Genomic DNA, 70,531 nt, shown 5'->3' on the forward strand with positions numbered 1-70,531 from the left:
GTTTTGGTAAGTGTTGATAACTTGATTGAGCTACCCATGGCAGGATCCATGACAATCGCTGAGTCCCGCTCTAAGGACTCCGATCGTCGCAATGTGTTCATCATGGGGTATGACTCAGATGAGCCTGGTGTTCTCAAAACATGGGTTGCCGAATCGAAGTTTGAAGGCTCTGAGACTCAACATTAAGTTTGCATGGCTGACCTTGCACCTAGAGGGATACCGGCCTGACACTGAATTGGGAGATGCTCCGATACAGCCCCAGCAACTACAACATTGTAAGGAGGAATTCTCGCATAGGGCGCAGTCTGTGGTGGCATCGTCACCTAGGTCATCACACCATGTGGGCACTGACACACATGGCTATTGGGTTAACGGCTAGTGCGTGGGTTTGATGCTATAAATACCCCTTCATTCAGTCATTTGAAGGGGTGTTATGCTGCTATAGTCTAGAGGAAGCTCATACACACTTGAGAAGATATCTAAGTCATCAAAGTACTTAAAGTGATTATCTAAGGCAATTAAGCACAAGATTAAAGAGTGTTTAGTGCTTATAGACCTAGAGTGAGTTGTAGCTAGATGCTGCAGCTTGATGAAAGGATCAAGGAGTGATCCTAGCTTGTACCTTTTGGCACGTCAGCGCCTTGAAGTCTTGGTGACTCGCTGACATTTTGGGCCTTGGTGGATCAAGCTTGTTGACCCTCCAACTTGGTGTGGTGTGGCGACCAGAAGCGTGTATGGGGATGTGGAGACCCATGCCTTGGTGGCTCAAGCTCCGAAGTGATCACGGTGGTAAGAGACCGGAAGAGAGACTAATGATGAGACCTTGCCTTGGTGGCTTGGTTGCTCATCCGGGTGGAGGCCTTATCTTTATGACTTGGTTGCTCAAGAGCAGTGATCGAGTGCCGACTGGGAGCATATCCCGTATGGAGCTTCAATGTGGTAGAGGTGGCATTCATGCCATTAATACCATGGGATAAAAATATCTTATGCTAAGTTTGCTCTCTCTATTTTGTTTATGTTTTCGCATTTATATTTTTTAATTACATTCTTAGATAGGTTGCAAGCGCTTTGATCGGTAGAGTAGAAACACTAGATAAACCTAGAGCATATTTAGATAGAAATTAATATATGTTTATCTTGTGTAGTTTTTGGAGCCCAATAGATTCTATGTGTCCTAATTCACTCCCCTCTTCACCAATGACCTCGTATATGATCGGGCGTAAGACATCGACCTCGGGAAGACTCTGAGGCAACACAAATTGTGAAACTCTGATCCAGGAGAAGGCTTGGAGGTGAAAATTTTAGGAAAATACCAAACAAACCAATCTGACCTGAGGCCTCTCCGACGAAGGGAGATCACACAATGGTGGAGCGTCTCGCAAAGGGCCATACTTCCTCAGGGCAGCCACCATTAGGAATTTGACCCACGAATCGACTGCTTCGTCTGGGAGATCTGAATAAAAGAGATACCTAAGACACCACACGATTAGTAACTAGCCCATGAAAACGGGTGCAGTGTTACCCAAGGAGCTCTCCCGAGTGTCATCCTCACTCCCGGAGCACAATTAGGTTGGATGTGCTTTCTTCTGCAAGGGGTACAATCGACGCTTGATGAAGTCAGAAACAACATTTGATCCTGACAGCCCAGCATCTGTGAGCTGCTTAACCCGAGCAGCGAGACTCAACAGCTCTACAGTTTCCATAGGGGCACTCCCCTAGTTCTCGGTGACTTACGTCGGCTTGGCTGGTAAGCGGATGTTATCTAAATAATCTTCTGTCTGGAGGTAGAGCCACTCGTCCCTCCAATCTGACCACAATGATTTAAGGCCCATCTCGAGGTAGGAGCCTACAATGCCGTGTAGAAGAATATGAAAAGATCGAGAAATGGCTCGACCTCTTTGAAATTCTCGTACATGTGAGCAAAAACACTCAGCATGATGATGAAATTAGGATTGAGGTGGAGGTGAAAGATGTTGTAGAAGGTGATAACGGTGGTGAATAATTCAAAGAAGGACGACATGAGGCTGGCTAGGAAGGAGGCAAACACAACGATCTCCCCCTGGTGAGGAGCAGGCACATCTTCCCTAGGGTGGCAACCCGAAGATAGGCGATGGCGGAGAAGATGGTTCTCACACATCTGCCTCATCTTCATCAAAGTACACTTGGACTTGGTGAAGTCAGGTTCTTTACCGGAGCGCGACACTATTGGAATGTGGCAAAGGTTGTGGCGAGAGCACAGACGGCAATGGAGAAAAGGGGCTTTGAGCACAAGAGCTAGGGGCTTGGAGAATGACAAAAGGATCTGTGGAGAGCCATTGACGTCTCCATTTATAGGATGGCTGTGGTATCGCAACCGTCGCGAGGCCCAGCTAGTTCGAAATTCGAAAAGACGTGCAGGAGAAGGAGAAATTCCCTTGGGTCCGACGGCCATCATGGTCTCTCTCCTAAATTTCCCTTTTTCTCTCTCCCATAATCTCTCTCTCTGCTTTTTACCACCCCTCGAGATGCAGTTTCCTAGGCCCACCATAAGGAAAGACTATGTCAATGATCACTCCCGTGGTAAACTCTTGTTTACTTGGGGCTCAAGTGGTGCGGCTAGGGCCAACCATGACCATGTGGTGAACTGCACAACCGACCACATCCACAGGAGAGTTTGGAGGTTACTATCAGTGTATAGAATAAGTGATCCACTGCCAGGGGGAGCCCGCACAAGGGAGTGCCAGCTGACGGTAGATATTTTTTCAAAGACCATGGCTCTTTCGCGCGACCAGGTAAGGCTCTCTGACCAACCCCTTGGTTGTGGAGGTAAGCCCTGTGACTAGCCTCACTGGTCGCAGGGTAGTATTTCATCTTAACCTATCAGGTAGCATTAAATGCTATATACTCAAGTATTTTCCTTCCTCAGACACCCCCTCCAGCAAACGAAGTCTTGGCCAGCGTAGATGGACAGTGTCATGTCCCATAGCATTAAATATTACCGAATGGCGTTACAGACAGGCGTGGTGCCGCACGACAGATGGGACAACATCGCAAGTGGGCATGCGGCATGGGGCAATGGGACAGTGCAGGCTGGTCAACCAGTGTAGGGTCTGTATACCTAGCTAGCTAGGGGTAGTTGGTTTCTTCAGGATTAGACTGGTCATGTTGTTTGCACGATTTGTTTTTATCTACACCACTCTCGCTATAAAAATAGAAAAGGATCAGACTTATAACAAAAAGAGGAACACATATGTAAACATTTTCATACTATCCATAAAAGAATACATATGACATATAGCTGTTATCTTATGGGAGGCCCGAACCTAGATAACCCTATTATCTTAAGTTCATACACATACAACAAATACGTCGATCATGTACCCATCGTCCAGTATACCCGAAAGTATTGCAAGGGATTAACTTCGACAACGCCAATCCTCAATCTCTTACAATAATGCCTGACAAAACTGAATTGAAAATTTGGGCAGGTTCATGGAAACAAGGTTTTGGTGTTAATGAACAAGATTATGTGTGGGTGATAGTTATTTTGATTAACTTGCACTCAAGGAAGTACCTAGCTGCAATGACAGTTACTTTGATATATCAGTGCTGGTTTCAACCACGAATTGGCACTGATAGACACTATCAGTGCCGGTTCTTAACTCCTCAGTGGTTATTCGCGCGCGAGAGTTTAAGAACCAGTACTGATACGTCAACAATACCGGTTATTGTTGAACTGACGCTGATGGATCGGCATATATGTGGTGTTATGTAGTAGTGCAATGATCAGATTACGAGCCAGTGCTAAATCTCATGTGGATAACCGCGCATAACAGCCCAGCATCGTCGCTGATGAACAATGGACCAAATCATCAGAGAAAAACAGACGCTTGGGACCTAAAAGAGGACCACCGGAGCACTTCTCCTCTGCTATAGGTGTTCGCCATTGTCTCCACTGAAAGGCTTGTGCAACGCGAGGGACAGAGCGTGGCGTCGCCGAGAGTCACGCGTTCCATGTGGAGATCCGGCTGAGCAGTGGACACAAGTAATTTAATCACATTGCTCCGCACACGGCACATCCTGATCAGTGATCAATCGGTATGGCCACAATAATGGCGTGAGGATTACGTTTGGACGTACGAGCTTGTGATAGATACAAGAGGGGGTAGCAACAAGCTAGCAGGTGCAGGCTAGCATAGATACAAGAGGTGGTAGCAACAAGCTAGCAGGTGCAGGCTAGGCTGGGGTGCGTTGTATTATTGTGATGTCAAAATCGGGGTGACGACGAGTAGAAAATCGGCAGCACAGTCTCGAATCTCGATCACAAAGGCAGTTCTTGAAAACCTATAGAGTCCCGGTCACGTGGAAATCGATCTGTAGAAGTACGTGATGTACAGAGTAGCAACGTTTTATCGCGAATACAACCGTAACCGGCAGAACAAGCAGCCTGCCAAGTGAAGAAAAAGTGGCGACGTTACCTCAAAAACAGAGAGCTCGTAGTGGCAAACGAACTCGGGATTGACGGCGATCTCGATGGCCTGTGTCGACGAGCCGGAAATCGGGACAGCGACGAGATGGTGGCGGCACGTGAGGGTGCCGCAGTGGTGCCGGAGGATGCAAGGGTGACGGCCGGTCGACGCAGTGGAGCAGCGCGGCCGCGCGGGCGCTCGCGATGCCAGGCTGCCAGCCGGTCTAGAAGGCTTCCTGCGCGCGGAGTGCTGAGGACCGTCGCGGTCGATGCTGTCAGGCACGGAGCCGAGCGTGGCGGGATAATATTGTGAGGTAGGTATGCAGTACCGTACAGTACTAATACTTGGCACGAACGATGACCAGAAGTGTTATCTGTTAAACAATTAGGATGTATACGGTGATGCTTGCATGGTAATAAAATAAATACTCATCGTTTCTCTTTCGAAAACTGTTGTTGCACTCGTGGAGCTTTCCTTCCATGCTCGCTGATCCGTACCACTAGCAATTGATTGGTTCGTCGCCATGACTTGGCTCGACCTGCCACTGATTTCTGGAATCGTGGTCGAAATATAATGTGATGTAATGTATCAAAGAGGAGTACAGACCGTTTGTACTAGAGTACGTGATTTGCCGCGACAGTGAACGTGCACTGGTTGCTCTCCAGTCTCCACTCTTCTTCTTTTACACAGTCACGGATGCTCCCTATATAAAACAGGGCCAAGGACTAGCTACGCACCACAGCCGGACCACAGCTCCGCTCACGTAGCTAGCAGTCGAGAGCGAGGACGGCACGCTCTTTCGCTAGAGACCTAGAGTGGCACAGCACAACAATAATCGAGCGTGACAGAGAACCGAGCCAGAGGCCGGCGCACCAGGACACGGCTGGTAAAGAGCTAGTGCCAAACTGACAGAACGCATCGTCCCGGTCTCCACACAGACCCTTGGCCATGAGCACGGACGCCGTCCCGGTGGCCGTGGCGCCGGCGAAGCGCCCGCCCATCAACAAGTACGCCTTCGCGTGCGCCCTTCTCGCCTCCATGAACTCCGTCCTCCTCGGCTATGGTACGTAGTACGGATACGGGCGTGCATTTTCACCTCTTAGCAACCACATCGAACGTTCATGCAAGCAGAAGCAGGTAACCGGTTTGATATGCTAACGTTCTTGATCTGTGTTTGTGGGCGCGTGAGCAGACATCTCGGTGATGAGCGGCGCGCAGTTATTCATGAAGGAGGACCTAAAGATCACGGACACGCAGATTGAGATCCTCGCCGGCGTCATCAACATCTACTCGCTCTTCGGCTCGCTAGCCGCCGGCCTGACCTCCGACTGGCTCGGCCGGCGGTACACCATGGTGCTCGCCGCCGCCATCTTCTTCACGGGCGCTCTCCTCATGGGCCTTGCCCCGGACTACGCCATCCTCATGGTCGGCCGCTTTGTGGCCGGCATCGGCGTCGGTTTTGCCCTCATGATCGCCCCCGTGTACACGGCCGAGGTGGCGCCTACCTCGGCTCGCGGCTTCCTCACCTCGTTCCCGGAGGTGTTCAACAACTTCGGCATCCTCCTCGGCTACGTCTCCAACTTTGCTTTCGCGCGCCTTCCAGTCCATCTGAGCTGGCGCGCCATGTTCCTAGTCGGCGCCGTGCCGCCTGTATTTCTCGGTGTCGCCGTCCTCGCCATGCCGGAGTCGCCCCGGTGGCTGATCATGCGGGGCCGCATCGACGACGCGCGCCGAGTCCTGCAGAAGACCTCCGACTCGCCCGCGGAGGCCGAGGAGCGGCTCCTCGACATGAAGAAAGCCATCGGCATCCCTGAGGGCGCGTCCGACAGCGACGACGTGGTCGCTATCATCCGCGCGAACAAAGGCTCGCACAGCGAGGGTGTGTGGAAGGAGCTGCTGATCAACCCTTCCAGGCCCGTGCGCCGCATGCTCGTTGCCGGCCTCGGGCTCATGTTCATCCAGCAAGCCACGGGCGTGGACTGCGTGGTGATGTACAGCCCGCGGGTGTTCGAGCGGGCCGGCATCAAGTCCAAGACCAACTCACTGGGCGCCTCCATGGCGGTGGGCGCGTGCAAGACGTTTTTCATACCGATCTCGACGCTGCTGCTCGACCGCATCGGCCGGCGGCCGCTGCTGCTTGCGAGCGGCGGCGGGATGGCCATCTTCCTGTTCACGCTGGCCACGTCTCTGCACATGATGGACCGGCGCCCGGAGGGGGAGGCGACGGCGCTGGGCGCGGTGAGCATCGCGGCGATGCTGTCGTTCGTGGCGTCGTTCGCTTCCGGGCTGGGTCCGGTCGCTTGGGTGTACTGTTCGGAGATCTACCCGCTGCGGCTGCGCGCGCAGGCCGCCGCCATCGGTACGGGGCTGAACCGGATCATGAGCGGGGCCACCACCATGTCCTTCCTCTCGCTTTCCAACGCCATCACCATCGCCGGGAGCTTCTACCTCTACGCCTCCATCGCGGCCGCAGGATGGGTGTTCATGTACTTCTTCCTGCCGGAGACGATGGGCAAGAGCCTGGAGGACACTGTGAAGCTCTTCGGCAAGGACACGGACGACGCGGACGTCGTCGTCAGCCGTCACGAGCGCAAGAAATCCACTGAGCTCAGTGCTCAGCAGTGAGTGAAAGTACCGTGCACATGTCCATACACATATCATCCCGAGTGTGGCCGAAGCTAGCCGTTCGAAAAGCTTCGATGATATGCATGTTTCGTGTTGTGAACCTTTAGATCCTACCCACCTTTCGTTTGATTTCTGAATTTTTTGGCCGCACACACCTTTTTGGCCGCAGCCAACATGTAGGGACACTGCCACACTGAGCATTGCACGACCAAAAAAGCATGTGATATTCCACGTGTTCAAAAGGTCACAGCCACCGTCAGCGATTACGCAGGTCTTGCCTTGCGGAGTGCAAACGTGACAGATCTTTTTTCTACTGTGGCAGTGTATAAATGTACTGGTGAGCAGTGTATCTACTGATGTACATATACCTGTTATATGAGCCATCTTTCTGTCATTCTGTGGTTTGCTGAATCGCATATTTTCATTTATTGTCAATGTTATATATATCTAAGTGCCGAAAATCCAACGAATTGCTCAATAACACCACAAGGCTAAGGGAAATGGGAAATAGCATCCAATGAGCGGATGACATGTGGACCATATATTTGATGCTATTAGTTCTCAATATGGAAACATGGAAACCAAACATGCCCGTAAAATGAGTTATAAATCCAAACTAATACTAGTTAATTGAGAACATCTTTCAAAAAGAAATAGAAACAAGTTTATTTTATGCTCTTCACCATTACTCGAGTTCAACAAATACTAGTAACTCATAACATTAACTGCAAAAATGTTAAATTCGCACTCACTCAACTAACAATAACAGGTATGTCTCCCTTGACCCAATCCAGCGCGTTCTCTCCCATGACATAGCTAGTTATCAAAGTTAAAAAGATGCCAAATCATATAGGAAGCTAGTTGGATTCTATTCAGAATTTCATATGATTGGCCTCAAGGTACTTGTTTCTGATGATGTTTCTTTTTTTGCGCCAGTACTGTAACAGATATTTTGTGTTTTGTACCGGATGCTCAGATGCGTCAAGTTGTTCTTGTCGTCCTTTCGAAATTATTGTACTTGCAGTTCTATGTAGTCTGTATGCTTACCCAATCCAGACAGAGTCATGTGGGCATCAATTCCAGCGTATGCTGAGTATTCCTAAGCCTGGACACTGTTAGTGCTTGCTCAGTATTCCTACTCAGTATTCCTACATGCACATCTCCAGGAGTTCCATCCATGTCAAATCTACAGCACGTATAACAGGAGCAGCTCTGTCCTCGGAAAATGTCCCTGTTTGATATTAATCCCCTCTGTTCATGTCGGTCACCGACGCAGGATTGAAATTACACTTCACCTATCGATTGAGGGCGGGCTAGAGGCTAGGGGCAACTTCCCGGAGACATAAACTTAACAGATGATGCATCTGAAATTGCAGTTGCCTACCACGTTTCACTCTTTTGGATTTTACCACGTCAACTCCGGGAGCTTCCCGGCATCGGTAGCACGGCCCCCCGGGCCTCGGCACGGGCACGAACTGGACGATCAAGACGATGAGACGAGCGGGGACGCGGGGCGCCTCCACCTCGCTCAGTGAGAAGCATGTCCCGGAGCCGGCGTGAGGTCGCGCGGTGCGGCGCTCGTCCGCCGGCAATCGGCATCAGCCGCGCGTGCGCGCGAAGGGTGCTGGCCCGTGCACGGCGCCCCGCCACCCGTGGAACTTTTTTTTTATATTTTTTAAATCAAGAAATTGCAAATATATGCGTTGATTTGCGAAGGGCGACAGAGTTATAAAAAATAAAAAACAGCCCCGCGAATTGCAAATAGAAAAAAAAAAGCCCCGTGAATTGCAAATAAAAAATGTTGGTTCCAATGCTCTTAATATTCAAAGCAGCCATAATTTTTTTAAAAAAATTATGTGATTTCGTGCGTGCTTTCATATAGCCTTTCAAAATTTTCCACTGAAACAATTACTCGTGCAATAAGAAACAAAAAAGAGAATTCATAATTTTATTTGATTACATGTCGCACTTACAACGAGCGACAGGAGCCTAGATCTAATGTTTTTCAAAACGAGCTCATATATTTATATTTTTTAATTTAAAATATAAAAATAAAAACATCTCCTCCCGTGGCATCTGAGCTGAAGAAAAAGAAAATCTTCGGCTGCACCACCGTGGTTACCCAACTCGTCTTCTCACGCACTGTAAGCAGGCCATATGGAGCCTTGCTGGCTCACAGAACGGATGTGAAGAGGAGGCAGCGCGGGCCGCCTGCTACGCAATCGCTCGGCTGAATTTAACTGGGCTGCGTCCCCGGCCCACGTATGTTATTTCCCGGAGGCATAGTTGGGCACCTGGGCCGTGCCAGTGCAAGGGGCCGAGGGGGCGCTCGCCCGTTCCAATTTTGTTTCAACTAGACCATAAGCCCAAGTGTGGGTCGCGGCCGCCAATTCCCACAGCTGGGCCATAACGCAATACTGCACATGTACTCTGATTCGATTCAAGTTTCGTTTTTGCGATTTCAGCCGTGGTTCCCAAAGCTGGTGCTACGGCAAAGTTCAGCAACATTGTTGATGATTTCATGACACAGTTAATAAATGGTAGAGTTTGTAACGCTAAGCCATTGTTAACTTCCGTGTGAGTATCAGTAGGCAAGCTGTGGCTGTTTCGTGCTGACATGAGGCCACCATTTTATTGATCATATTGCCACACTAGACAACTCTCCTTCCATTTCAATGTCAGTTATACCATTTTAGCAGAATAAGAATTACGTGAGGACAAAAGATGGTACACGTCCATACGGCAAATTTGAGGTTGTCTTTCCTGTACTCCCGCCCAATTATACGGGAGCTTTGTGCAAGGTCACTTCCGGACCAGTTGCTCTCACCACAAGGACGTTGTCCTCCATAGACTTCAAACTGGTGGACGCCTGCTCTCAAGACGTTCTTGTTCGTCCTTCAACCCGGGTGCACTAGCTCGTACGCGCGGTGACCGTGTCGTTCCGTTTCCCGATCAGCTTTCGCCTTTACACGCCAGGAACGGAGAAGGGATATCCACACGAAGATTTATCTTGCTCCAGACATTCCTGACCATGAAGCATTTCATAAGGTGTTTCTTGGCAACGTGCGGCAGAAAAGATCAGTGTAATGCGGTAGATTTATCTTCGCTACTAATAACGGTAGCAGAGCTGCATCTTCAGAGCTCAAACTGCGAAATTAACATTACTCGATTCGGCACGTATCCAAACCTGCAATCGAGTCGCAGAGTGCACGAAAGCAGCACGTAAATTCGGAAGGTCTGTTGTGCGTACGTGTAGGACTAGACACTAGAGAATCTGAGGGTAAATGACATCGTGTTCCGGTACGGATAGGTGCAGGTCGAATTCCCTACGAGAAAATTCCGGATTTTTGCAAGACTCTGCAACTTAAAAAGGCTGGTCACGAAGACCGGAGACGATCGGCGCTACGACGGATCCGATTGAATTGTCGTGAAAACAATGAACAATTGCAAAAAAACCACTACTTCTAGTGTTATTATAAATTTACCACTAAAAAATTAAAAAATATCATTAAAATTGTTATTTGAGTGACATCTAAAAAATAAAAAATAGAAAAGTATTTGCAGATGCCCTGAAAACAATGGCAAGTGACAGCAAGCAAGACAGAGCCAGGAAGTTTCAATTTTTTTGCAAATGGACAAACTCGCAAGCTGAACACAAGCGAGTTTTTCCATGTCGTTTCCGGGCCGGTAGCTTTCATTGACGACGGCGAGGATGCTCCGCTGAAACAGGTAGATCCATAGCTTACCACCACGCAAGTCACTGTTCCTAGTCTCCTCCACGAGCTCAGTCTTCAGTCAGACCTGTCTCCTGCGTCCTGACGCATGTGGCTGATACTGTTGCTTTGTAGTAACACAGATTTTGTTTGGTACAAAATCTGGCACAGAATCTTGGACTCGTTTAGCTTAGTTCAAAGTTGGTGACAGTCGTTTTGGTTTGAGGGACTAATCTAAATATCTACTATCATGGTGACAGTTTTATCGAATATCTAATTATAGATATATACGTATAAAAAATATATTATAAAGAGATGGATATACCGTGTGTATACTCGATAACTTCGAATATTACGAAACTGAATATACGGTACCTGACACTCTCAGAATCTAGAGTGTGTATACTAAGAATACCTCAGTTACTTAACCAACTCGAGAAGACTAATATCCATAACAGATTTATCTACTTGGACGATAATAAAGACTCATATCGACTACGGATGGATACGAGCGGTATATCACCTCTATATAAGATGGATACCCATATCCCCCAAGGAAGGCTCTTTTTTTTTGCTACTCGAGGCAAACATCAGGATCTTGACACAGAAAAAACTCGATGACTTTAGCCCTATGTTAGATTAGATCTAATCTACTTCTTGTAATAGATTAGCCACGTTGACTATACTCGAGGGAATACATATACATAATTATCCACACATGACGTAAGGTATTACTCCAATCGGGGGCTCGAACATGTATAAATCATGTGTGCCTCTCTTCATGTCCGATCTCAGATTCACGAAGGTAACCCCGTTATTTTCCAGACACATTGTCAGGAACAAATCATCGACAGTTAGCGTGCCAGATAGGGGTCTTCTGCTTCTCAGGATCGACTATGTCTCGAGTGCACATCGGCACCGGATTCTCCGATGATAGCTTCTACGACCACTTTGGGCCAACAACGATCACCCTGAATCGCTCCTAGCCAGATCAAAGATCACATTCAAAACTATGATCTTCCACTCGAACCATCAAGGTAAACTGATCCACATCGATATTATTGAGTCTAGATCATTGGACGCATACTGTGAGGTGAAATATCTCGAGTGGGATCCCAGGGAGCCCAATGTTCTCCAGTGCATAGACACCAACAACGACGAGGGTGGTGATGATGACTTCGCCATTGGCCAGAGTAACCGAACAGATTGATTCATGTTCATGACCAGGGGAGTTGGTATCCCACCTGCTGACCCAATGACGGTAGATCCAAAAGCCATGGTGAACAATGGCATGTAGATTCCCGAGGATCCAGCAGTGGTAGCCGGCTCTCATGGTACCGAAGACATCTACAACTGGAGCCTTACGTGTCCTTGACACAACTCTCCATTGACGGACCGCAGGAGGCCGAGTACCTCCTGGTCTTCAACAATGACTTCCGGTGGACACACCTCCACCGCTAACGGCTCAAACATCAAGGGATGAGCTCCCTCAGAACAACAACTGTGGAGCAGTATCATCTCGACCACAACCAAGTCTAGGCTATGATGTTTTTAGCACTCCAGACGCTAAAGTCTGGGAGCTCATCTGATTTTGAGATTTCTTCTGGAGTTACATACATCGAATCCTTTAACCCCTATGATTAACCAGGTCAGGACCCTACTCGATGTGGCCTAGATCCAAGCTGCTCAAGTGAACAATCCTAATAACTCTAGGCACCCTTGCCAGCGAGACGCCGAGTCGAGGAGCCGCAGACGCGAGTATCCCCAGGTCGAGGGATTCCAGGCAGGAAGCTTAGGTGATCGAGCTTAAGCGCCACTTTGCGAGCCCAACTGCAATTGCCCTATCCATATGCAAAGAAACTAGGGAGACCTGAGGAATCGTATTCTCCACAATCGGCATGATCTACGTACATTGATAGACAACCGCCATGAAGAACGCCGTGAGGACGACCGTCGTCATTACGATCACAGATCTCCAGGACGAGATGGTCGATGTGACTCCCTTGCTCGAAGGAATAGGTGTGATAGTCCTCCCCCACCTCCTTCTGAAGAATTCGATGGAGGTTGTGAAGCTTTCGTGTATGAGCTTAGCTTCATACGATGGCCCGAAAAGTTTAAGGCGGGCACAATCTAGAAGTATGAGGGGAATATCAACCTCAATGAGTGGTTACAGATCTATACCACAATTATTCGAGCAACGGGCGGTGAAAACAAGGTAATGGATAATTATCTGCTGACCACACTTGATGGACCTGCCAGGTCCTAGTTGTTGAACCTACCTGCTAACTCAATCCGATTATGGGTCGAGTTGAAGGCTCAGTTCATAGCCAACTTCCAAGACACATTCGAGCGCCAGGAACAGAGAACGATCTCCATCAACTGAACCAAGGTGAGGACGAACCACTCCGAGATTTCATTTGCCAGTTTAGCGATAGGCGTAATACTATCCTAGAAATCTCCGACGAGTCAGTCATCATCACCTTCAAGCGAGATGTCTAGGACACGGATTTGCTTAGGAAGATGGATACTCAAAACATTCACACAATTAAATCTAGTTAGCCGACAAGTGTGCAAAGAGAGCAGAAGCCTAGGTAGGCACCAAAAATCCTCGATCTGGCAAGGACAAGTCCAAGTCCTGGATAATAAAAATAAACCCGGAGACAAGCATAAGGGTCCAAATACGACCATAGCTGCAGTCGGTAGGAGCAAGTCGCGCAACACTGGGGACAACAATGGCCTGAGTCGAAGTGGTGGGAAGTGGTGTCCCGTCCATCGAACTAGACAACACGACTTCGATGAATGCCATATCATCAGAAAGAAGGTCAATGAAAAGCTGAAGACCACTATTGATGAGCATAATAGCAAACAGGCCAAATCGAACGTTAAAGGTGACAAGCCTGAATTCCACGAGGCCGACCAAAGTCTAGCACACATATTCGAAGGATCCACCGCGTATGAATCTAAAAGGCGGTACAAGGTAGTCGAACAAGAATTCAATTTGGCTCTGAATGGGCCTACTCGATACCTCAAGTGGTTGGAGGTTCGGATCACCTTCAATGAAATGATCATCCAGCCGCAGTTCCACACCCTGGTCGATACCTGATTGTGGTCCAACTGACTATGAAGGCTGACAAATTATGTGATCTGAAGTAAGGATCAATGACAGTAAACCAATACATCCGAAAGTTCATCCGCCTTTCCCGCTATGCACCAAAAGAGGTCTCAACATATAAGAAGAAGTATGATCGCTTTAAGAAAGGACTGCAGCGTAGCTTGTATATCCAGCTTGTGCCTGTCATTTACTCCAACTTCAATACTATGATGAACAGGACTATCATTCTAGAAGAGGCCCGTGCACCCATAGAGACAGAAAGAAAGAGAAAGTTCGCTGATCAGAAACAACAGGGCAGTAGGTCCCAGGGGACCAATTCCAACTAGAGGCAGAAAACTCAATATCGGCTACAGAAGACCATGCAATACCAGACTCCGGGATCCACATCCCGCACAACAGCATCAATTCCTCACAGTTCCAACACAAGACAGTCTTAGCATAGCAGCGCCCAGACTTTGGCAGTTACGCAGAGAATATGCTACATCTGCCATCAACCATCCCACGACATAAAAGACTGCCCCAATGCCAACAGAAACAATGCGCCAGCTCGTTCAACTCCTAGAGCCCCGGCAGCAGGAAGAAGAGGGAATCAATCAGTCGGACAATCACGAAATTATGGATGAGGCTGTGTCAACCACATTGATTCTCAGGAAGCCTAGGAAGCATCGGAAGTCATGCTCGGCGAGTTCCCCATCGACTCAACCCTTGCAATAGTCTTATTTAATTCTGAAGCTTCGCATTTGTTTGTTTCTTCAAAGTTTGCTGCACTTCATAAGTTGACAATTGTGGTTCTTAAGAATACTAAGTTGGTTCGATCCTTTGCGGGAAATATCCTGTGTCATCTAGGATGCCACTAGGTTAAACTCCGTTTAAGTGGGATAGAGTTCCTAGCAAAACTAGTAATTTTAAACTCAAATAGAATAGATGTTATCCTGGGAATGGATTGGTTAACCAAGCACGAAGGAAATACAGCTTGTTCTAGTAGAAGAGTTACCCTAGTCAATCATAAAGGAATCAAAGTAGAGTTTGAGCCTAAAGGACCCAAATCTGACCCAATGGCATGCAACTTATCTGTCCAGTCAATAGAAAGTGTGCCACTGGACCATGACATAAAGTTCGTTATTGATCTCTTACCCAAAATAGCCCCAATTGGCAAGCAACATTATAGGATGGCAGTCAATGAAGTGGAGTTATTAAAGGAGCAGATTAGAGTGTTGCAAGCAAGTAGTTTCATCAGACCTAGTTCTGCACCCTGGGGATCACCAGTTTTTTTTTTGTGGAAAAGAAAGATGGGATTCAATGAATGTGTGTTGATTATCGTTCTTTGAATGAGCTAACCATCAAGAACAAGTATCCACTACCAAAGATTGATGATCCGTTCGACCAGCTAAGAGGATTCAAGTACTTCTCCAAGATAGATTTGAGATCAGGATACTACCAGTTAAAGGTCAGGAAAAGTGACATCCAAAAGACCGCCTTTGTAACAAGGTATGTGTTGTATGAGTTCACAGTCATGTCATTTGGACTGACAAATTCCCCGACATACTTCATGAATCTGATGAATAAGGTGTTCATGGATGAACTCGATAGCTTTGTGATAATATTCATTGATGATATTCTTGTCTACTCAAGGAGTGCAGAAGAGCACGAACAACATCTGAGAGTGATTATAGAAAGGCTAAGAGCCCATCAGCTCTACGTCAAATTCATCAAGTGTGAGTATTAGCTTCAAGAAGTTGCATTTCTTAGACCTGATTACATACCTTTTCTTTTTCATCTAACCCACATTTGTTGGAAAGGTGTGTGTTCCGATCTTGGGAATAAAATACATGCCAGGACTACCGGGATGATATTTTGATTAATCATTGCAATCATGATTAGGTAAATGATCAACTTAAAATTAGAATATTATTTGGACAGTTCCTCACAACATATCTACATCACTTGGAATCAGGCGACTTCTCGTGAAAGTAGACTCATAGCTAGTTGTAAACTAAGTTCAAAAAGAGTACCAGTGCTCCGACGACAACATGGTGGCTTACTTGAGTGAGGTGCGAAAGCTCGAGAAAAAGTTTGAAGAGCCAAAAATAACTCACATAAGGAGGAGTTACAACTCTGGTGCGGATGAACTTACTAGACTCGCTTCTTCCCGAGCTCGGGTACCCGTAGGAGTCTTCTTTGAGAAACTCATCAAACCATCTATCCTAATAGTTCGGTGAACGAATGCTGCCAAGCTCGACCAGCAGTCAGGTCCAGTCAGTGAGGTAGAACCTACAGACACAGTTGCTACACTACTCGAACGCGAACTGACTTGGATGACTTTGTACCAAGCCTATCTCAAAGGTCGAGATATCCCTGATGATGATGTGTGTATAGAGAAAATTGCCCATAAGTCCAAGCTCTACCGAAAGGGGAGTAACAGAATCTTAATGAAGAACATCACGTAGGAATAGGTCAATAAAATATTGCTTTATATCCATGGAGGCATGTGTGGTAATCATGCGTCTTGCAGAACGTTGGTCGGAAAAGCTTTCTGCCAAGGATTCTATTGGCCAACTGCTCTCTAAGATGCTTTCGAGCTGGTTAAAAAGTGCGAGAGCAGCCAATTTTTTAGAAGGCAGACCACTTGACTAGCCCAAGATCTGCAAATAATTCCTCTTTCTTGGCCTTTCTTCGTCTGGGACTTGGATATCCTGGGATCGCTCCCAACGGCCCAAGGTGGTTATAAATTCCTATTCATGGCTATCGACACGTTCACTAGGTGGATTAAGGTCGAACCCATGGGAAAGATAAACACACAGGCGACTAAGAAGTTCATGAGGAGCATAATTATTCAATTTGTTATTCCACATCGGATAATTACAGATAATGGTAGCTAGTTCAAAAGCAGGATCTTCACTACATTTTGTGAAGAATTTGGCATCAAAACACATTTCGCCTCAATAGCTCACCCACAAAGTAACGGTCAAGTTGAACACGCTAATGGTATAGTCTTGTAGGGCATAAAACCTCGGGTCTTTGGTAGGCCAAAGGCTTACTCAAAATGCTGGGTGAGAGAACTTTCATCGATACTATGGGCCATTCATACATCGACTAACAGGGCCACCGGTAAAACTCCATTCTTCTTAGTTTATGGAGCAAAGGCAGTGCTCCCGACAGAGTTACAGTTCAGATCATGGCGAGTGGGAAGTTACTCAGAGGAGGAGCAATCATGAGCGGATGACATCAATTCACTCTAGGAGTATTGCGATTGAGCATCTATTCGAGCGGCTATGTATCAATAAGCATTGCATAGATACCATAGTCAGAAAATCCAGCCTAGTAAACTCGCTGCTAGGGATCTTGTCCTGTGAAAGGTGCAGACATAGGCCCAACGCCATAAGTTATCACTTAAGTGAAAAGGATCCTACATAGTACTCGAAATTACTCAACCAGGATCAGTATAACTATCTATTCCAAATGGTGAGATACTCGAGCACTCATGGAATATCAACCAACTCCGAAAGTTTTATTCTTAAAAAAGGTAAATTACAGGTAAGTCAATTACATTCGATCTACCAACTACCTGATTACATACCTTTTTTTTCATCTAACCTACATGGTCAGTGCAAAGTAAACAGAAAGTATTCCCCTTGAATGAGTTGAGGAACCATCTATACTAATCCCTCGGACAATAGCTGATCTCGCCAGGGATTGGACGTCAGCTAGCGTAAGGGCCGGGGAGAAATGGCCAAGGCGAAGACCCTGCCAGAGCTGTTGACCAGAGTTGACGATACCGAGTGGTCCTTTGCAGGATGCAAAGGTGATCTGTCGGTTGTCTACAGAGAAGACAATCGCACTCTCTCTACCACCAGAGGATTGGGAGCTTCATCACCGAAGACCTCGTCGGTAACCTGGTTGATGATTTCATCTAGATCACCACCATGTTCATCTCCCTCCTGCACAACTCGTGTCGCTGGTTCTTGTGTCGATCGCTCTATGGTGTTGACGTCAAGGAGACACCGGAGGTGGCAGGTGAAGGGTCGGCGACCTCTTACGAACATTTTGTTCTTTCTCCTCTTAGGCCTCTTGATCGATTCCTCCTTATTGGAAGAAACAACGATGATTCCCGAAGGAACCATGGCGAGGGGCCTTGGGGTGAGAGACCCTACCTCTTCATTTTTTGGACTTGGCTTGAGAGATGACGGTGAAGTGGAGGCCATGGCTTCAAGCTCTACGAGTTTTACTGGGCGTAAAGGGAGAAAGGAGGAAGACGAGGCGAAAAACAAATGGCCTTGAGTCCCCTCTATTTATAGCAGCGGGAACAGGTCGCATTATACACACAGAGCCATCAAGATCTGATATCGCTAGGCGTGACAATGAGGCCGCCTAGGTCATGCAGCGCGTCTGGCGAAAGTTGAGGCGTCATTGTGGTATTATGACTTGTCTAATCTCTGTAAAGAGGAGTGCATAGTTGTGATGATACGTCAAATCAAGGGTTGCGGTGAAAACGAGCACGAGATGGAGTGGGGTTTTAATAGTCACCCACCCACTTGTTTGAATTTACTCGATGACCGTAGAATAGTCACAGCTATGAGCTCGGGGGCTAGCACTCTTGAGCGTGTGGTTGAGAGTAATGTGTCAATGCTTACGTTCTTTTTCTGTCTTGATTATCATATCGATCAGAAAGCCGAGGGCTACATCGCGTATTTTTTTATGCTTATGCTCTACTCTCCACACGATTCATTCATCGACTAGAGAGCTGGGGGCTATATCATATAATTTTGATTCGATGCTTTTGCTTCACTTTTTGTCTTTGATTATCGCACCATTTAGAGAACCAGAAGCCACGTTATGTGAATACTTATGCTATATTTTATACTCGAATTCAGTCATTGAGCGAAGAGACAGGGGCCACGTCAGATATACTTTGATGTATATGCTATACTCACTACCTTGATTATCACATCAAGCAGAGAGTTGGGGCTACATCGCATACTTTCGATGCTACGGCTTTACTATTTACTCAATTCCGTCATCGAGTAGATTGTCGAGAGCTATGTCAGCACATATCTTCAATGGTACAGGTATGTCTTTTTTTCTACTCTTAGATCGAGTAATCTTCTCCTCGACCATAGAGTCTAGGGCTACGTAATAATACCATACTTTTCATAAATTTTGTATATATTTTTTTGTAAAAGTTTATTTGGCTTTGCACCGAATGCTTTGGATAAGAGCTAGTAGAGGCATATGTCAGATTGTTGACGGACAACTACACCTAATAAGGCATAACAACACAAGACATTGTTAGACATCTCACACCTAACAGCTAAAAAAGGTTCTAAAGTTCTAGTCGATCTATATGTGTCTTCTGTTGAGCTCATGTCCGAGCTCCAGTTAAACATGCAATTCAGTAAAAGTTTTCAAAAGACCATCATGTGTTCTATTTCTAGTTTTACACTTGTCATTTCCTTATTATTACGATCTTCTCGAGTATTCACTCGAGGGTCGCACATCTAATGGCTTGTTTAATAGAGTTTACAGGTATCAATAAATATACAATTATCTAGTATCAAGAATGGTTATGACCCGTACTTATTGGTTGTTGCATCTGCTTATGCTAAATATATTTCATAAGTAAGGGAATAGTAGGCAGTAGCATGTTAGACAAGTAAAATGATAGTACTACAAACATTCCTAGATCATAAAACAAGTTTCAAGTGTTTTTTAGCCAAATGGACCATCAGCTTGAGGGACTCCCCTCACTATCATCATCAGACAAGCTGAGCCCTAGCGACTCAACAAAGGTCGGGATCACATGTTCGACGCTGTAAACAAGACTTGTTGCTTCCTCAGTGGTATAGTTAAATCTGACTGTCACTACCGAGGTGTCAAGTGCGGGGTTGTAACTCTTGAGGAGCTCGAGCAATGTAGTGGCGCTCGCAGAGGCTGATTGAGTCATGCGGTCGAGCGTTTGTTCCTTTAGCTCTTGAAGTGCCAAGGCCGTAGCGTCTCGTTGAGCGGAAGTAGCATTTCGCTCAGTGATAGCAACGTCCCTTTCGGTTTCCATGACTTTCCGTTTGGCTCTCGCATTTTTTTCTTGGTTCTTGAGTTTTTCCTAATACTTAAGGTTGCCATCAATGGCCTTCATCACATCAGAAAGAAGTTTTTCCTTGCGGTTATCAAAGGACTCAAGGACTGAAAAAAGCGAACAGAAAAGTGACTCTCGTTAGTCACCTAAAGATCGAATCATTTACTTGTGATCTAAGGATGGACTCACGTTTGATTTTCTCCTGCTTGGCTTTAAGCTTCATCTGGTAGTCAATATAGCCCTTTTTGGTGGTGGCTATTTGAGCACCCGCTACGTGGAGGAGAACCGCTGCTGCTGTCCAAGGGTCATCAGCTAGGGCCAATATTAAGTTCTCAAATTTCTTAAGCTTTGGAGTTTCTTCAGGGGTGCTCGAGGCAAGATCTCCAACTTGAAGAGCTGGAACTATGCTAACATGAGAGGTCGATGACGGATGACTGGACGATTCGCTAGCAGTCTGGTTTTTTGCCTCCTCCGGAATTGACAGTCTGCAACCGATAAAATAAGGGGAAAAATAAAATGGCCGGTTGCTAAGATTAGAATTTAAGACAAACTTCTTTGCAATCAGAAAGTGTGTCATGATGCTCGATTTCTGCCTTTTGGTGATCACTTTCTTTGTTATCAGACCAATAACTGGAGCCGATTGTGTTGAAGTAGTAACCTGGAGGTCAGATAAAGCCACGGCATTCAAAGCTTGTCAAGAGTCAACCAATAATAATTTTATTGAGCTTATCGAGTGAATCTTTAAAAGCATGATCAATTAAAGGGCGATGACTCAGTAATAGTTGCTTCTTTGATCGAGTCATCAGACGTGGTTGTCTCTCGAGGTGGTGATTGCGAGGATGCACCAGATGTCCTTTGAAAAAGGTCACCCATATAGACATGGCATTAGTAAGTATACACTCGTTAACAGAAAAATTATCGACTATTGGAAGATTTAATTTCAGTACCAGAAGACTTCTTCACTTGTGCTTGAGAGGCACTGAATCATACAACGGATTAAATAACGAGGATGATCTCTTTGATTGAAGGGACCCTTCAGCCCCTTGATCGGCTGGTACTTTACCCTTTTCACCAGAACTAGTGGGGGGACTGTTGTCAAGATCCAATACCTCGTTCATAAGGATATGTTCTTGATGGAACACTGGAACCTATGGTCAGAAGAACTAATTAGATCAAGTAAACCACAATTAGTCTTGCTTTCTTTCTTAAGAAATTCCCACCTTCGGTCAAAGATTCGCAAGGGAGTAGGGCAGAATGTGGCATTCTGGTGCTTCGTCAGAGAATAGTTTATTTAATCAAACAATAATGTCTTGTGAAGACAAAGCTGGAACAAAGAAGAAAAGTCATTCGAGAAAACTTAGCTGCAATAACAAAAGCAGCAAAGTGCAGAATAAGTCTTACATCCAGCCACGTCCTTGGAGCTATCTTTGTCTCTACTAAATTCTCAAGTTAGGTGCTCCCGTGCCTTCAAGGGAATCAAACTTTGACTATAAAATATGTGGCTACATGCCAGCCAGTTAGGCCATACTGTCTTAGCATACCAATTTTGTTGGCATAGAAGGAGGTGTGGTTGGACTTGTGGGGCTTCTTCATCCAAGATGGAATTTGGTAGGGGAAAATGCCTCTATTGATCAAGGGACAACGAACTGGTTGGGGTTGGAAACATAAAACTAATATTTTTTCCATCTCTCGACCAGGAGGAGATCAGGGGGACTGAGATATAGGAATTTTTCATTATGTTCCTCAGTTGGAAACCACATCCCCAACACACTTGTTCTCCTTAATCCTTTTCATCTGGTAAAATTACTAAAATAGATTTAAACTTGGCTCAATGCCGAGAAAGGCTTCGCAAAGGTGAACAAAAACACTAAGCATGGTGATGGAGTTTGGGTTCAAGTGGTGAAGTTTGATTTGGTACCAATCAAGCACATTGAGGAAGAACTTGGAAGGAGAAACATTGAATCCACAATAGAAGAATGATTTGAAAACCAGAAACACATGCTTGATTTTGTAGGAGGGGAATTCTCCTCACCAGAAGCAGGCCTCCGTTCGATTAAACTGCTTGAGTGCACTATTCCTTCAGATTAAAGCTTTTTTAGTCTTGATTCTTGCATTGACAAGGCTGTCCATGCTTCGATCGGACTTTTTCTCCGACGAAGAAGGGGAAGAAGTCTTCAGGGAAGAGCCGGAATCCATGGATGTGAGTTCTTCTGGCGGAGGCGTGTGTTTCGGCGGAGAGAAACGAAGATTGGCAACGATGACGATGAATGGTTGCTACAGTCTGGTTAGTATGGGCAAGAAAAAAAACTTAGTCTTTTTGACAATCACTCCCGTCTTTGTGACACCTCGATCAATGTGAAAAGCGGCATGGTGATGATGTGTGAATCTCTACATGCCTATCTGTATTCTACGAGCATTAAATGACAATATACATGTTGTTTCAAATTTTGAAAGATTTTTTAACTCTACTCAGAGACGAATGTCGAGAATTCAATATTATTAGCCCTTATTGAGTCTCGAGTGCGGGTAACAACAAGACGCTCAACCCAAAAGTGTTTCCACTTGATACTCGGAACAAAGCCTCTTCTTTTTTGATTCTTTTGACTATAAGTTTGATTTGCTTTAGTCGACCAGGCTTGGAGTTAGCGGTACTCGAGTGGACACTTCCAAAAATGCTCCCTGTTGAGTAGAATTAGGGGGGCTACTGTCGAATATCGAACTATATGGTATATACACATAAGGAGTACACCATATATGGATGAGGTATGTTGTGTGCTTGACAACTTTGGATATTACGGAACCAAACCTGCGGTATCTGATATTCCCAAAATCTAGAAAGTGTATACTAAGAAGGTCTCGATTGCTTACCTAACTCGAGAAGACTAGTATTCATAATATATTTATCTACTTGGACAACAAGAATAACTCCTTATCAACTACGGATGGATATGATGCGGTACATCACGCCTATATAAGGCGGGAACCCAGATCCCTTAGGAGAGGCTCTTTTTTCCGGCTACTTGAGGTAAGCATTAGGACTTTAATGTAGAAGGAACTCAATGAATTTAGCTCTAGATTAGACTAGATCTGATCTACTTCTTATAACCGGTTAGCCATGTTAGCTATTCTTGAGAGAATACATATACATAATTATCAACACAGTATATAGTGTATTACTCCAACTAGATACCTAAACCTGTATACATCACGTGTGTCTCTCTTCGTATTCGATATCTGATTCACGAAAATAACCGTTATTTTCTAAACATTTTATCTGGAATAACGTGTTGATAAATTTGGTAAAAGCGACAACGTACGTTTCATGTAGTCTTCATTGATCGAGTGGAGAGCTCGGCCCCTAGGTTGATGGAGCATGATCTAAGGTGCTGAATATTAATGCATGATGACTATGCAGAGAGATCGATACGTGGCACCATTGGGAGTCAAGCATTTCACGGAGAACCAGTGTCACGGCTACGAAATTGTCCTACTACTACTATTCAAATCTTTCGGCCACGTAAGATTGATCTTCTGAAATACTAGTTTTTTGTACTACTAGATCGGGGAAGTCGATCAAATACATATCTCAGAGCATGACCATAATTATCTCTAGTGTAGAAAGATTCCAGTTATTAATTCAGTGAGACCAGGCTCTTAAAATAGCTGGATGCCGAAAATACCCTGCACAACTAGACCCTCTGCAGTTCAATCACAGTTAGCCCAGTTGATATATGACAGTGTATACGTTTTTCAAATTTCAACCACAGTTGTACACAAATTTTACAACTTTCGGTCACAGACAGAAAAAAGGAAGGAAAAAACGGCCTTTTAGAGCCATTGTACGCTAAGCAGAAACCAGCTGACCACAAGTCAAGACCATCTCGCAGATTCGCACAGCATTTTCTACTCGACAATATCAATATATAGCCGCACAGGTATGCAGGGTGGTAGATTGCAAACGAAGAGCAGCCATCAGAGTGTGAGAGGAGACAGTGGCACTGGACACTGCTAGTGTGCCGAGAGTCACATCCAACACCCACTCCGTTCCTACCTCTCCTCCGGCTCCATTTCACCATGTCGAAGGACGCCGCCGACGGCATCCCTGCGGCCGAGGCGCCGGCAAAGCGCCCTCCCCTCAACAAGTACGCCCTCGCCTGCGCCGTCCTGGCTTCCATGAATTCCATCCTCCTCGGCTATGGTACGTACACACGCATACACTTCCATGCACCTGATATCATGCCATACGCACGTTCGCTATGTACTGTGCGCGAGCATCAAAATGTGTGCAAATTTAAATATATAGTCAGGTTCTGACCATAATTTTTCTGCGCGCGCGCGATCGAGCAGACGTCTCGGTGATGAGCGGAGCGCAGCTATTCATGAAGCAGGACTTGAAGATCACGGACACGCAGATCGAGATCCTCGCCGGCATCATCAACATTTACTCGCTCGTCGGCTCGCTCGCGGCGGGCCTGACGTCCGACTGGATCGGCCGGCGGTACACCATGGTGCTCGCAGCCGCCATATTCTTCGCGGGCGCCCTCATCATGGGCCTCGCCCCGAGCTACGCTATACTCATGCTCGGCCGCTTCGTGGCCGGCGTCGGCGTCGGCTACGCGCTCATGATCGCGCCCGTCTACACGGCTGAGGTCGCCCCCACGTCGGCCCGCGGCCTGCTCACGTCCTTTCCGGAGGTGTTCATCAACACGGGGGTCCTCCTCGGCTACGTCTCTAACTACGCCTTCCACAGCCTCCCCGTGCACCTCAGCTGGCGCGTCATGTTCCTCGCCGGCGCCGTGCCGCCAATCTTCCTCGCCGTGGGCGTCCTCGCGATGCCGGAGTCACCGCGGTGGCTCGTCATGCAGGGGCGCATCGGCGACGCGCGCCGCGTCCTCGCGAAGACATCCGACTCGCCCGCCGAGGCCGAGGAGCGGCTCGCTGACATCAAGAGGACCGTCGGCATCCCGGAGGGCGTTGGCGACAACGACGATGTGGTAGTCATCGCCCGCAAGAACAAAGGCACCCATGGCGAGGGGGTGTGGAGGGACCTGCTCCTCCGCCCGACGCCGCCAGTCCGCCGCATACTGATCGCCTGCCTCGGCCTCCAGTTCTTCCAGCAAGCCTCAGGCATCGACTCCGTCGTGCTGTACAGCCCGCGAGTGTTCGATAAGGCCGGGCTTCATTCGGACAGCAACTCCTTGGGCGCCACCATGGCGGTGGGCGCGTGCAAGACGCTGTTCATCCTGGTGGCCACGTTCTTCCTCGACCGCGTCGGCCGAAGGCCGCTGCTCCTTACCAGCGCGGGCGGGATGGTGGTCTCGCTCGTGACGCTGGCCTCGGCGCTGCACAAGATCGAGAAGCTCCCGGCGGGCCAGGCGACGCCACTGGCGGGCGTGAGCATTGCGGCGGTGCTGGCGTTCGTGGCGTCGTTCTCGATCGGCATGGGCCCGATCGCGTGGGTGTACAGCTCGGAGATCTTCCCGCTGCGGCTGCGCGCACAGGGCTGCGCACTGGGAACGGCGATGAACCGGATCATGAGCGGCGCCATCACCATGTCCTTCATCTCGCTCTACAAGGCTATCACCTTCGCCGGGAGCTTCTACGTCTACGCCGGCATCGCCGCTGCCGGATGGGTGTTCATGTTCTTCTTCCTGCCGGAGACGAGGGGCAGGAGCTTGGAGGACACCGAGAAGCTCTTCGGCGGTGGCGACTGCGAGGACAAGGAAGATGGACGTGATCAGCATAAGAAGTCCATGGAGTTGAGTAGTAGTCAACCGTGAGTAGCTACTTGATGGGTGGCATTCAAGTGGCCTGCACTGCTAGTACGTAGTCAATACATGATCTGGTTATGAATTTGGATTTGTTGTAGCATTTCTCAATTGGAGATCGCACGTTAGTTTGTCAGCCCAGGTGCATGAAAAATCCACATAAAAATCGGAATCACGAGAAGCAGTAATCCACCCAGCCGAATCCGGCTAATTCTGCAGTGTCTGGGACTAGAGACCCGTGGGTGATTTTGATGAACATTTCAAGAGAGAGAGTTTCACAAATTTGGGCCGCGGGTAACTACACTACTAAAAATGTAAACCTGTTGTCGATTCTGTAAATTTGCTGCTTTCGTACCAGTAAATCTTGAGTGTGTAAGTTTGCTTGTCCTGCCAAGATCGAGTCATATTTGTACGTTAGTGACTCGTACTTTGATTTTTCTTGAATAGCTAGGCAGAAGTTGTATGCTCATCCGTATATTTGAATAGCTACGCAGAAGTTGTATGTTCATCCGGATATGTTGTTGGAACATTATACAGCTCGCGCAGCAAGTTTTGACTAAGACAAGGCGATCATGGTTTTGGGTGAGAACTGAGAAGGCGGTGTCACAATCCAACTCGAGCGAGAAGGTTTGAATAGATTGGGATAGGAATTCGGAGGAGTTTAGAAGGTCCAGAGAAAGAACAGTTTAGGCGAAGACTAAATAGAGGGGTTCAGAGCCGTGTACATCCATGTCTCTCCCTCACATCTATGATCTCCTATTTAACGGTCTCCGGTTGGGCTCGTTCTTACTGGGCCCAAATAGCTTCTGGGTATCAAGTGTTGGGCCTACGCTCCCGTGTTCCAGCATGTACCTCTTGACCATCAGTTCCAACCTTCTCTTCCACGCCGCTAGACCCGTCAGCCTTCTTGCTCAGCTTCCTTTGTCCCGTGTCCGTAGATGCAAGAGGCACCGCGACATTCTCCAACATTCTCCCCCCCCCCTTCAAGTCCGGCTTGTCCCCAAGCCGGTGCGTGTAGATGGCGGTGACGCAACTACGAGAGCGGCTTCGAAGTCGCCAGCCCTTCTGGTTGTCCCGCCCGTTGGACCAGCACTTGTTCAATCACCTTGGATTGATACAGACGACGCTGGAGGATGCGTTGTGGTTCCGGCGTTGCCGTACCATCCGGCAAAGGCTCCAGCGGGCAGGGTGTACTGGACATGGCTAGAGGCAGAGCGTGGCGAAGCTGGGAGACGTGGACCACCTAGTGGATCTGACTGGTCACCGGTAGCTACAACTTGTAGGCCATGGTGTCGATTCTCTGCACAATCAAGAAGGGGCCAAAGTACTGGAAGGCTAATTTATGATTGGAACGATCGGTGATGGAGGATTGAACATACGGTTGGAGTTTCAAGTAGACCCGATCACCGATGTTGAAGCTTCTTTCATAGCGCTTGGCATCGGCCTGTTGTTTCATCCTTTGAGCGGCACGCTGCAGGTGCTGGCGGAGCAAGGAGTGTGCAAGCTCTATTCTTGGGTCCATTCCTTCAAGCTGGGATCAAGACACACGGACGAATTGACCACTCTAAAGTGCCTGGGACTATGTCCATACAGAGATTCAAAGGGCGAACACCAGAGCGCTGAGTGCGGAGACGTGTTGTACCAGGATTCTACCAGCGCCAACCCAGAGTACCACTTGGTCAGGCATGAGTGAACAAAGCAGCATAGATAAGCTTCAAGGCACTGTTTCACCCGCTCTGTCTGGCTGTTGGTTTGCGGGTGATAGGCCGAGCTCATCGCCAATTTGGTATCCGCAAGCTTGAACAGTTTCTTCCACATGTTGCTTGTGAAGATGCAGTCTCAGTCCGAAATCAGCGATTGAGGCAGGCCATGGAGCTTGTAGACACTAGTGAGGTACGCCTACGCCACTTGCCAAGCAGTAAAGGGGTGAGCTAATGGAATAAAATGCGCATACCGCGTTAGCTTGTCGACAACCGCCATGATGCTATTGAAAGTAGCCAACCGTGGAAGGCCCTCAATGAAATCCAAATAGAGAACTTGCCACGCCTGGTCCGGGACAGGCAGGGGTTGAAGGAGCCTGGGGTAGCAGACGTGCTCTGGCTTGGCTTGCTTGCAGATCTGACAAGAGTCCACGAAGCGCTTGACATCCTGCTTCATGGCCAGCCATGCAAATAGCTTGCGACTCTTATTGTAAGTCACCTGCACGCCAGAATGTCCCCTAATAGCGCTAGCATGCATGTCCTAGAGCAAAAATTGGTGCATTATCGGGTCCTGACCAACCCATATGCGCCCTTTGTACCTGAGGACACCTTGCTAGACCTAGAAATGGGGAATTGTCATGGTATTCACAGTAAGTTTGGTCAGCAACGCCTGAGCCTGAGGATCCACTGCATAACCGGCCACAATGTCTGCCACCCACTTTGGAATTCCATAAGAGATAGCCAACAATTCTGTTTTACTTGGGTCAATGCAGCGCGATAATGCATCAGCGGCAGTGTTCTCCTTGCTCTTCTTGTAAACGATGTTGTATTGGATGCCTTGTAATTTAGACATTACCTTGAGTTGCCAGGATAGTCAATCACTACTCCTGCAGATGGGACAAGCTCCGCTGATCAGTGCGAATTAGGAATTCCCCAGCCTGCAAATACGCCCGCCAGTTATCCACCGCCATGAGAATCGCAAGGCACTCCTTTTCATAGGTTGATCATTGCTGATTTTCACTCCCAATGACTTACTCAGGTATGCAATAGGGTGATCGTCCTGCATCAAAACTACTCTAATGCCATTATCAGATGCGTCCATTTCTACCACAAAAGTCTTGGAGAAGACTAGTAAGGCAAGAACCGGTGCAGTGACTAAGGCATGTTTTAGCACCTAAAAAGCAGCTTCCTCACAATCAGCCCAACAGAAAACAACAAGCTTCTCAATAGATCAATGAGAGGGCAACTGATGATCCCGAAATGGTGAACGAACTTCCTGTAGTAGCCCGCCAATCCCAAGAATCCCCGCACCTCACACGTGGATGCTGGATGAGGCCAATCTTGCATAGCCTACACATTCTTGTTCTCTGTGGAGACACTTGCGATACTAATGACATGGCCGAGATAAGTCAGAGAATGGCGGCCGAAGTCACACTTCGATTGCTTGATGTGAAGCTAGTTCTGGTCCAGAATGGAGAAGACCTCATGCAGTAGCTAGGCATGCGCCAACAGGGACTAACTATAAATCAGAATATTGTCGATGAAGACGAGAACTCCCTTGCGGAGTAGCGGCCCCAAAATGGTGTTCATGAGATTTTGGAAAGTTGCAGGAGCTCTGGTCAGTCCATATGCCATGACTTTGAACTCGAAGTGTCCATGGTGCATCTTGAATGCAGTTTTCATCCCATCCGCAGGTGTCATTCGGATGTGGTGATACCCTAAGTGCAAATCCAACCTAGAGAACCAACAAGTGCCGACCAATTTGTCTAGAAGCTTGTCAATAATGGGCAGAGGGTAGCGATTCTTAATGGTAATCGCATTCAGTTGGCGGTAGTCAATACAAAACCGCCATGAGCTGTCCTTTTTTCCTAGTAGCAAGACTGGAAAAGCAAAAGGACTACAGCTAGGTTGAATCATACCTTGAGTGAGCATCTCCTTGATTTGTTGCTCGATTTCATCCTTCTGGGCAGGATTATAATGGTAGTGTTGTGCATTGATAGGTTTTGTGCCTGGAATCAGTGGAATTGAGTGGTTAAAGGGTCTGTTGGGTGGGAGCCCTTGCGGTTCCTAAAACAAATGCTGAAAGAGTTGAAGCAATTGTGCAACCTCTTGGGGTATCTCATCAGTTTCCCTTGTCTACTCCGCCTGAAATCATAGCACGGTCTGCAAGTTGAGGCTTGATTCCCTGCAATGTCACCTGATGCCCTTGATAAACAAATGATAGTGTTTTGTGAACCCAATGGACAGTCATCGGGCTAAGAGGCTCCAACCAATCCATGCCCAAAATCACATCGTAACAACCCAGTGGCAGGACCTTCATGTGTGAACAGAAAGAGTTACCTTGGATCCACCAATGGCAAGCATGAATTTCATACTGATAAGCCAACAGGCCGCCATCCTCTATCCTCACACTGACAGGCTGAGAAGAGCGCACTACACCAGACAACCATTGGGCCAATGCCTCACTGATGAAACAATTGGAACTTCCTGAATCGACAAGCGTTGAGACCATTCCCTGTTGGATTTCTCATTGCAAGCGCACCGTCCGACCATTCTGAGTGTCATCCAGTGCTTCCTTGGAGATAGTCATCAGAGTGTCGCCGCCAAAGTCAGACTCCCCACTTCTCCCCATTGCCAACTCCAATTGAGATGTTGGTTCCTGGGCCAAGATCTCCAAGAGCTCCTCGACCACTTACAGCTAAACTGTGGCCGCACACTTGTTATCAGGCGACCACCGCTCATGACAACGGTAGCAAAGACCTCTAGCATGATAGTATGCTCAGAGAGAGGGCAAGCGATCGTCCTGGTTGTCCACCCAAGCGGCCTCGATGATCTTCTGGGCATTCTGTCAAACCAGAACATGGACGTTCGCTCGGTGGCAAGGGCAGCGGCAGAGCCGTGCGCGTCAGAGCGTGATACCCCGTTGACTACTCCACCTTCCGTTCACGACGCTGGCTGTTATCCAACACCTCTTCCTACAAAGTGGCCAACGAAATAGCAGTATCCAAGGATTTGGGTCGATGTAACACCACATCAACATGTATCTCATCTCGTAATCCATTCAAGAACTGCGTAACAAAAAACATGGGTTCCCAGGACTCGTGATGTGCCAGCAAATTGTGCATCAGAGTGTTGAATCGCTCAGTGTAATCGGACACACTAGTGGTTTGACGAATGCGAGTGAACAATTGAAGAACTAACTGGAACTCATCCCTCCCAAATTTGTTGATGAGAGCTACAGTAAACTGCTCCTAATCCATTGAACATGCGGTGTGCTGAACGGCTTGCAACCGCAAGGCTGTCCCTCCTCTCAAGTGCATGGTGACCAATTGAACCCAACAATCTGGGTGTACTCGGAAAAACTCGAAAATAGGCTTCACATTTGATTTCCCAAGATTTTGGCCCATCCCCATCAAAAGTAGGAAAATCCATCCGTGGCAAGGCAGTGTGATATCCGCCAAAACCACGCGGTGAAGAATCATATGAAGACGCAGGTGGCATGGCATCAGAGAACGAGAGTGTACCCTTGACCGGGGTTGGATTTGGGGAAAAAATTCCCCAAATTCCCTTCCCCGGTTGCAATGTTCGATGCCTTGGCCTCTCGGCCCGAGATCACCACCCTCAACAACGGATCGATGATCCTCCAGTTTCTTGAGGTTCGATGGTAGAGGCAGAACAGGGGGTCGATTCAACTTCATCGCATTGACTTGCGCTTCATCGTCGATCTACTGTACTTGAGTCTTCAACTCCAGCAGCTCGCCATGGAGACCACTCACCGCCACGTCCACTTATGGCTTCCAACTTGTAAGTACCTTCATCGTCGGTACCATCTCCTCCACCGACTTGATGATCGACGCATTCGACGCTGACAACCCTACCAAGACCTTGGCCTGTTTCACCAAGACCTTAGCGACCTCGGTCACTTGCTACTCCATTTTCGTCGTCTTCTTCTGCTCACGTGTGACGTACTGCGACCGTGCAATGTACTCTAGTAACTCCGCCATGATCGTCACTGCTCTGATACTTGTTGTCACAATACAACTCGAGCGAGAAGGTTTGAATAGATTGGGATAGGAATTCGGAGGAGTTTAGAAGGTTCAAAGGAAGAACAGGGGTTGAAGAAGACTCAATAGAGGGGTTCAGAGCCGTGTACATCCATGCCTCTCCCTCACGACTACGATCCCCTATTTAACGGTCTCCGGTTATGCTCACTCTTACTTAGGCCCAAATGACTTCTGGGTATCGAGTGTTAGGCCTGCGCTCCCGTGTTTCGGCCCATACCTCTTGACCACTGAAAGGTTCAGTATCACAACAATTTTCTCGTAGTAACATCCAGCCTTCTCTTCCACGACGCCAGACCCACCGGCCTTCTTGTCTAGCTTCCCACGTCCGTAGATGCAGGAGGCACTGCGACAGGCGGCCTGCCTGGCTACCGCGAAGACGCTGCAGAGGCGGAGCAGCAAACCGAGTGAGCAGCCCGTGTGGTTGATCCCTCACGCCCTGGCGTGGTAACAGTGCTCAGCTCAAGCAGATCAATTTGACTCAGTGCGCAAGAAGGGAACGTGCCGGGGCGGGCAAGTGAGCAGAGAGGGACAGGAAGCTCGTGCAGTAGGCTCACCGCATCGGAGCAAGGCATGCGATCAATCACGCACGGCACGGCGGGCGACGTGCTACGTGCAGCGGCCCCGAAAATTGCTCGCCCGGCGGCACATCAACCCTGCTCGCTTGCCTACTTGCCTTGTCGTGGCACGTAACTCGAAAAATGCTCACGAATCCGCGCGCCCACGAGCAGAAATCCTGTGTTGTTTTCTCATGTCGCTCAGTGCGTTTTTTTTTTCTCCGATGGATTTTGGTACGTCACAAACTGCTGCTCAGTGTTGCCTCTTTCCCTGAACTCAGATATCCCCTATCCATTCAGGTGAGGTCTTAACAGCAGCATAATTTGCGCTTCTCTGGATAGAATTTTGATGTAAAATAGTGTTCAACAAGCTCTGACACTTTGGAGGGTCATCGTTGAGTCGAGCCGTTGCTGATAGCTCGATATCCACCTCTCTTAAAGGAACATAATTGTTCCATTAACCAGACAGCACAACCAAATCGCTAGCCAACCAACACGACACAAAGTCCGGGGCAATATCAATCCATTGATGCGTCTCAAGCCCTAACCCAGCCAGTGGCGGATATTTAGCAATTATATATTCAGTATTAAAAAAAACTGTTTAATTCAAAATACGAGAAGTACATAGTAGCGTAAATTTTAAATATAAATTATTTATAGTAGAGAAGTTTTAACTAATTAAGAAAAATTACAAAGTACTTAAAAAAATTACAATTTAACTTTATGTTCCTTCATGGCTTTGAAGCGTTTAATAATATCACTATCCTTAATTTAAAAAAAAATCACACTCAATTGCTGACTGCCAAACTAGGCAGTCATAATATGGAGATCATGAGTTTCTGATGCTTGCTGCTATGGTACGAGAAGGTGGACTCTTTTCAGTTAATAGACTGAGTGGAGGATGGATGGTAACTTGAGCTCACGTTTTGCTAGGTGGTCTAATAGATTGAAGCAGTAAACAAGCAAATTGGTCTAACCGACTCTCTATAACAGAAAGATATTTAGGTAGTATTTGTTTAGAGAGCAAGGTGGGATAGAATAATTTTATTTATATATAGATGTTTGTTTGGTAGGTGAGATAGAACAAAATCTATTTTGATATATCGGGCACACCGTTAGTATTACGTTCAAAGTGAAGTGAAACAACTACGTTCCACCATTTTTTTAAACCGTTCCGTCCCGAATCTTTAAAGAATATTCACTAATTCTGAACCATTACATCTCACTATTCTCTATCCAAACAGCTTAAAAACAGAATAAATCTGTTACGTCTCATCTAATCCTACGAACCAAACACTATCTTAAACATCTTTTAAGCCTAAGAAACATTGGTTTTTAACCTCACAAATTAACACGGCAACCGATGACCGATCAACATCATACTCTTCAATGCTGATACAAGATTTTCCGAATCCGACTCCAAAATAATCTTACCGATGCCCAGGCTTGAAATCAGTCCGACAGCGCGTCTGACCACGCATGTAGCTTTCCGGCCCATCCCTTGCTGATCCCGCACTATCAAAGTTTGCCTTCGGTCACACACCTTCTGTCTTAGACCATCTATTTTTCACTCTTGCCGCTGCAACTTTGTCCTGTTTCTCAAGCTCTTTAAAATCTGAAATATGCTTAGCAACAATTATAGATACCTCATCAGATGAGTAGCTTTTTTCACCTGCGTTAGCCTTGTTCCGTGCAAACCACCAAGTACAAAGAAGTGTTAGGACTTCTATTTGCAACTCATAGTTCATCTGCCAAATAGCCTGAAACATATGCTTTGCTGATGTGCTGAACCATATCCACCTCTTTTTATCCATGCATGTTTCTGTTAGATTTTCGTGAGACTTGAAACTACGCTCGACTCGAGATTGAAAATTCGGGGAGAACTGGGCGAAAACTTGCATCAAACTCACTTTTTAATACCCTTTGAAACATGAGTATCAGTTCTGAATGTTTTTGTCGCGCAGTTGGATAAGCTTCAAACGTACGCGCATCAGCATTGTAATTTTAATTCATCATACGCTCGGTTGGGTAAGTCTCAAAGTTCGAACATATCCGACCGCAGTGAGCAGTCCACCTCAGCGCGCAGCCCGGGCCAAGTGGCTGACGGCCGGGCACACCTCAGGAGCCACGGCACTACAGTGACCACCACCTTCCGTCGTGACCACGCCACGTCTCGCCCATGCAGGGACACACTGCCACGGCCTCCCACGTCGCGCCGCTCAGACCACCCCCTGCCGCCCTGCCTAGCTGCTTATCAAGCGCCCAAGCGCTCTACCGCTTCGCAAACCACAGCTCGCGCGAGGAAGGGGCAACGAAATACTGTAGCTAACTGGGGACATGGCGGTGGCGACTGCTCGGTGGCTCGTTCTGCTGCTGGCCATCTCGGCCGCGGCCGCGACCGCGGCGAACGAAAGATGGAGGCAGAGCGCTGCGGTCGGTGGCCAGGTGGTGGAGAAGGAGAGGCGGAGGGTGGTGGCCGCTAGCGAGGCCGGCACGGTCATGGCCGTGGACGTCGCCGACGCGGCGGGCACCGCGTACCAGCTGCACTTCATCACGATGGATCCCGGCGCACTATTCCTGCCCGTGCAGCTGCACGCCGACATGGTGTTCTACGTTCACAGCGGTAGGTGTCATACTACATTACTACATGAGCTATGCACCTAAGCAATCTGCTCCATATTTGTTAGGGCCAACTACGACCACGTACTTGACCTGCTATCTCCCGTGTAGAAGAAAGTTTTGAGCACAAAAGGGAACATAAACAAATAGAGCACTCGCTTAGGAGTATACTGTTAATGTGACCAACGTTATGAAATCGTGATTTGTGGTACAGGGCGGGGTAAGATTACTTACATAGAAGAAGGGAACAGTGAACAAAGTTCCCTGGAAGTTGAGCGGGGAGACGTCTACAACTTGGAGCAGGGAACCATCTTGTACATCCAGAGCTACCCCAACGCCACGAGACAGCGTCTTCGGATCTATGCCATCTTTACTAGCGAGGGCATCAACGCAGATGACCCCTCGGTAAGAACAACATTTCCTCACATAGTTGGCATTCCTAGCTAGCTTGTACTAGCTGACCTTTTTGTTCTTACTTCGATTGTTTTATATCAACGTAGAAGCCGACGGTGGAAGCCTATTCCAGCGTCAGTAACCTGCTCAAAGGATTCGACGTAGAAGTTCTTCGGCTGGGTTTTGGGGTAAGTGGAAAGATCATAATTGTGCATATGCATGTCTGGCGATCAACAAATTCAAACGATCTCATCTTCCAATTCCTAAGGTTCAACGAGAAGTAGCGGAAGCGATCAAATCGGCGACGAGACCGCCATCGATCATACCTTACAACCCGGAGGAGAAAGGGGACAAGAAGTCGGACTGGAGGGAGGACATCGTTGATGCGCTGTTGGGAGTCCGAGACCCGGAGGAGTTCCTGAACAAGAAAAAGGACAAGCACAAGGGCAAGGGCAAGAAGTCCAAGAGCAAGGCTTTCAACTTCTACTCCGGCAAGCCTGACGTCCAGAACTGCTACGGGTGGAGCCGGTCGATGACCAGCGAGGACCTCGACACTCTGCACGGTTCCAACATCGGCATGTTCATGGTGAACCTGACCACGGTTAGCACGAGCTTGCCGCGTTTAATAGTCCTTTAATTGGTTCTTGCGCGAATGACAACACTCTTTCATCGATCTATTTGCAGGGCTCCATGATGGGCCCTCACTGGAACCCGAAGGCGACAGAGATCGCCATCGTGACCGACGGGGAAGGGATCGTGCAGACGGTTTGCCCGAGCAGCAGCCCGTCGGGCGAGAGCAGAAGAGGCTGCCATGGCCATGGGTGGGCTGAACCGGGTGGCCGCGGCGATGACAGAGGCCCCCGGTGCCGGAACTCAGTGTTCCGGGTGAAGGAAGGCGACGTGTTCGTGGGGCCGAGGTTCCACCCGATGGCGCAAATGTCATTCAACAACGACTCGTTCGTGTTCGTCGGGTTCAACACCGACATGGGGCAGAACCACCCGCAGTTCCTAGCCGGGAAGCGATCGGTGCTGCAGGCCATCGACAAGGAGGTATTGGCCATGTCACTGGGCCAGGCGAACTCGTCGGCCGTGGAGCAGCTGCTGTCAGCGCAACGCGACTCGACCATTCTTTCGTGCATTTCATGCGCCGAGGAGCTGGAGCAGAAGGCGGAAGAGGAGCAGAGACGGCGGGAGGAGGAGGAAGGGGGTGGGAAGGGACCGGGAAAGCGAGAGGAGGAAGAGAGGAGGGGAGAACAGGAGGAAAGGGAGAGGAGGGAGCGAGAGGAGGAACAAAGGAGGGAGGAGGAAGAGAGGGCAAGGAGGGAGCATGAGCAGCAGAGGAGGGAGGAGGAAGAGCGAGCTAGAAGAGAGCAAGAGGAGCAGCAGAGGAGGGAGGAGGAAGAGAGGGCAAGAAGAGAGGAAGAGGAGCAGCAAAGGAGGGAGGAGGAAGAGAGGACAAGGAGAGAGAAAGAGGAGCGAAGGCAGCGGGAGGAGGAAGAGAGGGTAAGGAGAGAGAAAGAGGAGCGAAGGCAGCGGGAGGAGGAAGAAAGGGCAAGGAGAGAGCAAGAAGAGGAAGAGAGGGAGGAGGAAGAGGGTGGTGGTGATGAGCCAAAAAGGGAAGAAGAGGAAGAGGAAGGTGACGAGCCGTCGTATCACTTGTCCAAGTAACTGAAGAAGCTCTATAGTGCTAGTAAGGGCGGCGTGTTCAGGAGTGGCCGAGCAGTGTTCTATAGGGCCGCCGCGCCGTACAAATAATGGAGGCCTCCAGTCGCATAGAGGGCCAGTCACCTCCACTCGCATAGAGGGCCAGTGGACTTGTGTAGCTCGTTATGTGTTCACTGCATTGTTCTGTACCCGCTAAACTATGCTGCTAGTGTATAAGCGTACCTACTTGCATGATCCCGCTTGTATGAAATGTACCGTAAATGAGCAAATAAGTTTTCAGAGTTCAGTGTTGCTCTGTAGCTAGGTGACTATGCTGCCGGCGTGTGACAAATAAGTATCTCTGCTTCCAAAACTCTGAACCAAGTATCTTCTTTCATTCGATGTACTACTTTCGCAAGGCATCCGATCGTACCGGCAGGCAACCCCGTACGGTACGGAGAATGAGGCAGTCCAGGCTCGGTCCAGACAACTGACTAAACTAAAATGAATTAAACATCACGGAGCTAAACTGAAAAGTTGAATGCAAGACAACTGACTTAGCATTGACCCAGCTGGTGCATGCTAGAATATGATGAACGACAACGTAGAGGAAACAAAATCATAGAACAGCACGGGACAGAAATATAGTACCACCGGAAACCAGTATGGATTTCAGTTCATGCTCTTGATACATGGTCCTGCTGCGGCCCTAGTCCAGCGACGCATTTAATCAAGTACCTAAACCCACTGAAAACCTGGAGCACATAACTTAAACAATATTCTCCCTCCATATTTCGCATCAGGCGGTTTTATGGTAAATATGGTTCCAAAAGCACATGAAAAGCATTTGCAACAGAATACTGTACAAAATGTTTAACCCTGGAGGCGTGAAAGCAGTTCTACAAGTACCATCGGAGCGACAGGATGAGTATACTTATTCACACAGGTATAGCTATTCCCTTGCTTGACATGCTGTCAAGGATGTCGTTCAGGGCTTGACACAGTCCAGCAATCTGCAAGTATCAAGCAAGTACAACCGAGTAGGTTGGATAGTTTTCTAGACAATAATAATAATTGGTGAGTGTTAAGTTGCAGGTAGTAGTGGAGACAAACTTGTGGAGGAAAATGTGAGTGCAAAGTGTCTGTGTGATTCCCCCTTTCCACTACATGAAACGCAAAGTAGAAGAGAACAGCGTGAACGGCCAAACTAACCTGCTGGTCCCATTGCTGTAGCTCTTCCGTGTCATCCTCAAAATGTATCACAGCTTCAACCTGTGAACCAACAGAAAATGTGAGGGCGAACATAGTTAAAATCACAATAAATGCAAGGGTAAAGCTATAGCAGAATCATATGCTTCAACATCAAATAGTTTAATCTCAAGAAAAGAAGAAATCAATCAAGTACCTGATCAATTGAACCCCGCATTCTATCCTCATAAATCATCCGAGATGCTATCTTCTCAGCCTGTCAGTATCAAAATATTGGTAATTAGGATCAAATTTGGAAAACTGTGGAACACACAGGAATCTGGATCCTATCAGGACACATGATATGAATGATTCATCTACAACCCAGTTGTTCAGTACCACGCATATGATGATTAAGAAAAACACGCATGTATCTGTGACGCAACAAAGCAAATCTATAATTGTACATTATCAGATACTGAAACTAGAAGCAGAAGCTAGACCGATGCTAGTCTAAACAAAACTTTGCAGCTCCTGGTAAAAAAAAAAAAAAAAAACTTAAAGCAACACCAGATTGACGGTAGGGTTGAGAAGATATGAAGATAAAATAATAAAAATCTCTACAAAGGGACCTACCTTCCTTGGATCAATGCCCAATAATGCCCCAAGCTCATCAAAGCTGCATAAGTAAGGTGGTTGGTTAGCATGAATGGATCATAATGAATTTAGTAAACTTAGTCAACTCAGTTAACCTGATATTTGTGTAAAGTTTACTGGCGCTAAGGAGATTATGTTCAATCATTGCTCGGTCAAGCACAGTGGACCTATCTGGTAATAAAGCTTTCTGCAGATTGATAAAAAAAACAAACTATCAAGAACACCATAGATAAGAGATCTTGAAAGGACGGTGTGCAGGTTCACAAACTTGATGCGGCCTTAGCTCCTCTGCAAATGCATCAATTTCTGGTTTCCTCAAAATCCTTTCAAGATAAACCTGAACATTTGGGTAATGGAAACAGAGACTATCAGTAAGGAGAAATTACATTCCGCATTATAAGGTCTGGGGTAGCATTAGTATCACAAACCTTCTGCAGTATTGGGTATATCTTCAACTTCGAGCATCTTTCATCCTGAAAGGGACATAGTAAAGTAATGTTACATCCCAAAGTCATAATTTAAACATCATTTGGAACCAAGATGAGTAATATGTAAAAGAAACGCATTAAAAAAATAGATTAAACATGGTGGAAACAAGAAAGTGTGGACTGCTGGCCTCAAAGTTAAGACCAAAACATCTACTCATTAGAAGACCTGAAATGTGAATTGGTTTGCATTGGACAAGGCCTAAAACCACCCAGCTGACACCACTTCCATTAATTCAACACATAATTACGAGAAAAGCCATAAAAAACCTTGATTAATAAATTTGTTTCACCACCTTGACAGAGAAAAGGTAAGGAGAAGCGAATATTTAAGGTGCGCTAAACTAGTAAGCTAAGCTGCAACTCATGTTGGTTACTAACTGAAATAAACAAGCCCATTTGTCCAAAGCATTATAAATCGATTGAGTAGAGTGAAGCAATAACATGTAATGTCTCTAGAAAGTTGTACTCCGTTGCTCCCTACTGTATAACACAACTGAGGGTAGGCAGTAATAGCATGTAATCCAAGGACATTGAGATGAGCCTACAAAATCGATACCTTGTACAGCGTAGCAAGAACACGAGAGCGTTGTGGACCAGCACCGGCCAATATTGTACACGTCACAGCAGCACTAAGAGCTTGCTCCAGAGCATTCTCATCAATCTCTCTGGCACCATATGCAAAGTAGGGTCTATCAGAATGACACTTTACTGCAGTTTAGGAGAAAATCAGGAAGCAACAACCGTAGCTCATGTTATAATTTGCTTGATCAATCACACAACCACTGTGCACAACATAAAAATGTTGCTTGAGTATGAAATAGTGAACACATAAAATTAGCGAAATATAAAACATAGAATGAAAAGAGGCAGGGGTCGACCAAACCTGGAGGAGTCCCCAAAGAACTATCCACGGATAGAAGTGCATGGAAGTTAGCAATCCACGTGCCAGAACCATAACTTATACTTCAGTCTACTTGTACCGGTATTACTTTATTTTTTACTATTACTAGTACCTTTATTATTATTATTATTATTATTATTATTATTATTATTTTATCATCATCTTTTTAGTTGGATCTTGTGGGTTTCATCTCTAACCTACCCCAACTTGCTTGGGACAAAAGCTTTGTTGTTGTTGTTGTATAAAACATAGAACGTAGGGCATAGTGATAGAAACTAGTTACCAGTAAGACAACGCATAACCATGTAAAACAATTTTTTTAAGGTTGCGAAGAACAGAAAACATATTGCTGAAGGGGAAAAAAACTCTTACTCGTCTCCAATCTGGCGTTGTTCAATCTGAGAGATATCATAATATCGAAGTGCGGCTTCCAGGAATCTTCTTTTCAGATCCAAAATCCTTGCATAACAGACCTTGAAAAGATACGGGATAATCAAGCAAAATTAAGCTTTCGTCCTCAAATGCAAACAGACTTTTACTAATCCTGAAATAGCAAACCTTGTATTGTAAGTTTAGAACTTCTTGCTGACTGTTGGTGACCAAAAATGAAGCTTTGTTGATAAAAGCTTCAGCATTCACTGCATCATCATCCTAAAAGAAAATGCATAACCACGTAAGTCGAGCAAACACTACACATTGATGATAAGAAATTAAGAACAGCCAAACAGCACTAACCTCTAAATAGAGTCGTGCAATCTGGACGCACTTGGATAATTTGTTGGTGTCATCAAGCATCCTGATCAAAAGAATCAGGTCAGAACTTCCATATCAACATGTAAAACTCCATTATACATTTGAAAGAGTCGAGACAAAAGTCACTTTCTACCTGATTCCTGAGTCCAAGTCAATTCCACTGAGCATTTGCGCTGCTTTTGACCATTGTTGTTCAGACTCATATAGTTCTGCAAGCTTCTCTCTAATCACAACCACCTGTGCATACATAATCAGCCACCTTAGATATAAAGATTGTTACAGCAGTTCTCTACAAAATACCAACAAGGTTCAAATATAGAGTAAACTAGTCAGGTTATTTCACGAGCTCCAAACTCATAGAAACAAACATCATGTGAGATATGAATGTCTGTAGACACTAATACAACAGTAGCATTATAACATAAAATCACAGGAGAATTTCCTTCTATGAATGTGACTAGAAATCTAGCATAAGTTTTTTATACTTTTTCCTTGCCACATTTAGCATCGAACAGATCAGATACTTACAAGTTCAAAGCTTAATTTCTTTAAATGAGCACACATTTCTTCGACTTCTATCATTGCTATCACAGAATATCTGGACATACCAAGCAAACACCACTTTACAAATGTCTTTAGTGCAATTGACATTGACAGAAAATAACAAGGAGTGAACCAAATAAAGTGTTGTTGATGTAATTGCCATCGTTTGGTTAAGCATGTAATTGATTGCTATAAATGGTCCAAAGGAATGGGCATTGCTCCCCAATTCCTACTTATACCAGCTGCTGACAGCAGCTTGACAGGGATCAAGGCCTTGCAAAAAGTATAAATTTCAAATTGACCAGGAGATTGGTTGAACAGTAACGCTATAGAAGCAATCTATTGATGTATAAATTTCTGTCTAAAATGTACAAGAGCATATTCATGATGAACAAAAGCTACAACAAAAGAGGTGGAAAATGGAAACAAGGCCACACAAAACGAAGAAAGCCACCGATACCCGACTTGCCCAATCAAATGCAATGCCACAGATTATTAAGCATTCACTATCTGCGTCCCTAAAAATTCAGGGTTTAATAGACCAAAGATTCTCAGATAATACAGCAAATAAAAAAAAGATGATAACCATAAACCATATCATTCTAACATGTCGAACTTTCTAGTCTCTAACTATCATCAACTAAACGATAACACTTAGCGGGACAGACTGAAAATAATCGACATTTCCCTGGCCTTAAAAATATGCTCTTATCTTCACCAGTTAATTTAGGCAAAACTCTAAAACTATACAGAAATAACAATACCTAGCATGATGGCGAACAGTTTCATGTGTTGCATGAACCCTTTACTAACATTACTCAAATTTTCAAATCAGTGTAGCACAGCATTCTACGATGAATATGCAGAAACAACTAGTCCGTTACAATACAAACTGCTAAAAATTAGGCAAAAATAAAAACTGACATTCGGAACCATCTCGGCGAACTAATTTCAGTACAATATAGAGCAGCTACTTCATTGTTATCTGGGGACATTGAGGTAGCATTCGCAAGAGGAAACCAAGGTGGCCTACCTGCTCCTCGAACGAGACCACGCGCGGCTGGATCTGCGTGAGCGCGTAGTGGGCGACCTCCTCCTGCGCGTCGGATTCCAGCTTCCCCAGGTCCTGCGCGAACGTCTGCAGCAGCTGCCGCGACACCACGAGCGGCATCTCGTCCGACACCACTACAATCACAGCAATACCAACAGTTAACAGCAAAACAGGAGCAAAATCTGTCAAAATCCACGGTTAGGGTTTAGATTAGAGGGCGTTACTGTGGTCGAGGAAGCGCTTGGCCTGGGAGATGTCCGGCGGGGAGGACGTGAGGATGGAGGCAAGGATGTGGCGGTACTGCTCGATCTTCTGGCGCTGGTCGGCGATCGCCGCCGCGCTCGCGAGGGCGCTGTCCATGGCTTCGTCCGCCCCCGCAGGCGCAGGTAGACGAAGGGAAGGGTTGGAGGGTGTGGCCGGCGACGGAGATGGAGCGGGGGAGCTAGGGTTTTGGCGTTCGATCTGCGGCAACGATGATGAGAAGGAGAGGCAAAAATCCAAAATTAGTAATATTATTTATTAATTTAGTATTCGTATTCGATACATCATGTACCGAAAAATTTAGTTTCGGTATATCATATAAAAAATCATTTTCAACATATAGTGTGTCGAAAATAGACTGTATTCGGCACGCGATGTGCAGAATACAGGCAACAGTGCCGTATTCGGTACACCGTATGCTAAAAATATTTTTGGTACCGACATGACGTGTATAAAAAACAGATGTGACATGATCGTATACTGAAAAAGTGTTTTTCGATACACGATGTGTCAAATACAGCATTGTGTGTCGAATACGGGCAACAGTGACATATTCGACATACCGTGTGTCGAAAATAGCTTTTTGGTACACCATATATTGGATATAAATGCTAAATTAATAAATATAACTACATATTATTTATTTGTGCAAATAGACTGAGATATGTTTAATTTTAGATTTTGACCTGAGAGGAGAAGTTCCGGCCTGTTTGGTTGCAGTCCTGGCCAAATAAATATTGGTTAGGGTCAAAGTCCAAAATTTGATTAAAAAACCGTTTGGTTGCGTGAGCAAGATAAAATTTGGTAGCCATGCTCAAAACACGGGTGGTTAGTTAGTTGACGGTAGACAGCCATGGCAAAAATTATTTCAACGTGATTAAATTTTAGCTTTGAATCAGACGCTAGTTAAATCAGTGTGACTAAAATTTGACCTGGCTTACTGCGTCACAAGCCAAACAGGCCTGTTGGGTTTTGCGCGTGAAGTTTTCGGCAACGGAGTAGGATGGAATTGATATGGGCTGCCTTTTTAGTTGGTCCTAGTTTTCGGCTGTGCCATATACGGCTTAAAATGTCTCTTGGACCCAAATATTTCTGTTGGGCTAAGCTTATGTGCATCTAATGTTCTCTTAGAAATGTAGAGTAACGAAATCGAAATGAGCTGCTATCTGGCCCATTTGGACGGCCCGAATTATTCGTACCAAAAAACTGGTCAACTTATGTTTCCAAACATAAAAGTTGCAGCTGACCAGCTGTGCTTAGATTTTGAAATATCATTTGGCTAGCACACTTGTACGGAACACATCAATAAAAACTAAAGGAACGATAGGATTTCAAACAGAAGTGGGAAATTTGACAATAGATTTAGCTTCTAATGTTTCAAATTTGAGTACACATAGATTCTAACATATATCTAAATAAGATTAGCAATATTAGAAACCTAACCTTTAAGATAGTGTGGGCATGTGCTTTGACCCAATGGACACGTCCAGTTCGCAACATTTTGCATCTTTTGCGGTGCACTCGACGTGGCATCGGAGTAGTTGAACGATGACCAATACGGCCTACCTGCAGTTAATTCCAAGTAGTCCGGTACCACCCTGGCCTGCGACCGCGAGGAATCCGACACACCCACCACCACTCCACTTCCACCTGGTGCCGCCCGCCCCTCTCCTCCTCCGCCTCATAATTTCTCGGCCCCGATAAAGGCTGCACGCTTCCTTGTCCAACGTGACAACACATAAATGTGCATGCGCACACCCGTACCCCCGCCCAGCAGCCCAGGACCAGCATGAGCACGCGGCGGCAGAAGCAGCAGGCAGCAGCGACGGAGGCTCCAAGCCTCCAATCACCTCGCGAACGGCTTCAATGCGACCCCGTCACGCATCATCAGTGCAGCGGCGGCCGTGGCACGGTTCCCGCTCGCTCGCCGACGGAATGCGGGGATTCTCCCGTCCGCCCGTGCGCGCGCGCGTGGGGTGGGGGTCGGAGACCGACCGCATGCGCGAGCCGGCGAGCGGGTGCAAGCGGCAACTCTTTGCAGCGACGCAGGGTACAGTGCCCCCCGGTCCGTGCGGCAGCGGGGAAGGGTTTCGGTCCTGCAAGCGCAGAGACGCGTCTGATGATTTGTGACAACCCAGGCAGGGATCGAATTCAAGTGCCCGCACCGTGCGGCGTGCATCAGAGTTTCCGTTCTCGGCTGCGCCGATTGCTGGGACGGACGGACTGTAAAGATCTCCACAGCCTCTCGCATGTGTTGTGTGCAGTGTAAACATGAGTGTCCGCCAGCCCAGTATGGATGATGGACTAGTACCCGTGCCGAGCGTCATTCGCCCCGGGAAGGGGGGGGGGGGGGCTGGGATTTTAATTGATCTTGACTTTTGTTGATGCGTGCGGGTGGTTTTTGCCAAGAATGGTGACCGTCGGTAGCGCACACAAAAGGACCGGTGCCTGCTACTTGAATTACAGTGTCTGCAGGATATGACTGTTTTCTGGTCAAGTTTTGCAGTACACAGTAGGTAGGTGAGGTTATCACGTACCAGAAACTCAGGAGAGTGAGCTGGAGTTAAATTGAGTAGGTGGATCAATGGAGCCCAAGTTGTCTCGGAATCGAATTCCTCCATGCACCCAACTCTCAAGGTCCAGGCGTGGTGCAACAGCTCCTGCTGAACTTATCTAAGAACAGAAACTGGGAAAGAATGCTTCCGGGTAGGATGCATCAAATTACTAGACAGCCAGTTACAAGCACGCCAGACTGCAAGTACAGGAAAGCTTTACCCGAAAAAGGGAACGAAGCCTTGAGACCTGATCAGAATTACCCGAATACTACACGATGAATCTGAGTGGGTCAGGGGCGGATCTTATGGGGGCGAGAGGAAGGAGAGACATAGGAGAGACAAAGGAGAGAAGTGAGAGAGGAGAGGAAGAAGAGAGGCGCTAGGAGCCCGGGAGTATCTAATGAAACAGTGATGGACGCGCGACAGTACCTGGATTTTGGGCAGGCTTGCGTTTCGCCGCATCGATCGGCCAAAGCAAAACGCGCTCTACCGTACCATCCACCGGCTCCGGCTTTGCATTAGCCTCCGATCGAAAGTACACTTGACTGCATGCCGAAATTGACTGCAGGAGGCGCCGAGTTAGCTATACTGATTATTTGTACCTCTCATCTACAGTTATCGATTTTAATAATTCTATATTTTATTGACAAGAATGATATCATAATCAAAAGATCTATGTTTGAATTTATTCCAGGGGAACATAGAGCAACGGTACCCATGAAAACATCCCCGTGCGGTTGCCGGCGAGACCATAGAGAGATGGGCTGATCACGGACGTTGGGGTCCAAGCGGAACTCTGGATGAGACGGGAGACATGAGAAAATTGCAAAATACATCTGGCCTGGCTAAGACACCAATAATACTAAGATATTCTAAGTGAGATTGATGGCCAAAAAGGCAATGACCAGAGCTACCTTCATAACGTGATTTACGTAACATGAGCCAAGATTCACGAAGATGTTTATGCGGCCATAAAAAAACTCCGAATCTTCCTTGTCCATGTTAAACAAGTACGCAAGCCAAATCAAAAACTTAAAATAAGCAGATGAGGACAAAAGTTGGTTCACACAACAAAAACAAAGGAAAATATATGAAAGAATACCACAACTCCGCCTACCCAAAATTTTCAACAATTTATGCCACCAACAAATGGGCCAGGTTGATACCAGGTCCCATGAATCAGTGTCGTCTGACACTACCCACGATTAGTACTAGTAGTATGTTCACGGAGAGACAGCAACAGGTTAAGATAAGGGGTTACGATAAGCTAATCGGCCTGCCCAACACTCCAAGAGGTGTTAGGTGAACTAAACCATAAAGGAATGCGGTGTAGGCCTATGCGCTGGCTGGAGCGCAGCAGAGGGAGCAGATAGAGCCGACTAGACGATGGGTGTGATGATGGCGAAGGCTCCGGAAGAAGAAACCCATGCCGGCCTTTTGGTAGTATCTGCCGCCACCCCCGGTCATCTCAATCAGCGTCGCTGCGTGTCAGGCGATGCCTTCGTCAAATGCTAAGCGACTACGCGAGGTAGACTTCGTTTTTAAAATTCAGGTTTTGTTAGATTCGGTTTGCAAGTTGCAAAGCCCGGCCCATTGTGATTGTTTTCAGTTACTTGCCAGACCAGGAGAGCAGCTGCAGCTTCAAATGTAAAAGACTCTCTCTTTTTTCAATGACTCTCAGTTGAGCAGAGATAGTTTAGATTGGATGGGACGATTTTTTTAAGAAAGATAATTTGTTGTGCTACATATTTAAATCAAATAATGTTGGACGTCAAAATGCAACTTACTTCAGCCTTTCGCGAGACCGCCCACGTGGTATCTCCATAGATAAAGTGCCCGTATTGGAGAAAACAGTTTCAAAAAGCGAGGCCTTTCCAGCTTAACAGAAAAGTATACCTTTCACAAATCACAAGTCGCTTTCTGTTTTGCTCTTGTATACTCTGTATTCCTAACACCGACGGTGTCGTACATGCTCGAAGCACTTACAATACTGAAATGTTAATGATCGATGAAAAAGAAAGGTTTCTTTGGCATTTGCTTGCTTAAGAAAGCTAGCTGCTAGCTAAATGCAACTGTTGTCATAGGTAGTATTTGATTGGTTGTATAAAGTTGAATAAGATGAGATTGTAATATATGGATGAGATTATTCTATATGAAATGTTACAAGTAGCATATTTTGTTCGATATATAGAATGGTACATGAAATTATTTGTTAGATGTATAGAATGTCATATGTTTAGTTGCTAAAAATATAAGGACTATTATAAATTAATTTTTTAATATGATAATTTTCCTAATTACAATTAATTATAACTTAATATGTCACTATTCATTGCTAAATTACCCATAGTAATACTTAATTATGGTCAATAACATCTAATTATAACTATTGTATAGGTAATTGTTACTTAATTATCACTAATCATCGCTAAGTGCATATAATTATAGGAGTTGACAGAGCCTATACGGTCAATTTTATCGTATAGGATGGTTCATCGTATTGATAGAAAAATATTATGGTGTGTTTGGTTGACCGAATGTCCTCAGCCTGTTTCGTACGAGTCATGCAGGCTGAGTTGAGTCAGGCTGAGTTGATGCATGAGGGTCTGTTTGGTTAGCTGCATGTGCTGAGTCTGGCTGAGAAAAGATTGTGTTTGGTTGCCCGCATGAGTATACGTTGCATTACAAAGAAACTCATTTTTTTACCAAATAACATAGGGTTAGAAATATTTTTATAAATTAATACATCACAGGATAAGAATATTAGTGATTTTTTATGATTTTTGAAGAATTTTAATTAAATATTAACTTAGATTTTTTGAATTAAATTAATTAAAATGGGTTGCTAATGAGCTCTAGTTTGCTCATAAAAATGTTTAGAATTTTTGGACCTCTAAATAAAATCGAAAGTTAAATAAAAAAAATCGTACGTACAGTATTTTTGCATCTCCTCAGCCAGACCCGACGGAAACGACCGATTCCGGCGTTTCCCCGAGCCTGGCTGGCGGACGCAGCTGCACGAGCGGGTGCAGTCAGGAACGCCAACCAAACACGCGCATACTGCTCCGCTGGTGCATGCACGCGCTCAGCAGGGCATCCAAACACCCCCTTAGAATCTGTATCACCCTTTCCCGAATGTGTTAATACTGTTCATCCAACCAAACATAAGTGTCATATCACGCATCATCTCGTACATGTACCAAACACTATCTTAAACATGAAAGAAACCGTGGTCAGCCAAGCTGATCAAGGACCATGAAGCAAAAATGCCGTTTCGTACATGTACCAAACACTATCTTAAACATGAAAGAAACCGTGGTCAGCCAAGCTGATCAAGGACCATGAAGCAAAAATGCCGTTTCCCCACGACTAGCTCTCGTCGTTTTCCACCCTTTCGGTCGGCACCTCATGTCTTGCACGCCACAATTGACGATTCCGGTCGGCTGAAATGCAGTCTTGCTTCCTTCAGTTTCAGTAGGAATAAGAACTCTGCGAAACGAGTCAAACCACTGTCCTTCTGCGTTTTGCATCCAGATGTCTATCTAGGTTGCATATACTGAATAATCTTGCTTGTCAATCAGGCGAACGTAAACGACTAAGATGCAAGTTTTGTATTTGTAGTTCTAAAACTCAAAAAATGAAGTAAAAGTTTACTCTCACACAGCTAAACTAAGAAAGAAATGAACTAACCACAACCACCAATTTAGTACTCGCTTGCACGATGTCTTCGCCGGTCCAAATTATTGGTGTTGGTCCACTGACTCTCGGATCTGATGTCCCACGTCTGTTCCTCAGCTATCATCATAGCTCCTATACTACCGTGCGACACAACACTTGCATTTTGAACATCTACACACCAGTACACTAGTCTGACTCTTCCGTGCATTGCCATACGTAAATCTTGAGCTCCCAGCGGCTCTTCCTGTAAGGTTTCTACAGTAAGTAAATTCAATGCAACATCCTCGACAAAAGAGTCCCGAGAATGGCCACGAACGGCTACGGGTGGGATCACACTCTGAAATATTTTTTTATAAGATCTTATGTTTTAAAAGGTCCGTTCTTTTTTTTTTACACATGTCTTTGATATTCTCTTCTACACATATGCTAGCCGTTGAATAAGAGGAGGGACAACGTGAATCAGGATCTCACGAGAATCTTTCATACGATGATCTTATAAATTTTCTTCCTACGCTCTTCTCCGAAATGCGTATGGGCACGTGGATAACAAGTTGCTTTAGTTGATAGCCATCTAGTTGCCAAATCGCGGAGAAACTTCAGCAGTGCATTATAAGCAACGCAATCAAAGCAGAGAGTGACAGCCGCTTGATATTTTGACTCGTATAGTTTAAGTGTTTCGATATAGTAGATTTAGCATCATCTTAATAGTTTAAGTATATTGTAACCAGTTTATAAACTCTTTTGTTTAAAATATAGCACCTCTAAATTAATTTTTTATAAAAAAAATAAAAAAATATAAAAGATATGTTACATATATCATGGCACCCCACATGTGGGGGCTGTACACAAATTTTGAAGAGTGTTGCACCTCCCTCCCTCGTGTAAACAGCTCACTCCTCTAGCTTTCCTCCGGCCCAAAGGCCAAAACAACCCTCGCGCAAAATTCCAAAGAATATTAGGCCCCGTGCTACACGACAAAGCGCCTGACAAGCTCGGTGCCCCGCTTGAGTCCACTAGCCAGATGCCGATCCCCTCCGCCGCTGCTCCCACGTGTACGACATAGATCCCGCCACGCCACCCTCACCGCCAGGTGAGGTCACCCCCCCCCCCCCACTTAATGCGCCGCTCTAAGCTTCCCTTCCTTATCCCCCTCTGCTCCCAACCTTCCACTGACGAGTCGCCTAGCTAGCTTCCCCCACAAGCAGCAACGCAAAGCGCACGCAGCGGAGCAGCAGCCGGTGACCGGTGGTTGACGCCGTGACGCGGCTGCGACCGGTAGCTCCACAGCCGCGTCGTCCACTTCGGCGCCCACCGCCCTCCCGAAGGCCCGCGTTTTTATGCGCGACGCAGCTTGCTTCTTGGACTCTAGTAGCGCTCCCGGCCTCGGACCTTTCCGCAAGAGCAAGATTTTGGTATGGAGGTGGAGGCGACGCCCACGACGGCCGTGTCGTCTTCCGGCGGTGCGCAGCTGCCGCCGCCCGGCCCGCCCGCCAAGAAGAAGCGTGCCCTCCCCGGCATGCCAGGTGATTGATTGATTTTATTAGTCGTTCAGCGGTCCGAGGTACGTGAGGGTTGGTGTTTGTCGTAATCGATGGTGACGATGCCGTCTGGTGGTGGTGCGTGCGTGCCGTGCAGATCCTGACGCGGAGGTGATCGCGCTCTCGCCCAAAACGCTGCTGGCCACGAACAGGTTCGTGTGCGAGATCTGCAACAAGGGGTTCCAGCGGGACCAGAACCTGCAGCTGCACCGGCGGGGCCACAACCTGCCGTGGAAGCTGCGGCAGCGGAGCGGCAAGGAGGTGCGGAAGCGGGTGTACGTGTGCCCAGAGCCCAGCTGCGTGCACCACGATCCCGCGCGCGCGCTTGGCGACCTCACCGGCATCAAGAAGCACTTCTGCCGCAAGCACGGCGAGAAGAAGTGGAAGTGCGACAGGTGCTCCAAGAAGTACGCCGTGCAGTCGGACTGGAAGGCGCACGTCAAGACCTGCGGCTCCCGCGAGTACCGCTGCGACTGCGGCACCCTCTTCTCCCGGTCCGTCGTGATTGCGTTGCACCACTCCCCCCTCTGGTCCCCTCCCCCATCAATGGCTACTCCTCCATCCAATTCCGTTGACTAACTTGTGGTTCGCCGTACTCGCGCTGCAGGAGGGACAGCTTCATCACCCATCGCGCCTTCTGCGACGCGCTCGCCGAGGAGAGCGCCAAGGCCCGCGCTGCGCCGCCGCCGGAGGAGGAGGAGGACGGAAGCTCGGCTGCTGTGGGCCCGCCACCGGCTCCGCCGCCCCATCAGACGCCAGTACCTGCCGCACCGGCGCCACTACGGCAACAGCCACCCCCACCCCCGCCCCCGCCTGCGGCGGCGCCTGCGCCGCAACATTCGGAGCAACATAATGGTTAGTCCACTTCTATGCCAGTGTTACTATGGTCAAATTCGTTAGCACTTCTACAAGTACTGGAGTACAGCTTCGATGCATGTGTGGTTTTGGAATGCTACGGTGTTTGTATGAATATAAGATTGCGGGGGGAGGGGGTGGGGGAGATAAGAGGAAGTCTCTGCGATAGTTTTTGTCAGGATCTGTGAGAGCTTAGAAAAATGCGACCTTGTAGTTGGGGTGAAGTACAATGTTCTTGCACGAGCCTCGAGATCCGATCACACCATTCCTCATAACTTCACACGAGAGAGATGATGGGGATTAAATCTTGCGACTGGGGGATTGTATTGTTCTTGGATTCTTTTAGGATCATGCAAAGGCGCTTCTGATTATGACATGCACCACGCCTTTCTGAACTCCGGAACATTGAATCAGATGATAAAAGTAAAGTGTGCCCACGAACTCTTGAAAAAGATCCCATCATGACGCTCGTTGCTTTATTGCTCGAGCTTTTAGCGCTTTACATTGATCAATCTAGTGTGAATCTAATTCTTGCTCCTGATTTGCCAAGGCTTTGTTGAACTGCATGCAGAGCGGGAGACCACCGCGGCCGAGCCCGTGCAGTTCGCGCCGCCGCCGCCGGTGACGGTGCCTTCGCAGGCTTCGGTCACCGCTGCCAATGTCAGTCCCAGCAGCAGCACCAGCGTCGCGGTGACATCACAGAGCCTGCTCGGCGGCATGTTTGCACCGTCTTCGGTGGTCTCAACGCCGCAGTTCCCGGACCTTGGCGGTGGGGTTGGCCGCCCGGAGCGCGCTCTGCCTGCCAAGCCCCCGTCGCTGTGCCTCGCCACCGATGCGTCATCCTCGATCTTTTCAGCGCCTGTAGCCGCTGACAGGCAACAGTTCGCGCCGCCGCCGCCGCCGTCCCCATCGCCGCACATGTCTGCCACCGCGCTGCTCCAGAAGGCCGCGCAGATGGGCGCCACCTCGTCAAGCTCCTCGTTCCTCCGTGGCTTGGGCCTGGACGTCTCCACCTCATCGCCAGGGGCTTCGTCGTCAGGCCAGCAGCATCACCAAGAAGCCATGCAAGTGTCAGTTCCCGATACTTCACTGCAGCAATGGCCCCCGCGGCTAGAGCCGGAGCCGGCGCCAATGCTGTCAGCCGGGCTCGGCCTCGGGCTACCGTACGACTCGACCGGCGCTCCGGTGGGTTTTCCGGAGCTCATGATGAGCCACTCATCGCTGTTCAGTGCCAAGCCAGCTACATTGGACTTCCTGGGGCTTGGAATGAGCCCGACGGGCGCGTCGGCAAGCAGAGGACTCTCCGCGTTCATTCAGCCCATCGGCGGCCCCGTTGGCATGGCCGGGACCAGCGCTAGCGGCGCTGAGACCTTCGGTGCCGGCCGTGGCGCGCAGGCGACATCGTGGGAAAGAAATCCGAGTAGCTCGCCAATCCTGTAACAGTACTAGCTAGTATCAAGTAGTAACAAGTGTGCTGTGAATTGGACGAAAGCAAGAAGAGGAAATAGTAGAAGCCAGGTTCGATTAGCAGCTATCCACTCTTCCACTGTCTGTTCTCGCTGTTCTTTTGTTTCTTTAGCCTAGTCCGAAGTTACAAACTGCTTTGCTCCTCGTTGCCTGAGTTCTTTCTGCTCTTATCGTCCCCGTCGTTTGCTGTTGTCTCTTCTCGTATGCTTCCTAGTTCTTGTCGTTTTGCTGCCACTGCCTCGGCATTTAAGCACAGCACTGGTGCAGTGCAAAAGTGGATAGGGAAATTAAATGGAATTGGTTCAAGCCTGGGCTGATCTTGAATGGTCGTAAGTATCCATCGGATCATCATCGTCATACTGGTACCATTTCTCTCGCCACTGTTTATTCTTATCAATGCTAGTTCTGTGGCGCCAGGTACATGCATGTGTTCCCGATAGCTGCTTTAAATAGGTTATTCTTTCGTGGTTGTTGGCTGTGACACTGACTACATCAACAGCTGACCGGTTCTTGTTTAGGCCTGCAGTTGTGCATCCGACTCAGATGATTGCAGCACCTAAATTTCTTAGTTTGTTTAGTACTGCTAGTTTGTCCCGGCGGTTAACTTCATTCTGAACTTCTTAATATGATAGTTAGGCAGACGTATGAACTTGACATGTCTTTGTCCAGTAGAGACTTGGGAACAACTCAACAGAGGCAGGTCATGCTCACATGGAATCATTAGTAGTTGAAACAGAAAAATTTATAAAAGGCTGCGATGTTCGATAATTGTCACCAAAATTACATCACAATCTTTGAGTGGGAACGATTAGAAAAGGATCGAACACATCTTACTCGTACGACTGTCTTGCGCAAATGGAATTACTGTGTGTTGCTCTTGCATATTTGGACTCAGTCTAGAAATCATGGAGGTCCTTTCGCTTAGCAGTTCTCTCTGCCGTCTGAGTACTTGTCAGATTCTGTGAGGCGAACTTTCAACTTCTGTGTGCGCATGAGGCAGACTTTTCGTTTGTGTTTGAGTGCACTGCATCACTGCATGTGCCTGGAGTCGCTTTTGTACTTGGTTTGCGACCTGTGACTTGCCTACTCTTGACTCCAATATCCATGATCGTATTCATGCGTGTTCGCTTAATCCACTACTTAAAAAAGAAGATCGATGATAACGATAATTTTCACTAATTAAAAAGAAGATATTCCTCTGATTATAAATATAAATCGTTTTAGTCTCTTAACTATTCTTTAAATATAAGTTATTCTCAAACTTCTATACACTTTTTTCTCTTTTATTCCCTTTTGCCCTTGTTTAATAAATGTTATCTTTCTCACAAATAAATGAGTTATCTTTTTTCAGAATAAATAAAGGGCAACAAGGTCATTTGATCTACTTTCTCAATCCTTATGTATAAATCTAAAACGACCTACATTTGCAATCGGAGTGAGTAGATGATAGCGATAATTTTTAATATTATTATAGATGAGTCGTCATTAGTGATGTGTTACAATTTATTGCTTATAAGATTATAATTGTAACCTATCATTAACGTGCGACTATCATATGCTACGACGAAAGTCATAAGTACCGAGTAATCTTATGACCCGTTACTTATGTAAATACATAAGTAAATACATAAGTAACTGGTGAACATGCTACTCATTACATAAGTGAATATATAAATAACATATAGTCTTTTTTACCCGCCACTTATTTGTAGATTATCCTGCAGATTTATCTTATTTACTATAGTGAGTGACCAGTGAAGAAAGTCATAGGTGATGGGTCAAGAATATCACCCATCACCTATAATTTGAATATCGGAAAATCCGGTGATGATAAAATTTACGTTGGATAGAACAATGGAAGTTTTATACGGACCATGGAGTTCTGAACAACAGAAAATCTGGTGATCGTAGGACTATTTTCAATAGATCAGAGAGAGCATACAGACATCTGAACATAGGATGATCTGCTGAGGAGGAAAAAGAGAGCACCAGATAATATGTCATAGGTGACGGGTGAATATTACACATGTCACCTATCACTTTGACGGAAATCCTCCGGATTCAAATTCATAACTTGTTACGTGGAATTTCACACTTAAATCAAATTCAAATTTGATATTTATATTACAAATTTGACATTACTATTACAAATTCGAATAACTTGAAAACTAAAATGCAAAGTAGACATTAATATTACAAATTTAATATATACAAATTCAAATTTGACACTCAAATTCAAATTTGTTGTTTTAGTGTTTTTTTGATATGGATCTCTTCATTATGATCAGAGTGCGGATAAGAAGTTTTCTTGGTCGGCGAAACGAGTGGCACGGTTGCAGTAGCAAAAGGGGGGTGTCAGAGGGTGAACTCCTATCGCAGGGATCCGGAGGGACCCCCTTTGAGATTCGGCCGGGGGGGGGGGATGATTCTGAATCTGTTTGCGGGAGGAATAAATGGGCGTAAATGCGATGGCAGGTGGAATGGAATGATAGAATGCGGAATGCAGTAAATGCACTGGAGGTTTTTAAACAGGTTCGGACCGCACTGGGCGTAATACCCTACTTCTGTGTGGATGCTATAAATGCACTGAGAATGTCTCTTAGGGATGTTGCTGGTTACAAGAATGTTTGTCTATCCTAGAGCTTCGGGCTCCTTGTTCTTCGGTGATCTCAGCTTCTGTGCTTGTACTGGGGTGTTCTTCTATCTTCGGTCTTCGTTTCGGTCAGAGCCGAGAGAGTCAGAGAGCTGGATCCGTGCCCACCGGCTTCTCTTAAATACTTGCCGGCGGTAGCGTGCCCCGAAAGGGAGGGCACGAGTTCCAAGGAGGCATAAATGGAAAAGCAGCCATCATGGGCTGCTGCGCGAAGTGACGGCGGGGTTGAAAACGTGCCCCCCGCCCGGTCTCGGTCGTCATGATGGCGTGCTGCAACGGGCGCCGCGGAGAGGGCCCACCGGGTAGCGACCGAGCAGCCCGGCGTGCCCGTTCGGTCTTGTACGCCTGACACAGCGGGGCGGCATGCGGGGTGCCTTAGGCCTCACGATGCTATCCCAAGGCGCGTTGGATGACACGGGATGGGACCCGTGCATTAAATGTCCCCACGCCCTCCTGCCAGAATATGGCAGGGACTGGCACCGAGCGTGGCTGGAGCAGTTGGAAGTGACAGGCCACGCGCCCTCTTAAATGCGGCACCAGGCCTTTCACTGGCTGACACCTCACCACTAGACCTCTGTGGGGGTCACCGGCGAAGGACTTCTTAGGCCGTCGGGGAACCGAGTGCTCGGCGGTCACTGTTCACATCCCCGAGCACTCTCTCCTGGATATGCCCTTTCTTGGTCCTCGGGGAATCGAGTGCTCGGGGGCCACTGTTCACGGCCCCGAGCACTCTCTCCCGGAATTGACCATTCAGATCCTTGGGGAACCGAGTGCTCGGGGGCCGCTGTTCGCAGCCCCGAGCACTCTCTCCCAGAACTACCTTCCTCGGGTCCTCGGGGTACTCGGGTGCTCGGGGACCACTGTTCGCAGCCCCGAGCACGCCTTTCCCAGTACTCGGCTTTTCTGGTCGTCGGGGGACCTGGATGCTCGGGGGCCACTGTTCATAACCCTGAGCACTCTCTTCCCGGCACTTGGTCTTCGCAGATCGTCGGGGAACTCGGCTACTCGGGGACCACTGTTCATGGCCCCGAGCGCCCTCTCCCGGGACTTAGTCTTCTCGAGCTTCGGGAAGATCATCCCCGCGGGAGGTCGCCACGTGGCAACCGGCTGGTCTGGCCTCGGGACTCGAGGACCCCTGATTCCTGTATCACCGACAGCAGCCCCGGGCCCATTAGTAGTCGATGGCCCAGAGACTGCGGATGGGGCCCTTGTCTTCATCGAGGCCGAACCCAGCACCGATGCCACGTGGCTGATTTACAGGCGTCGGTTTTCTCTGGCCTGGTCCTTCCGTACGGCCCAGTGGGAAGCCGAACGGGGGCGCGCCCGCCTAATTTCCGAGGATGATGATAACGATGCGGGCGGCGCGCGTGGCAACCGCGCAAATCGAGGATAGTGCGCCTGGCAACTGCTGACAATCGTGCAGGCCGAGGGAGATTCGCCTGGCGCTCGCGTCGGTCGAGGAATTTCGTCTCGCCGAACGCGCCGCGACAGACGTCGTTTGAAATCCCGAAGATATAAAAAGGAGAGGGGTGCGAACCGTTCCCCCTTTACGCCATCTTTGCGATCAAGCCTTCGCCTTCTTCTTCTTCTTTGCGCTCCAGAGCTTTCGCCCTCCCTTTGGCCCGTAGCAAACCCTTCCTCCCCCACCGTTCCTGCACGCTCCCCACCCCGAGACAATGCTGAGGGCAGGAAGCAGCCGCCGTGACAAGGGGGTCGACAGCATACTGCCGGAGTCACGGATCGTCAATGAGGAGGGGACGGACAAGGTGCGGAAGATGATGGTGCCCGAAGGCCAGTGGGAGGCCTCGGTGGTGACGCCGGCGAGCTTTCCGCCTGTCACGGACCGGCCGGAGCGCGTCGTCATCTTCGTCTCCTTCATGGCGGCTGGACTGGTGTGCCCCTCTGCAAATCATTGTCATAAGCATCTATACGGTCATCACTATTCTAATATATGCTCTTCTCATTTTAGACAACCGTGTAAAAATATGTATCCGTTTATATCGTACCATTAATATGTCATAATTGTGTATATAGAGCCCGATACTAGTTTTTTTATCAGAGCACTTGTAGGAGTACTTGATTGTGTGATTCAATTTTAGAACCAAGTCATGAACCTTTGCATATGTTGCCTTTCAACCCAAATCTTCGGTCTGCCTTGGATTCTCTTCAAATAGCATATCCTTGTGATCATCGACATATGGACACACTTCGCTCATTTGTTATAGCACGAGAAATGAGCTTGCTCGTATGCCTTCGGATCAAGAGTTATTGCCATCTTCCCCAGAACCCCTACGGCTGCGAGCCTCACCTTATGGCAAGACTTATTTTGGTCAATGTAATCAACAGACCACTCTAACATCTCCTTCGTCACGTAACCATGCACGATACATCCCTCAGAAAATACTCGATTTCTTACATACGACTTTAGAACACCCATATATCTCTCATATGAAAACAAGTGACGCAGAAACACGGGGCCAAGGTAGTGTATCTCCTTCATAAGGTGAGCAGTGAGATGTACCATTATATCTAAAAAGGACAGTGAGAAATACACCTCAAGAATATATAGCGTCTCAAAGTGTCTTTTTTTTAGCTCCTCCAACGAGTCTGGATCAAGCACCTTTTGTTCAATTGCATTGAAGAACAAGCACAAGCACATGATAGCCTCGTGAACCTTAACTGGGATGACGTTCCTAATAGCTACTGCAAGCAGTGACGTTAATATCATATGGCAATCATGGAACTTCACCATGGAAAATTTCATTTTTAGCACTTTCACTGAAACAAGTCTTGCGATGTTGGACGAGTAACTGGAGGAAACTTTCACACCGAGCAATAACTCGCAAAATTCTTCTTTTCTGCTTCTTAGAGAGAGAGAGAGTGATAGTTTTTGGTGGTAGGTGTTTTTCTTTGTTCGTATCATGTGCATGGAGCTCCGGCTTTAAGCCTATTTCTTCAAGATCATCCCGTGTGTTCTCATGATCATTTTCTTTTCCCTTCATTTGGAGCAATATATCGATCAGACTCTTGCATGTATTATTCTTTCCATGCATTTTGCCGATAGAGTGGCGAATATCTAATTTTTCCCAATACTCTAGCTCGAATGGTATTGATTTCTTGTTCCACATTTGTTTTTGTTCTTCATCCTTAGAGGATCATTTTTACTTGCCAAGGACATCATTGATATTCTTAACCTAATTGTGGACATCTTCCCCACTGAAATGCCTTGGCAGTAACACTTTCTCCATTGTGCCATTAAACTGTTTATCCATGTTTTGGTACAGGTGCTCGTGGGAAGGAAATGTCAATGCCGCATGTACACTATTTTCTTTATGTTGTTTAACCTTAAATTGCATGTATCACCTAAGCAATGGGAGCAAGATTTGTCACGCCCCAAAATGGGAGCAAGTTTAGTCTTTGAGCATACCTAAGCATCATGACGTCTTAAAATCGTGTCTTAAGGATTTAAAATCGTTTCAAAAATAGTTTAGAAAAGATTAAAAAGACTCAAAACATTAGCAAGAAACTAGGAAAGACTCCCTGCCGGTCCAACCGCACCACCGCTGGTCAGACCGCTAGAGGTGAGCAGAGCCAATTTAGCCTCTATCCACAGGCGGTCTGACCATCCAGGCTCACGGTTTGACCACCACCGTTCAGAACCGCCACTTAAAGCCATCGCCAAAATCTTATCCGCTTAACCACCTCCATTTGTTCTTCCCCACTGAGAGAGAGAGAGAGAAGAGAGAGAGAGAAGAGAGAAGAGAGAGAGAGAGGAGGAGGAGGAGGAGGAGAGAGGAGATTCCCCACAACTTTGAGATTACCGGAGGCTGAAGATCGAAGAAGGAGGTCATCCATGAGTCCCCTATGTTGTCCATGAGCTCGTCCCCAAGCTTCTTCATCGCCGAAGCAAGCTAGAAGACAGAGGAGAGAGGAGAGCTTCACCTCGACCACCACAACGTCCGGAGATCAACGGAGATGACTTCCCCAAGCTTCCGAGGGCTTCCTCGACCTCATCCTCTTCATCGGAGAGGGTTCCAAGCGTGTACATCCACCTCAAGCTCTAAACCACCCTGGAGCATGATCTCCAAATCGGACCCCCCCCCCTCAGAGTGGACCCCTCCACAAAAAAGCTTCTCCATGCCAAGGTGAAGCTCCCCAAACCCTTTCATCGAGTTTCTCCTAAGTTTCCCCCACTCTTCGTAGCCGTAGATCGAGTCAACCGTAGCCTGGAGCTTGTCCATGGAGCTTTCCGAGTTTGGCTCAGTGAATACCGTTCAAACTGAAAGTACTTGATGTCGACTAGAGGTGGGGGTGAATAGTCATTTCTGAAAATTAAAACTCTGCAACGGATCAGACAGTGTCCGGAGACTCCGACTCAATCCGGATACTCCGGGTTCCAGAGTATCCGAGCTCACCCGAATTATTCGAACTATATAGGAACTCAAAATCAAAGTAAATCTAAGCAAGTCTAATATTGTCTACGAGTTACCACAGTATCTATAAGATGCATATGCTCCTTTTTAACAATAACCTGCACTCAAATACCCACAAGCAACAATATTGAGGCAAATTCCCAAATAACAACTTGAACGAGTAAAGTGCAAGAAAGTAAATGGAAACAAGATTTGTTCCCGAAGTTCGTCCACCTCATAAAAAAGTGCCTATGTCTCCGTTGAGGAGCTCATAAAGAGCCGGGTCTTTTTCAACCCTATCCTTACCCAAGCGACCACAAAGATCGAGCTAGGGTTCTTACTCAAATCACTAGTAACACAAAATTTCTGTGGCACTCCACAAAGATTGGGTTCTCTACGGGTAACCTCTTGCCATCTAGAAGCACGAAGCTTCAAGAGTAAAGAATGCAAATCACAGCTTGGCAAGAACTCAAAATGCTCAAAGGTTTGCTTGTTCCTCTCTTGCTCTAAATCTCACTCCCCAAACCCTAACTCTCAAATCTTGCAAAGATCAAGCACTAGAGGGGTTTGGGAGGGATATTAAATGCTCTTGAGAGGGTTGGTTCACAGGTTGCTCAGCAGCATTGAATGGAGGGGGTGAAGAGGTATTTATACCCTTCCCCCAAGAAATAGCTATTACTGTGCTTTTTAGACTGACCCGGAGTATCCGGGTTCACTCGAAGACTCCGGGTAGCACAGAAACACACACACATAACCTGTCAGAACTAGCTGTTACACTGACTCGGAGTATCCAGGTTCACCCGGAGACTCCGGGTAACACTTGAGAAAAACGACCAGGATACTAGTTCGTAGGATGCCCGGAAGGTCCGGAAGCACCAGGACCCGGAGACTCCGGACCAACTCGGAGACTTCGGCTTTAGCACCCTCGCCACATAGAGACTCTTTTTCGGAGTCTCACTCGAAGACTCTGGGACACTAACAACAACCGGAGTATCTAGGCTCAGACCTTAAAGCGAGACAGAGACTCTATCTCGGAGTCTCACTCGGAGACTCCGGAACGCTAACACAATCTGGAGTATTCGGGCTAACCCGGAGACTCCGGGCTCAAACTTAAAGACAGACAGAGACCTTCTCTCAGAGTCTCACTCGGAGACTCCGGAACACTTAACAGAATCCGAAGTTTCCGGGCTAACTCAGAGACTCCAGGCTCAGACAACTCTACCATTTTTCCCGATGTCCGTGAGTGATTGTGTCTTTCAACATTTAGTTTTAACAAGATACTTTGAGCACTGAGACACTAGCAAGACTACCAAAATGCATCCTTCTTAATAGTACGACATTCCTAAACTCAAATTCAAAAGGTGAAATAAATTGAACCCTATGAGTTTCTTCATGCCACTTCTCTTTTCTTTTTGAGGGACGTCAACTTCTTTTAACTTTTTCAATAAGACTAAAACCTGTGCATAAACACAATAAACTTATTAGTCCTTTAATCGTTTACCATCAATTAGCCAAAACCCACAAAGGGCCTAGATGCACTTTCACAAACCACCCTAGAAGCACTCCACTAGTCTCCTATAATATTATGGTACCCTTCATAGTCGAAGGCATCGCCAGTGGCCTTGCCAAGGTGCTGCCACCATGTCAGGACCCCGAACCCGAGTTCCCCTGTGCCTCCTGTATCAGTCCCTGGATCAAGTAGCTGATACGCACATAATTCAACAGAATGATATCAAATACATACTTCGAATACAAATAAGTAAAATAAATACCTGAAAAGAGAAAAGATGGTCTGATGGACAAGAATCCACAGCAGACCAGCCAGGCAGAAGAGCCTACAGCGCAGCGGAGCGAAACGACGATGCAACCTAATGCCACAGGCAACTCGGGTGCGGACGCGACCTTAGACTTCTTCTCTTTGACTTCAACTGGGTTGAGGTTGATCTCCAACTCAACAATCTGAAAGCAACAAGACTGAGTACGGAAGGTACTCAACAAGTCCTATACTACTTCAAAGGGGTTGATAGATGCATAATGAATATTTCAAGGATAAGGTTTTACGGCATAGTTTTAAGCGTAAAGCAGGTTTTATGCAGATATCCAGTTATATTCTCCACCGTTAACCTTTTGAAATAAATGTAACAAAGCTTTTGAAAACAAAGGCAGGCATCTTCTGTTGGTACTGAGTATCACCTCAAGTCCCCAACGTATTAGAAGATAACCTGATAACAAAGCTTTCAAAACGGTTTAGAAGTAAAACGATTCAGGCATCTTCTGTTGGTACTGAGTATCACCTCAAGTCCCCAACGTATTAGAAGGTGACCTGATAGCAAAGCTGTCGAAATAGTTTAAAACCAAAACCAAGGTAACAAGTTGTATCTGGAGGTTTTCGGTCCTGGGAGGGGCTATACCTCACTCCGCAGTCCCTTTTATCACATCTGGTGTACCTCTAGTACCACACAGCTTCTGGCGGATCGAGCCAGGAACCACATCACACGGACATCTAGTCCACACACTCACTCATCAAGACACACGCACCCTGAGTCTAGTCAACGCGATTGCTGCTTTCGCATGTCCATGACCGTGGACACGGCTATTCGAATAGTTTTACACTCTGCAGAGGTTGTACAACTTTACCCACGCGATATGCTCAGCCTCCCACTGTTGCATGCAGGGGAGCGAATCATAGCGAGACCCTCCATAACACCTTTCCTGCCGGGCTTTTCCACGAGACACGCCCAAGTATCAGAGCTGCATGCTTCCGAAGGCCAGCATCCCTTTTTAAGCCTTGGCCGGTACTAGAAACCTCCAAGCATGCGGGACAGGATAGTACTTGCCTGCTCGTTGCTCTCAGCCTCCTGGTATGATGTCCGACCCAGTCCAGTGAAGGAAAGTCAAGTCCTGCCCATACAGGACGCATGGTTGTACGTAGTGGCTAGGCTAGACGGGCCGCAATGACTCGGTCCTTAAGCGGCCGGGGTGGGCATCTCCCAGCACGAGTATTCCCACAATACCACATGCCCCCAAGAGCATCCCTTCCCACAGAGGACTACTCTACCTGCCCCCGCCAAAACAGTTTTCACTAATTTGTACACACCACCACCATATCCCACACACCGACAAGGATCTCACATCCATCACGAAATTCATATCCATCAAGGATTCATGGTATATGACTTGTCATTGGATAATGATAATTTATCATCTCCGAGGAGATGCAGTTTAAAAGCGACATATCCGAGGAGATGTATTCAATCCTAAGCATGCTAGATATCAAGGTGTCGTCTATTGTTAATATATGTAACAACAGGTATTCCTAGGGTGATATGTATTCTGGATGATGACATGTATGGCAGTGTTGATAGGGTTAACTACTACAAGTAGTTTGAAAGAAAATACAATATATAGCACATGCGATAATAAGTCCGATTTTAGTAGATCATATATATTATTCGAAAACATAGGTTCAATATGATCAAGGAAATAGGACTTGCCTTCTTGAAGGGTCAATTCACGATTGGTCTTGTATCTTGAGTTTCCCGGGATTCTTCTTCATTGTTGGACCTTGCCTTCAGTTCCTTCCTCGCGTTCTTGCTTAGAACCTTGACTTCGAGTCTATGCATATTAACGACAAAAAGCGCACAACGACTAAGCAATTGAACACCAGAACAAAACCAAGAAATACTAAAGCGGAAAAAGAACAGCTGAGGGAAAACGACGAAAGCTAAACCCAGCGAAAAGACAAACGACAACTCTTAATCAATACAAAACTAATACACAGAGAATAACGGAATAACCTAGCGAAGCTAGGCTAAGCTATTAACCTAGTTGTTTTATCAACTTAAGAGAAAACCTGAACAAATCACGATTAACTAGGTGAACTCTTATTAGATTAACTGTCGAAGGACGACAGCTAGGGATTCTACGCGTAGGTGAGTGCACGTGTGCAGACATGAATATATGTGTAATACTTATGTCTATATGTATGTGAGTATGTATACATATATACGTAAGTATAACTCTAGACGATTATCTGTGCTTAAGTGTGGAGATTAATATTCTAATCTATAGCACTAAAACATGGTCGTTTAGCAACTAACCTTAATTACCTAGTATTGCTTAATTGCCACACTACCTAAGTTATACTCTAATGCTATCGTAAAAGCATACAAGCAATTAATTAATTAGATTAATCTATCATTTGAATATAATTAATTAATTATCAAAAGGTTATTCAATTAATTAACTATTAACGTGTAAATTATTCTATCATATTCTAATGATTGATATTTATTTATTTAACCGCTACACGGATTAATTTATCACCTTAATTGAACTAAGATTAAATCTATAAACTATCACATAGAATATCACATGAAATATCAATTTATTCTTAAACACTTAATTGAAACAACATTTAGTTATTCTTATTAAGAAAAGGAATTAACCTACTTAAGCTAGGTTATCACATGCGACAATATTACGATTACAAACTAAACATCATTATCGAATTACTTAACTTCAACTTTATCTATTAAAAGACGAGATCTAAATCTAAATTAAATACTACGACAAGAATTAAATACCGAGAGAGAATGTTAAACAAACTCTAAAATGTACAATATTTGGCATGTAGATAGATTATGATTTTAGAGGAATATCGGCGAAAGAATCGCCGAAATCGGAGTTGAAACGGATGAATTACAGACGTCGGAAGATTTACCGAAAAGGATAATTTCTGGAAAAAGAGAGGGAGCACTATTTCGCGGACTGGGTCTATAGATTTGTGAACCCGAGGGTATTTGTGAGGGAAGTCCACCGTAGACCGGATTTGTGGACTTGGTCTGTGGTTTTTTTGTGGACCGGAGGTGGCTCATGTGGCCGGTCCACCGTGGGCCGGTCTCATAGACTCGTGGGGCCCACAGCTAGAGAGAGGGAGCAGATAAGGCAGGGGGGAGGATAAGGCCGGCCGGGCCATTTTGCCTGTGCGGCTCAGAGAGAGGCGGAGGAGATCGGAGTGAGGGGCAGCGGTGGCGCCGGAGGAGAGGGAACAAGCGACGGCGCCGGAAAAGGGAGGGGGAGCCGGAGCTCGCCAGAGGGAGGTGGCCGGCGGAGAAGAAGCGACGACGCTGGGGTTCTCGGGACGGAAGAAGGCCGGGAGGCGGTGGCCGGAAGAACGGCGCGGAGCAGCCGGAGGAGATGGAGAGATGGTGTGCGCGGCGACCTGGCGGCGAGCCGGCTGCGGGCGGCGGCTGCACGGCGCGGCGCGACCAGGAGTGCGACGCGCACGGCGGCTGCGCTGGGCGGCGGCCGAGCAAGGGGATGAGGGAGCTGGAGAGGGTGGCACGCCTGGAAGAGAGGAGGTTGGCCGGGGCGGTGAAGCGCCGGCGGACCAGCACGCACGACGGCAGCACGACGCACAGATGCGAGCGCGGGACGGCGGGAGGCCGGATGGCGCGGTGGAGCTGCAGTCCGACCGGTGGCGCGAGGTGACGGCTCGGCCACGACGGAACGGCGGCCAGAGGGGCACGGCAGCAGCGGCTTGGCGCGCACGGGCGGCGCAGGTCGGCGCAGAGGGAGAGCAGTGGAAAGGGAGGCGGCTCACCGTGACGAACGGCGACGGCGCGTGGGTGGCACGGCACGGCTGGGTCGGTGCGGCCCGGCTGGAGTCGAGGTGGGTCACGGCGGCTCGGTGTGAGCGGCTTTACGCCGTGGCGGGCTCGGTTCGGTGGGGTGGCGCACTGGCTGGACGTGGCCGAGCGGCCGAGACGGCGCGGAGGAGCTGAGCGCGGCGGTGCGGGAGGACGCACGGGCGCGAAGAGGAGAGGCAGAGGAGCCATGGTTGAGCACCTGTGTGTATGTATGCATGTCTGTGAATGCTTGTGTGATGTATGTATACTACTCGGTGGCTTGAAGATGAAGCTTGAGGAAGGCAATTGGCCAATTCGTTTTTGCCTGCTCGGGTGTGATCCTTGCTGGTGCAGCTGAGAGAGAGCAGGGAGGGAGGTGGAGCTCGCGGTGGAAAGATCAGAGGGAGAGGGTGAGGAGCATGGGCAGGAGAGAGCAGGGCATGGGCTGCTGCTCTTGGTCGGTGATCACACAGAGAGGACAGAGGGATGGGCTGAGAGAGAAGGAGAGATGAGAGAGAAAAGATATTTGTGACAATTTCAATTGATGTATTTGAGTTTGTAATGATTCAATTTGAATAGGTTAAATTGAATCGAATTGGCATAATTCAAATGAGTTTGAATTAGAATTTGATAAGACTTTGTAACGAGGATTCGAATTGCATGTTGATTGAATAAATGTATTCGAATTCGAAAAAAGATGAATGGTCATTGAAGGAATGATTTCAATTGAATTTATAAAATGATAGAACTGGAAGAATTGAATATAATGCGAATTATTCGAATTGCATGCAGGTACAAAATCGATAATGATTGATGAATCTGGATTTGAGATTGATTCAAAAAGAGTAATCGAATTTGGATTTGAAATGGAGTTAGGCATAATTCAAATAAAGGTATTTGAATTAGGAGAAAGATTCATACTTGAAGCTTCGGGATTTGAGAAATGTTTGAATTTAGGAGAATTGAATTCAATAGATTTTGAAAGAATTGAATCAAGATTGGGATTCGAACTTTAGAGACATTCAAATTCGAGTTGACCAAAGCTACTTGGGGATAATTCAATGGAATAATTGAATTATAGATTTTAGCTGGATTGGAAGCTCGATCTTTACGAATTGATTTGGATTAGGAAATTACCGAGAAGAACTAGAATAGATTCGTACTGAGAAGCATTCAACACTCGAATCGCCACACAAAGAACCATAAGAACCAATAAACCAAAATGCATATGATCAATTCAATGCAACGACTAATTTAGAAATTAACTTGGTGCTTTCTGGAATACTTTGCCCAAAATAATATATTTGAATATATTCATACGAGTATATATACATCAAATATATACTTCCTTAGTTTTATACTAGTTTAATAATTAGAAAAAGTTTTAATTTGGAGCGAATTTTGCTATATTTTTATATGCTAAAATTCAGGGTGTTACACACCAAGCCCTAGTGGTTTGACCGCCATCTTGGCCGATCTGGCCACCAGGAAGAAATTTAGCCAATAAGCTTCAAGTTAAGATCCACAATCAGGTGTCTGACCGCCCTAGGGTTCGGTCTAACTACCAAACGCCAAATCTCTTTGCAAGTCACCGGTTTGATCGCCCGATCACTTAGAAAACCCACTGGTCCGACCGTTTGTCACACCCGATTTTAACGGACAAAATCAAGTATGGCTTATGTGTGCCCAGAAAGTTTAACACACATAAGAACGTCATAGGTGAAGTAGCCAAAGCAATACTTTAATTAAATAAACGTTCACTTCTTACAAATAAAAGACTTCACATAAGCAACCTCAAATATTAAACTAAACGACAGCATCTAAACAATGGCAGTGGGACGAAAACACCAGGTCGTCATCTTGGAAATCTTCAAAGTCTTCCACTGAGCAGCATAAATTTTTGTAGGAGAAAGCAAGGATGAGCACATAGAGTACTCAGCAAGTGTGGAAAAGTAATGACATGCAGGCTTATATCAAGAATAGGCTAACACATGGTATATTTGCGTAAATGAGAGTAATGAAAACACATTTGGACTCAAAAGCATTAAGCAATTATTAAATGAATGAAACCCAAACAATCCAACACGCAGCATACAAGGCTCCCCACCTTGCACACCATAACCGTCTAGTACTCCATGTACTATAACCAAAACTATAACCATCTAGTACTCCTTGTATTAGAACCATAACCACAACCATCTAGTACTTCCTGTACTAGAACCATAACCACAACCCACTAATCATGTGAGGATCCAAGTCTCTCGTATCCGTGAGCATGGCTGTTATAACAGTTTTACTCTCTGCAGAGATTGTCCAGCTTTCCTCACGAGTCAGTGAATTCTATGTTGCCGTGTTTGCAAGACACTTAACACACGCCAGTGGTGTGCCATCAAGAATCATTGTATGACACTTTCCACTAACCAAAGACTAATCCAGTATGTGTCTGCCCACTAGGTTTCACCGCCAGGCTTTACGCAAGCTAAGCTCCTACCTAGAAACCCCCTTTTGTGCTGACCCAACACACACTGGACAGACTCTAATCAGTATATCACGTCTTACCCATATCAGCCTCGTGGTTGGTACGTTACTTCTTGGATTGTCGCTCCACGAACCGGTCCTTACTTAGATTACTTGAGCAAACACTAAACCATCATTATAACCATGACCACTATCACCAACATCCCTATGCTTAAGGTCTAAGGTTCCATGTTGCTAGACCACTAACAAATTAACCATCAATGTTGTATATGTTCATTAGTTAAGATTATGACACTTCTTAACATCCCAAAAGCATGGCTAAACAATCTACCCATAAAAGACACATAACCATAAACCATCTAGGTTTCAAGGGATGATAAGGGAAAACCCTAACATAGATGACTACCCATCATATTGACATTGCATGCAATTTTGTAAAATAAAACATATAAAAATATAGGTTCAATATGATCAAGGACACTTGCCTTCTTCTTGCTGTTGCTCAGTGTATTCTTGCTCTTGGTCTTGATGTTCCTCAAATTGATCCGGGACGTTATCGGCTAATCGCACAATAATCGGCAAACAAACAAACAAGACACACTAAGAACAGAGCACAAAACAAAAGAACAACAAGACCATAACACAATTGCACTGAGCTTTCTAGCTCATGGCATCGGCAACATCATTTGCCTTTTCCAGATGGTAATGGACCTCCAACTCATATTCCTTGATTAGCTCAAGTCATCTCCTTTGCCTCATGTTGAGATCGGCTTAGGTGAAAATACATTTGAGGCTCTTGTGGTTTCGAAAACTTATTATTATTTCTACAATCATAACATGGACAATACGTTGTTATTTTACTATGAACTTTCATATTCACCAATGGAAGGCTCATGAAGTACCTCACCCCACTTAGGTAATTCGGACAAATCCGGGTCTCAAGTTATATCCAACTTCTGTCTATCATCTACAATATAAAAACATTAATTCTTCGTAAACAATTACCTTAATTGCATGATTAAGCATGCACTTAAAAATTTCATACAATAACACTAAATCCGTGACATCTCGCGATAGATTGGACAAACCTAGTATCAAATCTAACATAAATACAACTTACTTGTATTAAGATTTTGGATGAAGATACAAAATGGTTGATGACAACTCAAAATACAAAAAATCTACCAAATAGAAGTTAGAGGAGGACCCATCACTGATGACGTATCATCAATTATGGATCATGATATGATCTTAACATGAGGCTATATAAGTGACGAGTCGTAAAATAATCTGTTACTAAATTATATCTTATTTATTTGTTTTTCATATAGTGATCCGACGTGTAGATACACCGTGGCGGTAAGATTTGTCCCTCAGGAGCTCACATCACTTGTTGCGATTTTGTAAGTCAATAAGCGCACGCTGTTAGCTAATCTTGTCATTAGTGTTAGTGCATTAACATGTTTATTTGGTTCACGTGCGTGTAGTGAACGTGTATAGGGCATATGTTAGTACTCCCTCCGGTTCTAAATTTGTTGAGGTTTTAGATAGGATCTTACATACGAAACAGTAGTTAATTAGTGACTATTTTGTGTTTTATTCATATTAAATATAGTCATGTGGCACCTCTAATTAGTATTTCCTCTCAGTCTGCTTGGTTACGGCCGCCAGCCCTGAAGCTTCAGGTGCCGGTTTGATTCCTGGCATCTCACTTTTCGCACACGCGCTGATTTGGTTGCATTTTTTTGCTTTGCGCGAGCATTGGCATGCAGAGCGTTGGTTTTTCACTTTTTCGTATTCGTGCGCACGCTGTGGCTGGGCTGCATGCTTGTTTTTCTCGCTAGCGTGTTGGTAACAAATATTTTGGTCGGTGCTACGCATTTTGTCGCCTGATGCTACGCTGGTTAGCTGCTTTATTACCGCTGAAACTCCCTTCCTACTCCCTCTATTTAAACCCCGGTTAGCTACCCAGGTTGAAACTCCCTACCTACTCCCTCTATTTACTCCCTGCCTACTCCCTCTAACTTGCGTGCTGGTACTCCTCAAGGTCCTTAACGTCATGGACTCGGCCGCAGCAATCGCACTCCAACGTGAGCTATTCCATGGCGCCGGTGGTGTCAACCTCCTGCGCGAGGTGCTCCACGACGCTGCCGGTCATATCATCCTGCTGCGCAGGCTGCTTGGTAATGTCGGTCGTCATGTCGTCCTCCTGCGCAACTTGATCCACGACGCCAACGATCACTTCGCCATTCTGCGTGACGCCGTCACACAACTTCTTGGTCTCCACCGTAAATAGCTTCTGCTCCATGACGCCGGGGAGCAAGCAGCGCCAGTGATTAAGGGCAAGGGTGAGCGGTGAGTAGCGACGAGAGGCGGCTCGGCAGTGAGTGCAGGCACTCGCAGTTTAAAGGCACACCTCAGGAGCCCGCATTACGGCGCCACTGGAGATGCGCCAAATTAATGCGATTTGCATGCATGCAGAGGTTAAACAGTCTAAAGTAATCACACAATTCGGAACCGGAGAAAGTAGTGTGTAGCACCGTAAGGAGCACACAAGGAGCAGACGGCAGTACGTGTGATATGTACACAAGTATCAAGTATGAGGCTTAAGCCGGAGTGCATGTGAGAGCCGTGTGATGCGGCTGGATAGAGGCGCCAATATCTGCGGACATGCAAAGGGCCGCTGCAGAACTTCATGTGTCTCAGGGAGATT

The 70,531-nt window shown here is 46.7% G+C and overlaps 6 protein-coding genes across 7 annotated transcripts; 4 read left to right on the forward strand and 2 right to left on the reverse strand.

The window, feature by feature from the left end:
- The first annotated feature begins 5,169 nt into the window (after positions 1-5,169).
- Positions 5,170-7,467, forward strand: LOC133911819 (polyol transporter 5-like). Its single transcript, XM_062354241.1, has 2 exons — positions 5,170-5,511; positions 5,641-7,467. Exons 1-2 carry the CDS (start codon positions 5,397-5,399, stop codon positions 7,071-7,073), a joined length of 1,548 nt encoding a protein of 515 aa, XP_062210225.1. The 5' UTR covers positions 5,170-5,396; the 3' UTR covers positions 7,074-7,467.
- Positions 7,468-23,896: 16,429 nt separating this feature from the next.
- LOC133911820 (polyol transporter 5-like) lies at positions 23,897-26,250 on the forward strand. Its single transcript, XM_062354242.1, has 2 exons — positions 23,897-24,166; positions 24,316-26,250. Exons 1-2 carry the CDS (start codon positions 24,043-24,045, stop codon positions 25,746-25,748), a joined length of 1,557 nt encoding a protein of 518 aa, XP_062210226.1. The 5' UTR covers positions 23,897-24,042; the 3' UTR covers positions 25,749-26,250.
- Positions 26,251-34,004: 7,754 nt separating this feature from the next.
- On the forward strand, positions 34,005-37,012 carry LOC133911821 (vicilin-like seed storage protein At2g18540). Its single transcript, XM_062354243.1, has 5 exons — positions 34,005-34,677; positions 34,888-35,078; positions 35,174-35,254; positions 35,335-35,667; positions 35,751-37,012. The coding sequence occupies exons 1-5, from the start codon at positions 34,392-34,394 to the stop codon at positions 36,732-36,734; spliced, it is 1,875 nt and encodes a 624-aa protein (XP_062210227.1). The 5' UTR covers positions 34,005-34,391; the 3' UTR covers positions 36,735-37,012.
- Positions 37,013-37,355: 343 nt separating this feature from the next.
- On the reverse strand, positions 37,356-42,776 carry LOC133911822 (COP9 signalosome complex subunit 4-like). Its single transcript, XM_062354244.1, has 14 exons — positions 42,516-42,776; positions 42,274-42,425; positions 40,831-40,934; positions 40,680-40,740; positions 40,503-40,595; positions 40,317-40,417; positions 39,600-39,708; positions 38,984-39,028; positions 38,824-38,892; positions 38,651-38,742; positions 38,535-38,577; positions 38,116-38,175; positions 37,923-37,982; positions 37,356-37,723 (listed from the first exon to the last, which is right to left on the reverse strand). Exons 1-14 carry the CDS (start codon positions 42,649-42,651, stop codon positions 37,649-37,651), a joined length of 1,200 nt encoding a protein of 399 aa, XP_062210228.1. The 5' UTR covers positions 42,652-42,776; the 3' UTR covers positions 37,356-37,648.
- A 7,150-nt stretch (positions 42,777-49,926) lies between these two features.
- On the forward strand, positions 49,927-52,789 carry LOC133911823 (zinc finger protein GAI-ASSOCIATED FACTOR 1-like). Of its 2 annotated transcripts, none has more exons than XM_062354245.1 (4): positions 49,927-50,308; positions 50,421-50,817; positions 50,931-51,178; positions 51,729-52,789. In XM_062354245.1, the coding sequence occupies exons 1-4, from the start codon at positions 50,200-50,202 to the stop codon at positions 52,616-52,618; spliced, it is 1,644 nt and encodes a 547-aa protein (XP_062210229.1). In that variant the 5' UTR covers positions 49,927-50,199; the 3' UTR covers positions 52,619-52,789. The 2 variants fall into 2 exon arrangements, with proteins under 2 accessions (XP_062210229.1, XP_062210230.1); XM_062354246.1 differs by having other exon boundaries at positions 49,928-50,308; positions 51,750-52,789.
- An 11,846-nt stretch (positions 52,790-64,635) lies between these two features.
- Positions 64,636-65,550, reverse strand: LOC133910464 (proline-rich receptor-like protein kinase PERK9). Its single transcript, XM_062352856.1, has one exon. It carries the CDS (start codon positions 65,548-65,550, stop codon positions 64,636-64,638), a length of 915 nt encoding a protein of 304 aa, XP_062208840.1.
- Between the last annotated feature and the right edge of the window lie 4,981 nt (positions 65,551-70,531).

Source organism: Phragmites australis, chromosome 3 (assembly GCF_958298935.1).
Source record: "Phragmites australis chromosome 3, lpPhrAust1.1, whole genome shotgun sequence".
NCBI lineage: Eukaryota > Viridiplantae > Streptophyta > Magnoliopsida > Poales > Poaceae > Phragmites > Phragmites australis.

Excerpts from the sequence above, each read along its gene's own strand:
- LOC133911820 (XM_062354242.1), top strand. The coding sequence starts at position 24,043 with ATGTCGAAGGACGCCGCCGACGGCATCCCTGCGGCCGAGGCGCCGGCA. Across the intron at positions 24,167-24,315 it reads TTCCATCCTCCTCGGCTATG|ACGTCTCGGTGATGAGCGGA; the intron begins GTACGTACACAC and ends GCGATCGAGCAG.
- LOC133910464 (XM_062352856.1), bottom strand. The coding sequence starts at position 65,550 with ATGGCTCCTCTGCCTCTCCTCTTCGCGCCCGTGCGTCCTCCCGCACCG.
- LOC133911823 (XM_062354245.1), top strand. The coding sequence starts at position 50,200 with ATGGAGGTGGAGGCGACGCCCACGACGGCCGTGTCGTCTTCCGGCGGT. Across the intron at positions 50,818-50,930 it reads TGCGGCACCCTCTTCTCCCG|GAGGGACAGCTTCATCACCC; the intron begins GTCCGTCGTGAT and ends CTCGCGCTGCAG. Across the intron at positions 51,179-51,728 it reads ACATTCGGAGCAACATAATG|GCTTTGTTGAACTGCATGCA; the intron begins GTTAGTCCACTT and ends TGATTTGCCAAG.
- LOC133911821 (XM_062354243.1), top strand. The coding sequence starts at position 34,392 with ATGGCGGTGGCGACTGCTCGGTGGCTCGTTCTGCTGCTGGCCATCTCG. Across the intron at positions 34,678-34,887 it reads GGTGTTCTACGTTCACAGCG|GGCGGGGTAAGATTACTTAC; the intron begins GTAGGTGTCATA and ends TTTGTGGTACAG. Across the intron at positions 35,668-35,750 it reads TCATGGTGAACCTGACCACG|GGCTCCATGATGGGCCCTCA; the intron begins GTTAGCACGAGC and ends ATCTATTTGCAG.
- LOC133911819 (XM_062354241.1), top strand. The coding sequence starts at position 5,397 with ATGAGCACGGACGCCGTCCCGGTGGCCGTGGCGCCGGCGAAGCGCCCG. Across the intron at positions 5,512-5,640 it reads CTCCGTCCTCCTCGGCTATG|ACATCTCGGTGATGAGCGGC; the intron begins GTACGTAGTACG and ends GCGCGTGAGCAG.
- LOC133911822 (XM_062354244.1), bottom strand. The coding sequence starts at position 42,651 with ATGGACAGCGCCCTCGCGAGCGCGGCGGCGATCGCCGACCAGCGCCAG. Across the intron at positions 40,935-42,273 it reads TGGTCTCGTTCGAGGAGCAG|GTGGTTGTGATTAGAGAGAA; the intron begins GTAGGCCACCTT and ends ATGTATGCACAG. Across the intron at positions 38,578-38,650 it reads AAACTTTACACAAATATCAG|CTTTGATGAGCTTGGGGCAT; the intron begins GTTAACTGAGTT and ends TTACTTATGCAG.